The sequence below is a fragment of the Euleptes europaea genome, chromosome 10 (genome assembly GCF_029931775.1).
Source record: "Euleptes europaea isolate rEulEur1 chromosome 10, rEulEur1.hap1, whole genome shotgun sequence".
NCBI classification, from domain to species: Eukaryota; Metazoa; Chordata; class Lepidosauria; order Squamata; family Sphaerodactylidae; genus Euleptes; species Euleptes europaea.
The window spans coordinates 39,686,738-39,739,255 of record NC_079321.1 but is presented as its reverse complement, the minus strand read 5'-3'; the positions used below and the strand labels follow the sequence as shown (position 1 = coordinate 39,739,255).

The following is a 52,518-nucleotide window of genomic DNA, read 5'->3' as shown; positions in this document are numbered from 1 at the left end:
AGATGTATTCTGAGCTTCATTTTTAAAACTTCATTTATACCCTGCTAGTCCAACAATGTAGGGCACTGTCAATTCAAATAGACCGTGTTAGTTAAGAAAGACCTTGGCATGTTAAGAAATACCTCAAAATGCTTCATCTTTCCAATAGGGACACAAAGTGGCTTACAATGCCATTTTCACCTCTTCCATTTTGTTCTCACAACAACAACTCTGTGAAGTAGGTTAGGCTGAGAGAGAGTGACATGGCAGAGTGGGGATTCACCCTTGGGCCTCCCAGACCCGACTTCAACACTCTAACCACTACACCATGTTGGCTCTCTCAGGAAAGTTGTTTTCAGTGTTACGCCCAGGTTTGTTTCAATGTATAATTCTACCCTTGTATTTCTGGCTTGCTGTCAATATTTTGAGACTTTTTGTAAACCAGGGGTGGGGAACGTCAGGCCCGGGGGCCATATAAGGCCCGCGAAATCATTTGGTCTGGCCTTTCATGTGTCCTGGCAGATCTCTAGCTCAGAAGGATGCTGTCCTGCCTGAATCTCTTGGGCCCAGCTGGGGACAGCAGAGCTCAAAAGCGAGTCGCTCTATGTGGCAGACACTTCGGAGCCGTCTCCGGTCACACCTCTTGGCTAAATGTTTGACCAAATATAGCAGGCTAATTTTTAAGCTGATAATTTTGTGCGGCCCGTGAATGATGTTATAAATATCCAAATGGCCCTTGGCAGAAAAAAGGTTCCCCACCCCTGTTGTAAACCAATAGATGTCCTATTTGTTGAAGAACCTAAACAATACCAACAAAGATACGGATATAAAATGTTTTTTTTTAATGTTCTCTTACAATTCAAAAGCAAGTAATATGAAAATCATATACACTTCTAAATGAAGCTGTGGCCTGTTTTAGAAGGCATGTTGAAAATTAACCTGGTTTCATGTTAGTTCTCAGTCTGACATTCTGTTTCAGTCTTCAGTCTTGTGATTGTGGGTCTTGACAACTGGATGCACCAATTTTACCTCACAAAGGTAGCCAAAGACGGAAGCTACCAGCTGTGCATAGGTGCAATGCCATTGGCTGGCAGTGTGCTTATATCGGTCAGCGCAACCTGCTCTGACAGCTTGGAGGCATGATCAGCGTTGCTGATCTGGGTGGTCAAGGATTTCCGGCTCCCTGTGCTTGCCCGTCCCCTGCCTCGTTTGTCTTGGGGATGGCTAATGCCAAAGCCGCAGCAGCAAGAAAACGCAGCTTGAAACTCTTCTCGGAATTTCCCTGTCAATCAAACAGCAGCACCATGAGAAAAAGAGAATACATATACACTATTAATTGTTTGTCAATGAATAACGCGTATACTATGTTTTGAAAAAAATATGATTGATACAATTTGAGCACGTATTAGGCAGATGATTGATGATTTATCCATGATCTCTTATTGGTCAAGTAGCTATCCCACATGGGAGATTGTTGAACATGTAGGAAAATCTTCAACCACAATCTTCAAACTCACTAATAAGTGGGGACCAAGTGTCTGCACTGTCCTAATGTTGCCAGCAAAGTTAGTACCAGTGAAAAACATGCAGGTGGACCTCTCAACCACGAGTTGCAACTTAGGTGGAAGGGAAATGATGCAGGCTGCTTCTTGCTGGCAGGAGACCAAAGCAGGAGGAAGAAATGAAGGTGCATATTACTCAAGCCTCGTTTGCTTCCACCCATAGGATCCTTTCTGCAGCTCCTTTCCAGCTTGAATGACTTCAGCAGGAGGAATTAGCTTCAAAGGATGCATAGTTTTAGTCTGCCCCCTTTAATCCCAGAGGGGTAGCTGTGTTAGGACCTGACCTGGATGGCCCCCAACTAGACTAATTTCATCAGATCTCAGAAGCTAATTAGGATTCGCCCTGGTGAGTACTTGGATGGAATACCAGGGTTGCTATGCAGAGGAAGGCAATGGCAAACCACCTGTTAGTCTCTTGCCTTGAAAACCCTATGGAGTCACCATAAGTTGGCTGCAACACACATATAGCTGTGTTAGTCTACTGTAGCAAAATAAAACAGATGCCCAATGGTCCCTTAAAGACAAACAACATTCATTCCAGCCTGATATTTTGTGAGTCAGAAGTTACGTCTTCAGATGCTATGAACAGGAAATCGTATTCCATAGGTAATATCGCCAAAGGGCAGGAGGAAAGGAAGGAATTGGGGGCAGAATAACAATAACAATAATAAATTCTGCCCTCTCCTTGCTAAAGCAGAGCTCAGGGCAATTTAAAACAAAGGATAAAAACAAATTCCTCAATAATAAAATATAAAAGCACAAGTACAGATAATAGCTCTAAACTAATGGTGTCTAATCATCTGTACTGAGGTTGTATTTTATGTCTAGGTTGTATTTTAGACAGTATAAAGAAGAAGAGCTAATTTTTATACCCTGATTTTCTGTACCTTTAAGGAATCTCAAAGTGGCTTACAACCGTCTTCTCTTCCCCTCCCCCCAACAGACACCTTGTGAGGTAGGTGGAGCTGAGAGAGTTCTGAAAGAACTGTGACTGTGGCCCAAAATCACCCAGCAGGCTTCATGTGTTGGAGTGGGGAAATCAACCCAGTTCTCCAGATTAGAGTCCACCACTCTTAACCACTACTCGGGTAACAACAAACCCACCCTGGTTAAAAACAAAATAAGGGGGGAGACAGGGAGAAAGGACTGAAAGAGAGAAGTGAGCAGGAGGAAGGTATATGGGTCCAAGCCAGTAAATAGAATACCACAGATGTTGAACCATTACTGTCCTTAACCATAGGCCTGGTGGAACATCTCTGTCTTACAGGCCCTCCAGAATTGAAAGAGGTCTGTTAGGGCCTGGGTCTCCTTGGACAGAGAAGAAGAAGCGTTGATTTTTCTCTACCTAAAGGAGTCTTAAACCAGCTTACAATCACCTTCCCTTCCTCTCTCCAGAACAGACACCTTGTAAGGTAAGTGGGGCTGAGAGAGTTCAGAAGAACTGTGACTAGCCAAGGTCATCCAGCAGGCTTCATGTAGAGGAGTGGGGAATCAAGCCCAGTTCTCCAGATTAGAGTCCACTGCTCCTAACCACTATACCACGCTGGCTCTCCACCAGGCAGGGGCCATGGCTGAAAAAGCCCTGATCCTGGCTAAGGACAACTGGATGGTCTTTGGGCCAGGGAGTGGCTCGGTGTGAATTCTGCCATAAAACTTTGGCATTGACTTTGGTAGATGGAAAAAGTTGACACTGATTTCAGATGAAACGAGCAAACAGTGCTGTGGATGAGCTCATAGGAAAAGCCGCTGTGGTTACCTCTATTTCAGGCAACAAGTGCCCTGCTCAAACGGAGTGATTGCTGTGGGTCAGCTCAGGGATCAGGATCACCACTGTAGCCTTTCTGCTCCAGCAAGGTGCTTCACAACTGAAACAGTTGGGGTGCAGCAATGGCAGCTGAGCATGGACCTGACTGTGCAACACTGAGCAGGGGGAAGCCTGTTGAAACCATTTGTCTCTGACTACCGTAGTTACTTTCCAGAATGAGCAGATAGCACTTGTCTTTGTGGAGCCAAGTAAGGTAAATCTGTCTAAAGTAATGATGCCAGCGTGGGGTAGTGGTTAAGAGTGGTGGTACCAGCATGGTATAAAGCCAGTGTGGTGTTGTGGTTAAGAGCAGTGGTTTGGAGTGGTGGACTCTAATCTGGAGAACTGGGTTTGATTCCCCACTCCCCCACATGAGTGGCGGATGCTAATCTGGTGAACCGGGTTGGTTTCCCCACTCACACATGAGCTTGTGATCACTTCTGGGATTTTGAAAATACTTCATGAGTGCCACCGCAAAATAACTGCCAAGGGGGTGTGACCACACAAACAGCTGTCATTGGTACCATGAGACCACTGAGACTGAGAACAATCCCCAACTAATTCATTGTGAGTGCTCCCTGAAGACACAAAGGGGACGCCACCTAGGCTCTTCTCCAATCAACTGGAGACAACCCAGAATTGGCTCTTTGTTTTTAGGAAGAGCTGCTTTGGGGAAGAAGGAAGCAGGCTTCAGGAATACACCAGTGGGGGCCATGGCACCATGTTGAGGATCACTGGATTAAACGCACCCAGTCCTTGCACGGCTTCCCTCTCAAATTCTACCTTCTTGCCTGCCTTTAAAAAACTTGGAAGATCAGTCCTGCATGCATCTCCTGGCAGAATGTGTTCTTTGGCCCTATGACCATATCCAGATGTGGATGTATATTGTTGAAGTTTTTTGCCACATATAAAAGTTTCCTGGTAATGTGTATTCAGGCCCTTCATCAACTTACTAGGTAGTTGAGCAACCCATTTTCTCTAAGCCTTTGATCCTCTGTCAATATATTTTGTGTCATCAAGTCACAGCTGATGTATGGGGACCCTGTAGAGTTTTCAAGGCAAGAGACGTTCGGGGGTGGTTTGCCATTGCCTGCCTCTGTGTCATTCCCCTTGTATTCCTTGGAGGTCTCCTATCCAAATACTTGCCAGGGTCGAGGCTGAGAGTGTATGGAAATAATAACAAAAATCCATAAACCCTTGCAAAAACCCATAAAGCAGATTTGCACATTTAAAGGTTTACTTATAAATTGATAGTACTGGTAATAGGAAGCATACTAATCAACTTACCACTGAGAAAGTTATAAATAATTGGATTTGCTGCACTATTTGCATATACAAGCCAGTGGGAGAATGTAAACCAGGCATACACAGTTTCTCTGTCATCAGCATTGTTAAACATCCCAAATACCCTTACAAGAAGAGGAGAAAAAAGAGAAGAAAACAAAGTAAAAGTCCAAACGTTTATTTTGAGAATCTCTAACAAATTATATGCAAGTCACAAGTGCGCCATGTTGAAATTTCTACGTTTGTTATCAAGGTGAGATAAGATCTTTTTTATATATCCCCCAGGACTTGATCAAGTTAGGGGTCTGTACACCTTAGCATGCACAGAAGCACACCTCCATGTGCCTAGTCTTAGCTGGAGGAGGAAGTATATAGGCAATTCTTCAGCCTCACCCACTGAGGATAGGTAAATGCACAGACCCACAGTCAGACAGTGGCAATAATGCTGAGCAGCTGGAACAGGGAGCAGGGGCCAGATTGTTCCCCAGTGTGCCCATCAGCTGACTGGAACTATTGTAAGGATCTCATAGGGTTTATACACTCAGCCCAATCAGGGCAACAGCCATCTGCATTGTCTGTAAGCACACACTAAACTAGTCATGCAAATGAACAAGCACTGAAACATGTAACTTTCTTGAAGACTGCAGCTCTGAGGTGTATTGTAGGAGGAGATCATGAAGAGAAGAAGAGTTGGTTTTTTATATGGCAACTTTCTCTACCACTTAAGGAAGAATCAAACTGGCTTACAATCACCTTCTCTTCCCCATCCCCACCCTGTGAGGTAGGTGGGGCTGAGAGAGCACTAAGAGCTGTGACTAGCCCAAGGTCACCCAGCTGGCTTCAGCATGGTGTAGTGGTTAAGAGTGGTAGTTTGGAGTGGTGGACTCTGATCTGGAGAACCAGGTTTGATTCCCCACTCCTTCACATGAGCGGCAGAGGCTAAAACCCAGACGTGATGTCACCAAACAGTCTAGGATTTCACCAATCCATAGAGCTCAGAGAAATCAAAGACCGTCAGTGACCTTACGTCTGGGTTTTAACCAGAAGTGACATCAACAATGTGTTTTTCCCCATTCCCTACCCCCCAAAGCCCTCTTGGGGCTTCCAGGTGTAAACTGGGCAACCCTATGATGAGCAGTCTTATAGACAGTGCTGGAAGGCTGCAACTTCATGTACAGTTACTTGTGTATTCATTCCTTTGGCGTTCAGGAACCCTTGTACAAGACATCCTCAGTGGGTCTCAATTAATCTGGTAGGCCATGCAAGGCAGGGGTTCTCTCACTCTGACTTCTTAAATGAGCTTGGGACCCAGAAAAATGCTCATCTCCTAGTGCCAGCCCTGATAAGGGGACTTCTATGTGAGTAGCTGGGCACCTATGTTTCCCAGAAATTAAAGTTACATTTTCATCAGTCTCACCATAGCTACTTAATGCTCTTGCTACAACTACATGCCCTTTTTTTATGCTGTCACTACTACTGTTTTACCACTATCGCAATCACCATACCAATCTGCTTCTTCAACTAATTTACACTTGCAAATGGCATCTCAGTTTCTTGGTTGTTTAATTTGAAGGTATCCGTTTCAAAAACCATCCCTAATAATGCAGCCAGTTACTTTTAAACAAGAAAGATCTCACACTCTAGATACTGCTATTTGTGTAGGTAGTTTACCTTTTCAATAAATTGAGAATGCTAATTGGCAGATAACAAAGTGCAAAAACCAGAAGAACGACCATGAGCATACGTGCTGTTTTCCGCCTGGCTCGAATCTGTTTGATTTCAGCTGCCACTGCGCTAATCCTCAACTTTGCTGATGGACTCGGCCTGCGGGTCGGTGCCGTAGACTGCAGAGGCTTCCATTTTCTCTGAACTGTGGCTGAAGTCCCTGGAATCTAACAGAGCATAGTCATTACAATTTTAATTATTGCTGTCTGCCCAAAGGGAAAATTTATTATAATGATTGGCCAGCTGAAGCTACCAAGCAGATACATAATTATTAGAAAACCTCATCAATTTCAATGCAAATGAACCATCACCTTGCAAAATCATTGTCATTCTGTTTGTGTATCTTCAGTTCTGAACTTGAAGTCACATTTATTAGAATCAAGTGAGATCTGAAGAGGGAAATCCATAAAAATATTGGTATGATGAGTCATTTTGATGCTAGGCAGCAGCTTTATGGGACACTGTACCCAATAATGACAGCTATTTCAAGCATGGAAGCCCCAAATCATGCTGTGGTATCAAGCACTGTCCTTGGTTGGCTTGCCACATTAGATTGATGCCACAGTTTATGAAGCTGCACTGGTTCATCATTTACTTTAAGAAACTATAAGATATATCAAAAGAGGCAATGCTTGTGGCCATTCTATCTCCCAGGGAATGCAGCTTGAAACCAGTCAGTCACACATTGGTTCCTAAAGGTTATTTTCCTAAGACTTGGAAACTATCATATGTAATATGCATTTTAAAAAATTAACTCTGACAATGTCCTTAAGTAATGAACAGAAGGTTCTCTTAATAAGTTCAAATACCATGGGCGGGGGAGCAGGAAAATGAATTCTAGTGACTCTAACAACCAACAGAAGACCGACCGTCATCAGTAGCACTGACATTTTGAAAGAGCCAAATCAATAGATAATTGGTGCCAAGTAGGTTTGCTGAATTAAGTCTCCATAATATACCTTCTTCACTTTGGCAGCTACCCTTGAAACACAGAAATGTGTTATTTTCCATGAATGGAAGTAGTAATAACTCCTGTTAACGAACTCCTTTCAATAGAAATAGTACATGAGCAAATTACGCAATATATATGTTGTATAAAGTATGATGCAAATGGTTCTGAAATATTTGCAGCACTTCTATCTCTTCATTCTAGGTGATTGTTCAGTTTACTTTTATTACCCCTTGACTCAAAACTCAAATGAAATAACCTCCTCTTATCAGGTAGTATAACATTTCTGCATCAGATATGCTAGGTAAGAGCATGTAGATTGAACTGTACTTATAATGATCTTTGCTACATTAATTCATGGGCTTTGATGGCTTTGTGTAGAACGGTATTAATTTTCTATGAAATTTTTCATCTCTGTTAGACATCATTAATCTATACCATTTGGAATCTGGGATATATCTTTTTTGGAGATCAGGTTTAATGAAAAGGATGGCAAAAACAGGTTTTTGTACACTTCAGTGATGAAAGAGCTTACCTGTCGACACCATAATTTGTGAAATATCTGCAAATAGGCCAATACCATAAGACATAGTGGGGCCATATACGTTATTACAAAAAAACAGGTGTGGTACAGTTTTGGGTAGACTTCAGCTGCAAAGAAAATAAAAAATACATCCATTACATCTGTACTGTATTTACTTGAAAGGAAAACAACACTGAATGTAAGCAGACCTCCCTAAAAATGTTATACACACAAAATTGCTACCGGAACCGGACAAAACTGTAACTTCTATGTGAATGTAAGATAACTCCCATTTTTTTGTATGGTATACCTGGGGGGAAAACCTGGTCATACATTTTAGTAAATACAGTACACAGCATCCCTATATGCTCAATTGACACTGTTGGTTACTTATTGTTCCAACAAACATCAATGCTATGAACATAGCATAGCATAATTGGTAGGCTGCCCCAACATTTTAAACCCATATCATCCAGAATTGATCAGTCAACAAGGACCCACTAACTTCAAAGTATCTGGAAGGCACTGCCATTCTGTTCTAGCAGTGCTGTGTATCCATAGTCAACTATATTGTGTACAATATCCTTTGGATCACTAGTACAGTATGACCTGAGTAAAATATATAACTGCTGCCCCCTAAATATGACACAAGGAGATAACTATTAGTTCTTGGTCATGAGGTGAGACTGGTCTATTGACCATCTTCTAAGATCTCTCCCACAGAAGAATCAAGTTATTTCCTTTTACTTTCCTATGCCATAGAGTGAAGCCAGGAGCCAAAAGACTTTTCTGTATTCTCATTTTCCTCACTTTTAAGCTCCTGTTTCTTCAGGGTCCCCCCCCCCCCAGTTCTGCACATATTTTACTCTCTCTAGTGGTTGATTCAATATGAAACAGCTTTAAGTCCAGTGAATCTCCCTGCAGATTTAAACTGCAGGTGTTCATGCAGGAATTAAAGCTGTTTGGTATAAAATTAACCACTAGAGGGAGCAAAACACATGTAGAACTGCTCCCCCCCACGCAGCCAAAAACAAACAAACAAAAAACAAACAGGAACTTACAAGTGTGGAAAACAAGAATATGGAAAAGTACTGGAGGATGATCAGAATCTGGAGGGCCAGAGAATCTTGGGAGAATTCTGCCAATAGGGAGATTTTGGAAAGAAGAGACCCAGGACAGAAACTGAAGAGTAAGTAGAGGAGTCAAGGTAGGTGGGAAATATCCAGAAGCTGGCTATTGAGAACCCATCTCTTAAAGCACTTCATGCATTCCCATTCCAGCTCTTGGGCAAGTATTTGTGGGACAATATTAGCAACTTCTCCCCATCCCCAATAGTGGTGGGTCGGTTCCAACTCAGCGTGTCCAACTGTAAACTTTCACAAGTTAATCTGCATAATTCTCATAAGACAGGCCAGAAGAAGTAACCTTTCTCTTAGCACACAGTATACATAATACATAAGGAGAGTATGTACCTCTCTAGGTAGCCAAATTACTGAGCCTCAACAACATTGCCATGATAGAGAACATGACTGTAATTGAACATTTTACTTCAGGGGAAGTTACTATTATCTGAAGTAGTTGAACTCTCAACAGGCTAAGTGGAAGAACTAAGAAATCTCATCAAGAGCACCACCTGCCCGCACAGTGACCTTCAGGCAGCAGAGTGCAAGTATAATTGCAGCATATATTTCCACAACCTTCAGAGGTTTATGGCTTGGCTTCTACCTTCACAACATAAGGTTTTTTAAAAGACAAAAATATAGATGATGCTGTGGTCAGGATGTTAATAGATCAGGATGGAAGGAGAAGGTACATTTTCCTTTAAAGTGGCCTGGGGAGGGTGAGCATTAGGGACTGAAACTTCAAAGAAAACCCAAGGCATAGACTTTGCATAGCAGTGGCTTAGGATTCCTTGCCCTTTAAGCAAAAACAACAGAGTCCTCCCATGTAGCAGTAATTACAGCTTGCTGACAAGATGGGAAGGCAGAAGGAGGAGGCCTCTCTCATCAAGGACAGCCAGCTCTTAGATGTGGGATGCAGAGAAGAAACATCAGGGGGGTCTTCAACACCCAGATTAACCGTGCAGTCGTAAACAGAGTGACACGCTTTGAAGGGAGTCAATGGATTTAGAAGGGTGTAATTCTGTTTAGGATGGCACTGTACTTTTTTTTTATCCTTACTAGGCTACTTCAGAAACTCGGAAGCCTCCAAGGGGTCTGTGGACATATGTTAACAGTGGATTCATGACTAGGGTTGCCAGCCTCCAGGTACTAGCTGGAGATCTCCTGCTATTACAACTGATCTCCAGCCGAAAGAGATCAGTTCACCTGGAGAAAATGGCTGCTTTGGCAATTGGACTCTATTTGGCAATTGGACTCTAAGTCCCTCCTTCCCTAAACCCTGCCCTCCTCAGGCTTTGCCCCAAAAACCTCCCACCGGTGGCAAAGAGGGACCTGGCAACCCTACTTGGTAGCATCATTGTATACAGTGGTTGTTTTGCATGATTATAGGGTCCTTGCGGGGGGAGATGTTGTAATTGGGCAAATAATGATTGCTGCCTCCATAAGCCCCACTAGGACACAATGGGTATACTCACACAATGCCCACAAAATCGCAGTCCTGCTGTTGACCCCACATACTTTCACAGGCAATGCATCTGAATTGGGACCAACATTACTACTGTAAACCTGTATGGCTGTCATGACTTCCTCTCAAGGAACCTGAGAAGTGTTGCACTGGAAAATGTCCAAAGACTTCAGTTTCCTTATAAAATAACTCTTTCAAATAATTTATGGGAGCCCTGATATTTCAAGCCTTTTTAAAATAATTCCATATATACAGTGTTATATGAGAATGCGTCTTAAATTTTCAGTGTGAAAGAACAGCTACCTAAGAAAACTATTCCAATTGCCATTTTAGTTTGTTCACAATATTATTATTTTTGTTTATAGTCTCCACCTTTCTCGCTGGGACACAAGGTGTATTACAAGCACATTTTTTAAAAAAAAACTGAAGACAGCCCAGGGAATTTGGTGTAACAGATTTTTGCAAAGTCATGGTTTCAACTAATGCCGTGCAATGAAGAGATAGCGGTACAGGAATCTCACATACAGCCTTCTTTGCATAATGACAGCGGCAACTAAACCCCAAGCTTATGGTGACCACCACTCACCTCCCCAACGCTCGTCACAAACAGTGAACAAGATGGTTTTGTTGGCTAGTCCCGGCAACACACTGCTGCACTCCATGACAATTGCCTGGGGAATCATTATAATGCAAGACACAATCCAGATAACGATAATGCTCTTCCTCGCTCGCCTGGCTGTGCTTTTAAACATCAGAGGGTGACAGATTGCATACCATCGATCCAGGGCAATGCAGCTAAGCGTCAGCACCGAAACAGAAACCGACACAGTCTGTGAAGGAAAGCGACACGTTAGCCAAGCTTCTCCGATCCATAGCTTATAGGAATTGTTATGAAACTACTGATCAAGACAAAAACCATAACCCAAAGAGGAAATCTTTCTCTTAGACTTTGAATGATTCTTTCAGATCCAACTGCATTCCTCATTCCATGGCCCCAGTCCAGCAGATGCTGGCAGCAACTAAGACACATGGAAAGCAATGAAACTGGACCCAGGTAAGACTGTTCTCCCAAACAGTGGATAAGTGGGCTGGACAGTACCCCTTAGACTACATAACATCGAATGTTTCTCCATTCAGCATTATTTCCTGTACACAGAAAACGGTATTTGGTTAGAACCCTGACATAATAGCTTTCTGTGGGTATTCAGTTTCCATTCACTTTAGCTTCTAACTGCAAATGGAAGAGGTCTGTCCCTCAAAACAGATTTTGTTCCTCATTTGCTGTTAGTAAGAACTCAGCCTTAATTGGTTTAACTTTGTTGGCTTGTATCCCTTTTTTGTCAGGCCATTTCTTTGTGAAATGATTGTATCATGTAGGGGACCCGGCCCCACAAAATACCCTGATTTGCTTAGCACAGGCTATGTTTTGTTCTTTTTCTTGTATCAGGCAAAAAACTGAGATACTCTTGTGGTGACCGATTATCATTATTCTGATTTTATGGAACATTGTACTAATGTTTGCACATTATAACATGTATTGGAGAGCATTTCTGCCAGCTGATGGGTGGAAGTTTTTGCTAGCCTCCCTCCCCCATGAGTTTTTGCTAGCTCCCCCTCCTCCACATCATGCCTGATGCTGTTCTTCTGAATCCTGGGGACAGTGTTTCAAAAGGTATAGTGGTCTGCCATAGGAGGAGGAAGCAGGAAAGTTCTGTTCTGTGAGTTTCACTCTGTTTGGCTGTAACTCTCTATATAATAGAGTCACATAGAATACGCATAACCGACTTAAAAGGATTCTGAAAGAACAGAAGCAATAATCTGGCTCAGCATTCATCTTTCTGTGAATTAATGTCATGTGGATGGGAAGTTATTCTTGTATCGATTTGACTTCTTAATATGTTAGACTTCCTTTCAGTTATTGCAGAATTTTATTGTTCTTCTGGTTATTGTTTGTAGGGACTTTCATAATGCAGTTTGTACTTTATGTATGTTTGACAGTGGAAGCTTAACAACTGATTTAAATTGGTTGGACCCAAAGGAACCAACAATCCTTTTTAAATTGCATTATTCCTAGTTTAAATAGAAAGTCTTACATGATGCACTAACTTCAGAATGAATGAGCTTCTCCACTACAATGCCTTCCTTACATGTATTGATTCTGTTGCATTGTTCTCTTTAACTTAAGGAACACCCCAAACCTGGAAAAACGATACCTGCAAATAAGGGATCACCTTGCAGAGGCTGTCCCCAAGGAACCACGTCTCAGTGATGTCCACCACTAAGGTTGCTGGAAGACACGTGATGGTGACAAGGACATCTGCCAGGGACAGGTTGACTATGAAATAATTGGTCACTGTCCGCATGTGATGATTCTTCCACACTGCGACACAAACTGTGTTTTGCAAAGAAGAATCAATACAGAAGAAAATGAAAACCTACATGGAAACTGCAAGTGAGGTTCAAAGTGATTTCGGAGTATGCTTATGACAAAATAATGTATAGTTCTTCCCTGAACATCTAACCAACTGCTACGCATACCTCTTAAAGCACCCTGTTGCATCATTACTCCTTTACACTAAGGATCTAGAGCTCTTGCCTCAGGCTAAAAGAATTTAGAAAAGAACATTTTCTAGAGTTAGTAAATTTTACCCTGAAGAGAGTTTTGACATTTATTGAAAATACCGTATGCCCCAATATAAATATCAGTAAGACAGGTTATAACAATAAAAACCCTTAAAAACAGTCATACAATAAAGCAATAAGGGTAAAGGATGAAAGTGTCAAAAACAGAGGAAAAATACAATTAGGCATCAGATGAGACCAAGAAAAGGACATTAAAAAGCAGGACAATCTGATAAAGCAACTAATAACAGTCCACAGAGATCTAAAAGTCCGAGGAGAATAAAAAACACATTTGCTTCACAGCCTTACAGCTTGTAACTGGACTGCCTGTTCATCTTCTGCAGGGAAGGAATTCCAGAGATGGGGTTCCATGACAGAAAAGCCCCTGTCTATGGGGCTTTCCCAAGTCTGTGAACGAGCAGAGGTTTAGTTGGTGGCAAGTGCACACAGGGATTTCAAAGATATGATCATCAGCTGTCCTGCTGAAAAGGAGCCCTGGAGATAGAGGGAAATCTATTCTAAAAGTTCATTTTGCCCAAATTCAGATTTGGTCTCACCACAAAGTCATCAAAGAAAGTAGGGCTGATAGCAAATGCTGTTCTAAGAACTCAGAACTGCAACTGACTACAGCTTCTTACACGTTCAGTCCGAAAAGTTCTAGGTATAGAGATCTGAAAATTAAAATGACCTGTAAAGTCACTATTGTTTTTTAATGTATGCGTTTTAAAATTGTGATTTGTTTTTATCATAGTAGCAAATAATTCTGATTTAAAATTGAGTAGATTTTTTTTTCATTGGAAACCTTTACCCATTACTTTTGTTTTGGATGAGACATGCTAATGTCTAATTATCTAAAATACATTGTAACAGTTTGCGAGTAAATGCAGCCACTTCCAGCATGTGGCTCAAAGTGGCGGCAATTCATGCGCTTGGCCACAATGTGTCAGCAGAAGCTGGGAAACGGCAAGAAAGCCCTGGCCCAGCTTGTATTCAGGCATACTTTGTTTTATTGCGCTTCGCTTTATTGTGTTTCACAGATATTGCATTTTTTTTAGCTAGTCTATTGGCACCATTTTGCCAACAACATGAGCTCGCTCCATGTCTCTATGTCACCTTTTGGTAATTCTCGCAATATTTCAAACTTTCATTATTATTACTGTACTTTTTAAAGACATAATGCTATTGCACTCTTATACACTATAGTATAGTGTGAACATTATTTTTATATGCACTGGGAAACCCAAAAATTCGTGTGACTCACAATATTGCGAAATTTGCTTTATTGCGGTGGTCTGGAATCGAACCCACAAATTCTCAGAGGTATGCTTGTACAACTCTGATCGTGTTTTTGCCTACAGCCAGGTTTTTCCAACAGGGAAAGAGATTTCCCAAGGGCATGACTGCTTTTCTATGCAAAAGAAAAAATATATGTGATGGGCTAGTGTAGGGCCAAAACCAAACACATGCCAACGTCAGTTGTTGGGTGGCATTTCTTGTTTTCAGGGCAACAGAAGCACCTACCTGTTAAAGTGGCCACTATTTCCCCCTGCCTTTAATAATCATAAAGCCACTCTCCTTATCTCTAAAAGATCAGCAACAATAATAATATTAGAAAGAAAAAAGAGAGAGAAAGAAAAACGAGTTATGTAGACAGGCTTTACTGGGCATGGACACAAGATGTACTGTAAAATCTTCCCTATCTATTTTTCCCTTTTTCCCCCCTTTTCTATACCCCCTTTAAAAATGAATAAAATCATTATTTAAAAATAAAAAAAAATAAAGAGATGTGTACTAAGGCAGAAGCCAGGGAACAGCTACAAGGCACAGGTACGTGTGACTGATGAAAGTGTGTCCCAAATGTATTGGTGATTCTTTGACAGGCCCTGGTTAAGACTGAGGGGGTTGAATGTTCATCTGAAGTCCCCCTTCTTTCTCACAACACTCTGTGCCCATGGCATTTTTAACTCGGTTAGAAAAAAGCAGATATTCATTTTTTTCCTCATCAAGTAACAGGCAATTGGCAACTTTACTGTTAGTTTGAAAATGCTACTGAAAATTGTTTCTTAAACCACTTGTGACTGGGTTCAGGTCCTTCTGAAGTGCTCTGAAGAGATATAAAAGGCCGCTTGAAAATTGATTTGAGGCCTGAAGTGCATGTTGTCAAGCTAAATCGATACCTTAGGCCAATGAACATCTCAACTAGAAATGGGAGATTGCCCCTGAGAGGCCTCTGTATTACTGCAGATACCCTTGTGTGGCTGGAAGCTGCAGCTGTGACACCATTGATATGGAACTAGCACATTTTAGAGCTGCCACAAAGGAAAGAGGTGCCCTGAACAATGATTCATAAGATCAAACTGTCAAGAATGACTAAATCCAATTTTTGCATCCCCAAGTGGTCCAAACCCAACTGAACTTGAAGAGGAAAAGATAACCTTAATAAAGTGTAACTCAAGACACTCTATAGCTAAAATAATGAACCCAACCATATGTTCCAAAGATGTAAATAATGTACCCAACCATATGTTCCAAAGATGTAAATTTTCTTAAGAAGGAAAGGCAATTATTGCTGATTACCCCTTTCTTGGCAAATCCTTGTTCCCTATAAAGTTTTTAAGGACCTGCTGATCTCCAGGAACAAAATTTGAGGGGCAGGCTAAGTGGATTTCAATGGGAGAAATTGACAAAAATCACCACCTTTTTAAAGAAAACTTAAGTGTCCTTGAATCTTGGATTATGAAGATACATACTAATAGTAATATAGGGTTGTGCATATTGATATACCCAAACTGAAAATAAACCTGAAATTAGCCGTTTCACCAATATTCGGGTTTTGGGTTGACCAAATACCAAAACCTGGGAATCTGCCCAAAGCCGAATAGGCGATTCCAGAAAAAGTCGAATAATTATTTGCCTTTGCTCAGATGCATGGCGCTGTGCTTTCTCCCACTTTTCTGTCTTTTGACTGGTTTTGTTAGGGGCCCTTTTGAGGTAGGGGCAGTGTAATCGGAGCCAACTTGCTCTGACCCAACTAGTCTGGAAGGGTCATTTTAAAAGATGGTGCTCACTCAGTCCCATGTGGAGGGATATACCCTCCAATTAAAAAACCGCTGCTTCTACAGCTACATATTGGGCTTCTGAAGAAGCCTCACCTGCGCAGATGAGCAATCTCCTTCACAAGAGCTGCCTTGGTCATGACTTTGGCTGGCTCCCATATCACCCCCCGCAAAAAAAACCTGCTCTCAAACTGAAGATCGCCTCAAGTAGAGGCTTAGTTTCCCTGCATCATGACCATCTTGAAATCAGATTTTTGACTACTTAAATAAAAGACTGTTCACAGGATGTCATTTGCCACCAAAAGAAATGTTTTCCATGCTTTATCTTTCTTGCATTTAAGCCGTTTCCCTCAGTTTAGAAGCTAATTTGCATGGACATCATGCTATGTGCCCCAGATACGAAGGGAGCCCCCAGACTTTGAGGCGCCAGATTGCCAATCAGCTCTTTCTGCCAGTCTGAACTTCTGAACCTGAAAACTGATGGACAGCTTGGCTTGCAAATGCCTGAAGGATGGGATGACCATCTAAGGAGAGTCCCTGGCAGCCACACTGCAAATTTGGTGACTCTACTTCCAAAAATGCCCCCATAGGAGCTTTGAAAAAAAATTCCTCATAGACTATAATGGACTCATTTTGGGGGGTAAACCCAGAAATAAATCAAATTCCCATATTTACTAGTATGGGTATTTGGCTTATTCCAGGTTTACTGGAAAAAGATTGGGCCCAATAAACCCGAACACGAAATTTACTGATTTTTTTTTTTGTACAACCCTATAGCAATAGTAATACTAATCACTTCATAGATGCTTTTATTCTATTAAACAAAGCCTGGGAACCTATAAAAGCATATTTAGATATCAGAAAGTAAATATGAGTGTGTATGGGTACACCCATACACATTTGATAACTTATGTAAAGAACTGAAACGAAAATAAATAGATTTTCTAATCCTGCTATGTTTATTCTCTGGGAAGTTTATAGGAAGTATCTTGGTAACATTTTTTTTTTGGGGTGGGGGTTGTACACACAACTTATTCCTACTTTACTTAGCAGTCAATCCGCTAGAATCAGAATCAAGTTGAGCACAGGAGTGCTGCATGTTTTCCCTCCCTCCACATTTTTCTAGGTGATACGTTGGTTTTGCCGTTTCTTACAGACATCCCTTTAAAAAATCATGGTTTTTGACTGAGGTTGTTGTTTCTATTGGTGGTGTCACAGTACCATCCCTCCTTTTCATTTTTTTCCTTGTGCATGTGCTAGAAGAAGGGCTTAGTATGCACATGAGTGAGAATTTCCATTGTCCCTGTGGAAAAATATGGAAAAATGCCCTCCATTCAAAGTTTCCCCTAATATGTGAACGTCTAGAGCTGCAAACTGGTTTTCAAAGTTTCCCTGTTGACAAACTGCAGCCAAATGGAATGGAATCAATTGCACCCCCCTCTAGTCAATTCCTGACCCGGATAGCCTGATCTCCTCAGATCTTAGAAGCTAAGCAGGGTTGGCCCTCGTTAGAAATAGGACTAATCTTATCTCCTTTTTTGGGAAAGTTACTACCTTGCTGAATCAGGGGAATGCTGTAGACATAGTTTATCTAGATTTCAGTAACACTTTTGATAAGGTTCCACATAGTATTCTAGTTGATAAATTGGGAAAATGTGGTTTAGATCCTATTATTGTTAGGTGGATCTGCAACTGGTTAACAGATCGTACCCAAAGAGTGCTAGTTAATGGTTCCTCATCCACTTGGAGAGAAGTGGCTAGTGGAGTTCCTCAGGGATCTGTGCTGGGCCCTGTGTTGTTCAACATCTTTATAAATGATTTGGATGAAGGAATAGAGGGGATGCTTATTAAATTTGCAGATGATACTAAATTGGGAGGGGTAGCAAATACGGTAGAAGACAGAGCCAAGATGCAGGATGATCTTGACAGGCTGGAGAAGTGGGCTAGAACTAATAAAATGCACTTCAACAAAGACAAATGTAAAGTTCTGCATTTAGGTAGGAAAAATCAAATGCATAATTATAGGATGGGAGAGACTTGTCTGAGGAGTAGTGTGTGTGACAAGGATCTTGGGGTCTTAGTAGACCAAACACTGAACATGAGTCAGCAGTATGATGCGGTAGCTAAAAAGGCAAATGCAGTCTTGGGCTGCATCAACAGAAGTATAGTGTCCAGATCAGAAGTGATGGTATCGCTTTACTCCGCTCTGGTTAGACCTCAACTAGAGTACTGTGTTCAAATTTTGGGCACTACAATTTAAGAAAGATGTAGACAAGCTGGAATGTGTCCAGAGGAGGGCAACAAAGATGGTGAGGGGAGACTGTCCTATGAGGAAAGGTTGAAGGAGCTGAGTATGTTTAGCCTGAAGAGGAGAAGACTGAGAGGGGATATGATAACCATGTTCAAGTACTTGAGGGGCTGTCATATAGATGGTGCCGAGTTGTTTTCTGTTGCCCAAGAAGGTTGGACGAGAACCAACGGGTTGAAATTAAATCAAAAGAGTTTCCGTCTAGACATTAGGAAGAATTTTCTAACAGTTAGAGCGGTTCCTCAGTGGAACCGGCTTCCTCGAGAGATGGTAAGCTCTCCTTCCCTGGAGGTTTTTAAGAAGAGGTTAGATGGCCATCTGTCAGCAATGCTGATTCTGTGACCTTAGGCAGATGATGAGAGGGAGGGCATCTTGACCATCTTCTGGTCACTGGGTGGGTGGGGGGGAGGTAGCTGTGAATTTCCTGCATTGTGCAGGGGGTTGGACTTGATGGCCCTGGTAGTCCCTTTCAACTCTATGATTCTAGGATGGGCAACCTCCAAGGACTACCAGGGTCATGACATGGAGGCAAGCAATGGCAAACCACCTCTGAACATCTCTTGCCTTGAAAACCCTATGGGGTCACCATAAGTCAGCTGTGACTTGATGGCACACACACACAAACACACACACACACCAGTCAAGTACTGACTGCATGAAAGCAATTGACTGGTGTGTGTGTGTGTGCCCTCGCGCTCATGTAAAAGTCATGTAAATGTCCCCAGCAGGCCCAGAAAAATGACAACGGGATGGCAGGGCTGCTGTGCAATAGTCCCCGCCACCACTGAAAGTGATAATAAATACTCCCAAAACCGCATAAAAATAAAATTTCCATGAAAAATCAACATAGTAAAGGGAGGGGATATGCTGGATGGAGTAGGGAAGAGATCATACGAAGAGACTGTACTGACAACAAAAAAAGCAACCACAGCACATCAATGTCTTGAATTGATCTGTATTTTTGCTATTGAGTAGCGTTAAGTTAAGCATAGTTAAGCATAGCTCTGAATTTTCTCATCCCTGTGGTGTATCCTGAAAAGCCCCACTTTAGTTTTGTTTCACCCCTTTGTAAATCAAACCTGTGATTCTTTATTCCTGATACATTTTCTGTGTCTTCACGCCAGCATAATTTGTGTCATTAAATCAGCACTGCACATTATATATACACACACACACACACACACACACACACACACACACACATACTACATGCACATTGCTTATCAACAGTACAACTCACACAGAAAATACCAACTATATTACAGAAGTAATCACAAACCTCCCCCACCACAAACTGAGAACCAAAGCCACTGATAAAAATAGCAGCAAACAAAAAAGGGAACATTCATTTATCCTCACCCATCAGCCCCATGCAGGTGTTGGATTCAGCCAGGCTGCTCCCTGCAGCGGCTGTAAAGGTATGATAAGAATTTTCGTCACACACATACATGTCTTAACCTTTGTCTGAAGAACACTTGCTGCCTCTTCAAGAAAGAGAAAACACCAGCTGAGCTGTTTTAGACCCCATCCTTCTTTCGTTCTTGGAGAAACCTCTTTGCAGAAAGAATACTATCTGGTTACAAATGCCAGCTGAAACTAAGATGGCACAACTGAGAAATAGTTTAGGGTAGGGAAAAACATTACAAAAGACCAAAGAGTGACATAATTTCAGTATTAAAGTTGCCCCCTTTACTGACAGAGTGTTTTTGGTATTGATCAAGAAGACCTCTTGTACTGTTTAGTTGTACATTAGGCAACAATCCAGCAGGTGCATTTTCCCTACTGACCTCATCTCCATGTTGAGAAAGCTCTGCAAATATTTTGCTGGTGTGAAGCAAAGCTGTTACAGTCACATGTCCGTAACCAGTAATGCTACATGAACAAATTAAACAACAGTTACAAATCTCTGATCCCCTACATTCCTTCCAGTTATCATTTATAATCTCCAATAGCCTTGTGCTACAGAATTTGTCTAATTACCCGAGATTGAAGAACTACTACTGCTACAGATCTGTTCTTGCAGCAGTGAACTGTATATAACAACCTGAGGGAAGAACTCTCTTTTGTATGCCCTGAATCTACCGAAAATCATATTATCTGGATTATTCCTAGGACTATAGAATCCACCATCATCAGTTCTGCTATCATGAGACAGAAGGAAAAGTGTTTCTGTCTGATCTGTCCACACTGTCCATACTATTCATAATTGTATAAACTCCTACTAATTCCCTACCTTTATCTCTTAAGGACAGGTGCTCCCTCCAACCCCATGACCATTAGGGTATTTTTGTCCAAGTGGAGATTGTGGGGTTACTCCACATTTTATTCTCAAAACCCCCAGTTATTTCTATAGAAGTTAACATTCTCTCTTTCCAAATTTCTCCACAGATTTTGGCTCCAAATAATCTCATCATATTAACAGAGCAGAACAGTTCTGGATTTGTGTTTCAGAAAATTCTACAAAGCAAGTGTATTCTGATCCTCATCATTATTTTCCTCACTGCTAAACAATGCTCTTGGGCGGTTCTGTGATATAAATTAATTCTTTTTGTTGATTTCCACATAAGCACACAAGCACATTAAGGGAATGGTTTCCATCATACAAACTATTACAATTAACTGGAGTACTGTACAGCTTGTAAGAGAAATAAAAAAATGTAATAAACACTTGTGGCTTGTGAGATATAATGGAATATGGCAAATTGCTATGAAGCCATTTTCTTACATCCTCTTCCCTTGCTGGAAATGAACTGACACCCAACCAAGGTCAGATAGAACTGTGAAAAGATAATGGAACAGGACAAAATTGAAAAGGGCATGCAAAAGGTGCTCCCTCCTTTATCTCTGTTTCCAGATTTTTGATCAATTTTTTTAACCATACTGTCCCTGTCCTCTCAGGAGTCCATGGTGAATGACTTCATCAAAGGCTTTTTAATAGTCAAAGTCTATGATATCTACTGGATTACCTCATTCTACATGTTTTCTGAAATCCTTTTAGCATTCTGAGATTAGTTGAAGGCAAATTGTAGCTTTGCAGAAGCCATGCTGTTCCTTCCTTATCACGGCTTGTTCTTTTATCACTATACCTAATAGTAAAGTGACTGACCCTTGCGCATACCACTATATCTAATAGTACAGTGATTGGCCATTGTGCTTTGAGAAAAGCATGATCGCCCAGTGAACTTACCTTGCCTGACTGCTGTGATCATGTGTGAGGTGAACTCCTGACTGGATCACCTTGACAGTAAAAATTTGTGTTGAGCAGCATTAACTTAGTACAGTAGCTGTTTATTCTATAGGGCTAGACTGTTGCACTTTTGGACCTTGCCATTCTGGTAATTAACCTCCAAACTGCTTGACAATCTTGACAATCTTGACAATCTTTTTTTTTTTTTTTAAATACTGCTATTGTACCTTTATACTATTTCTACAATAAGGCAATATTCCCGGAGTCACGGTGTAACAGCTTTAATCTGAAAACGCAAGGGAAAAGCAGATTAATAACTCCAAAGTCATATGGAGACAGCTAAATAGTAAGTTCCAATTCAAAGAGGATATTTTTACTCTGTGATTTCCAGCAGATGGATAGAAGAGGCAGGAAAGCACTGCAACTGGCGTCTTAATAGTATTTCTCCCTCTGTTTACTTACTCTGGAGAAACACACCTTCATAATTTCTTTTTCAGTGCTAATAAAAGTGGTAATAAGCATTTTTATGCCACAACACTGGGAATATGGCCTGATGGATGACTCAGTGCAATGGTGTAATAGCACCAGTTCATTTTTTTAAAAATGACGCAGGAAACAGTTCAAGTAGGGGCTGATAACTGGCACTACAGTTTCCAAGACATGCAAGAAATCAGCATAATTATGGCAAACAGGCACATCTGAATTTGTCTGGACACATCCAAACTGCTCATGGAATGATGAGGCCCCCACTCAGGCAGGATGTAAGCTGAACTGGTGCACCCTTTCCACTATTCTCACAGACCTCTAGTTTGTGCATTTTAAAATTCTAGCCTTAATAATGCTTTCCATTCATTTACTTGGGGGGAAAGTTAAGCGGACAGATCTGTAATGTGGATCTCCTGTGGGCTTTTTAAAAAATAAAATAAAAAGGACATTAAATGGATATATCCTCTTCTTCTGATAAGTATGGTTATTTTTGAGAGAAACAACAGTGGTGGTGGTGGTGGTGGGAATTGGCCAAAAGATGAACAATTTGAATTCACAAAATCTCAGGTAAATGCCATCAGACCCCACTGGCTGGTTTTGTCAGTCAGTTCTCAAACAGTACCTTTGGTACCTTCTATTTGATATAGCTCATTAGGTGCATCCCCCTCCTTCCATGGTTCATGCATGGCTCATTCATTCATACTCTCAAATTATTGCACACAATTCCTTCAATTATCTTTATAAACCCAGGTCTATTTTATCAGTTTTCTTTTATACCTCCATACATGCAGTATCATATACCTACTGTGCCTCCAGCACCCCTTCATTGTTTCCATAGAACCAGTTCATAATTCCCCGTTCAATTGCCCAGCATGGTCTAGATCCTCCTGCATTTTCCAGATTCTGATGCCTTCTGAAACTATCTTCGCTATCTATATCCATAAATCCCCCAAATCTTCCTCTCTGTTCCAATGTGCCAGAGGAGCACTGCAACACAGAAGTTGCAATCCTTGGGCCACTTTCCTGGGAGTAAGCACTGTGGAATAACATGTGATTTATGTCTGATTAGACCTGTTTAGACTTGCTCATAAAGTGTTTGGACCCCCTGTCAAGCATCCTCTGTATACTTGAAAGAGACATAAATTAGGAGGGGATTATTAGTGATTGTAGTATCAATATTTACTTCTGGTTGCAAGATGTGAAAAGTGTGGGTTTAACATGCATTTCATAGAATAGATAATAGAATCATAGAGTTGGAAGGGACCACCAGGGTCATCAACCTCCTGCACAATGCAGGAAATTCACAACTACACCCCCAGTAACCCTACTCCTTGCTTAGAAGATGGCCAAAAAACCCTCCAAGATCCCTGGCCAATCTAGCCTGGAGGAAAATTGGTTCCTGTTCCCAAAGTGATGATCAGCATGTAAGAAAGGGCCACGAGAGCCAAACATTGACACAACCCTTCCTGTCCTCCCTCTCATGATTTGCCTAAGGTCACAGAATCAACATTGCTGACAGATGGCCATCTAGCCTCAGATTTAAAACCTCCAAAGAAAGAGAGCCCACCACCTCGCAAGAAAGCCTGTTCCACTGAGCAACTGCTCAAACTGTCAGAAAGTTCTTCCTAATGTTTAGCCAAAAACTCTTTTGATTTAATTTCAACTCGTTGGCTCTGGTCTGACCTTCTGGGTCAGAAAACAGAAAACAACTCTGCACCATCCTCTATATGACAGCCCTTCAAATACTTGAAGATGGTTATCATATCACCTCTTAGTCATCTCCTCTCCAGGCTAAACATACTGAGCTCCTTCAACCTTTCCTCGTAGGACTTGGTCTCCAGACCCCTCACCATTTCCTTTCACCCTCACAACAAATTAGCTCTGTGTATACAACAGGTGACATATTAGAGGTGGCATACTAGCCAGAAAGCTCTATAATCTCTTTTATATTGGCTGTCAATGATTTCAAGTGAGCTTCAACTGGCACTTGGATAACAGCACATCTTGTCTATTTAAATGTTACATTTATGCTCTGCCTACTTGGCTGAGATTATCTAAAACAATAGCAGCATCCTGATCCAGGGCTACAAGAATCACCAGTATTAAAAAAAAACTGCAAAGAACAGCTGTTAGATCTGCAAGGGTAAATTGCCATTCAGAATTCTATTGTTATGAATGAAACGACTGGCATAAACAGTCATTCACACTGCTACATGGCCAACTATCAGTCAATGAAGCTTGAACATCTCAGCACCTCTACTTAGTGGACAGTGACAAAGAATCCGTTGCCTTTTGGCAGACAAGATTCAGTCCTAAAGAAATAAAACTAGCCAAATATGGTTCTTGAAGTCTTGTTTAAAACAGTGTGACCTTTTCTGATTAAAGGTCAGTGTTCCTTCCTTGGCAGTTAGTGCTGACTTGGTCCAAGGATTAGATCAGTGAAAAGGCTTTCTAAAAACGCAAGGCTACCTAACTTGAAAGTAGCACTGAACTGTAACTTACTTTCAAGTAAAAATGTTTACAGTCAGGGTGTGAACTGATTTATTACAAATTCCCTAACAGTTTCATGTTCCAATGGTATCGTATTGCATCAAGGAAGCATAAATATTTCAAGTTTCCCTAAGAATAAACAGAAATAAGTAAGCACACATTATGCTACAGTCTAAGAATGTTTTACATTCGGAGGGGGGAGGGGAAGAAGCCACATTGCCATATACCAGAACCATGCTACCGATGTTAAAACTTTCATCAGTATTTAACAGGTGTCAGGCTGACAAGTAGACACTCAGACACATATAAAAAGTATACAATGGTACTCACCCAGAATATTTCCTACGAGAGCCACAAGAAATACAATAATATACCCAGCAATGAGAACCCATTCATATTCTTTGGGACGCAAATACTCCTTCCAAAGGTAGTGGAGAAATTCCTCCTCGTCATAATCTGCAGAAGGATTTCCAAAAGGTCCCTGAGTGTCATTCCGCTCAGTATTAGATGACCAGTTCCTGTACGATGGGAATCCATCCTCCGGTCGGGGTACAGACATAATTTTCTGCGCTCCGGGTATGAATAGAAGCCTTTCAGGAGATCAAGTCTCCCCCAGTCCCATCCATACACGCTTGTGTTTTGCAATGCAAACAAGAGTGCCAAGAAGGGAGACGTTGGGAAAGGATGCCAGAGAACAGCCAATGTCAGCAGGAACTTCTCCTGCTAGTTTTGCATCAAGGATTCTCACTGACGGACAAGACAAGCAGCAGTTCCAGGAGACAGAAGAAAAACTCAGAGGCTGCAGTAACACCCAAGCAGAGACAGAAAGCAGCACATATTTCCCGAGCCTTCATTCAGCCATGGTGAGTACACCACACATTCTTGCAGTGACAGGCAGAAAGAACAGGCAGAAATCTTGCAAAGAGGGTGTTGCAGCTGTCACGAAGTAAGGAAAAAAGAAAGCCTAGATGTGCGTGTGGGAGAGAGAAAGACAGGCACAGCCATTATATGCTGCATAGAAGCCCTACAGAGTGCATTTGTGCCTTTAATCATCTATCCAGTCACTTAGAATTGATCTGGAATGATTCTGATTAACCCCCTACATCCTTCCCTTCATGTGCCTCTTCCTTCCTCCAGCTCCCGCAATAGCTCCTCAAGTTGCTGCAGCGGAAGTCCATAAGCTCCCGCTCCGTGTATTAGGGTGTTCATGCCAGTAAGCAACTGCTCTGAAGGAAGCACCAGCTGAGAGTTGTACGTTACTCCGTCCCTTTGCCCGCCCAGTTAAACTTAGGGAATGTTTCCCAATGAGCAAGTGCATTGACAAGAACAATGGCTGTTTCCATCCCTGCAACTTCTTTCCATTTAGGGTTTTACATGAGGCTTGGACCCAGGATGCATAAGCCAAAACATAAACTGACCTAGTTCAGTGCTGCTTGTATGAGATAACCTGCAACATCTAGCACTTTCCCCCCTCTGTGTTGTATTGTCAGAAACTGGTTGCGCAAGATCTTGTGGCAGTGGAGACAAAAGTCCGGATACAGTTAGGCTATTTATGCAGGGTTGATTCTGCTCCTCGCTCAATGCTGATTTTTTAAATCCGACCTTTAAAATGACTATTCACAGCCCCGATGCAAGAGGAGGCAGTCAAACAAATCCCACCCCTCACTCACCTGCTCCTTCGTTCCTTCGTTTGAATAGCCATTAGCAATAGTCGTTTGCATAGCTAAGCCACGGCTGAGATTCTGCATGCTTCCTTCAGTGAATGCTTCGATGCGGGGGTGGAGCAAATACAAAAGGTTGCGTAAAAGGGGCTCTTAAGAAATGCGAAGCAGGTATGTGCAGGCTTTGCAGTGACGTCTGGAATGACAGTTCAGCGTGAAGAAATAAAAAAAAATATGTGGGGCACTTCAGCCTGGAATGTACTGCTAATTACCAAGCGTAAACGGCTTTTTTCTCACAGTGAAAGAGGCTACTATGGGGTTTTAATTATGTTTTTACATGTGCATGAGCTCTAGTGCTAGCAGAAATTTTACACTGGATCAGGCCCACTAAGTTGCTTGTGTAGGCAGGGGTCAATCACACATTTATTGTTGTGTATGTACAAAGTTGGCAGATAGGCAGGGGAACAGAGGAGCTTGAGTCTTGGACGAAGGATCCAAAACCCTGCACACGCGATTGGCCCCCTGCCAGCAAGCGCCATTGGTCCTAAGCCGGCACGTGCCATTGGTACCCCGGGGTTGTTACCCCCTATCACAGATTGGGGGGAGTGGCCGTGGGCGGCCAGGGTAGCATATAAGCGGGGCCATTTCCACTGTATGCCCAGTTCTGTTCTGTACTACAATAAAGCGTTGTTGTTGGAACTCCGTCTCAACCTCGTGTGTCCTCCCCCATGCGGACTTAACATTTATGTTGTTAGAAATCTGCCTGTGCAAATGGGAGCAGCTTTTGGAAAGATGCCCTTCTCTCGTGTCGAAGGTTGTACCTTGGGTGACTTCCCAAAAGAAACAATAATCCAGATTTTTTCTATACTAAGTTTTTTAAAAGAGGTGTATCTAAGCAAAGCAGAGGAAAAAGAGAACATTACAGTTCCTGAGACAGGAAAGATATTTTCCCAGATTTCAGAAAAGCACAAAGAATGCAGTGCCATCATATATTTAGATTCCATCCACCTATAACAATTAAATATGAGATTTTGTTCTAAAAGAATTAAGATTAATGATTAGGGTTGCCAGGACACTTAGATTGGTGGGCAATTGCTTGCCAATCCAGTGCCTCGCTTGGAAGCGGGGATCACTTGCGCATGCGGCCGTGCCGACATGATCGTGTCACTTCCAGTTTACACCCGGAAGCCCCACATCGCAATGGGACTTTTATCGCTCAAACTCCCAGTTTGAGTGGTAAAAGGCCCATTGAGATGCGGCGCTTCCGGGTGTAAACCGAAAGTGTCACGATTGCATCTGTGCGGCTGCGTGCACGCAATTGCTGCCTCATCTCCGCCCCAAAAACCTCCCACTGGAGCCGAGGGGGGACCTGGCAACCTTATTAATGATGTAGTAACTATATGTTAGATTTGCTCCTGTGTTCCTAGAAGTAGTTTTAAAAGTGGATTAGATACATTAGTTTGTGCAAGACAATTCTATCAACAGCTACGAGCCATGATGGGTAAATGGAATTCCCATGTTCAGAGGGAGCACAACTCTGAATGCCCCCCTCACACTTAGGTCTCTCTGTTCCTGCTTATAAACATAAGGTTGGCCACTGAGGATGTCCTTATATCCAGGAAGCCAACTGCTGTGTTCTCCAAATAGGTTCCTATCTACAAAAGATCACACTACAATAAAGGATGTGTCTGTGAAATGGTAGCACACTGATGTCATCCACAGCCATAACTCACATTCCCAAATGAATTCCATACCTGTCTGCAGGAAAGACCTACATACTGCTGCTTCCAACTGTTCATACGCCCTATTCAGATTACCGTTCTAATCCGGATGTCCTCCGTTGTTGGCCCATTTTGGAATAAAGCGATACAAAGATGGGTGTTCATAAAGCTCATTTCAATCCCTCTATGAGCCATCTCTAAAGTGCTCTGGCCAATTTAAACAGCGCCACAAATTGTTTTCCCGCCTTTTTTACCGGTGCGTTCTTTTCCAGCTTTTTTTTAATGTTCTGAGATTTGCGCTACAGCAAATATATATAGCTATAGTGCACATCTCAGAATTTTTTTTTAAAAGCCAGAAAAGAACGCTCCTGCAAAAAAGGCAGGAAAACAATTGGGGGCGGGGGGGCTTTTGGAAGTGCTCCAGGCAGTTCAAACAGCACACTGGAGCGATTCAGAAGCACAAGTAAGAACTGAAAATGGTTGAAAACAGTTTTCATAAAAACTGGCTCAGCCCTGCTTTGCGAATGGGACTCAAGCGGCTTTGTCTGAACAGGTAAAAAAAAAAAATGTTAGCAGTTGGGAGCCAAACCGGTTGTGTCTGAACTGACACAAAAAATCCATTAGCGACCCGCTGCTCAAACGGATTATAAAGGCAGTTTGAAAAGGCCCATAGGCGGTACAGGGCTTTATAGGTCTAAGCCAGTGCTTTGAACTGGGTCCTGAAAAAATGATGACCAATGCAGATCTTTTTTTTTTCAAATTAGGGGTGATATGTTTACAGTAACTAACCCCAGCAAAGAAACAAACTGCCATATTTCAAACAAGTTAAGGCTTCTGAAATGTTTTTAATGGCAGACTACCGAGTGCATTGCAGTAATCTAATCTGAAGGAGATTAGCATCTGGATTGCTGTACCTAGATTCTGCATCTCAAGGAATGATCAGAGTCAATGAACCAGCCAAACCGAGGAAAGGTGGTATGCTCTAGAGAGGAGAGCTGCCTGCTCCTTCACAGGGAGAACTAGTCTATCAAGAATAGGTTGTTTTCCACTTTCCCCCAGTCAAGGCTTCCACCAGTGCTGGTTAGTGGCTAAATAGCTGTGTTTGTTATTTTTGCTGGTGGGTTTTATGTTGCTTTTTATTTGTCTGTGTTTTGTTTTGATTTTATTATTATTATCAATTATTATTGTTGTTTGCTGGTTTTTATTATCTGCATTTTATTGGTTAATATTATAACTTATTTACTACTGTACATCCTTTGCTGGCAGGGAGTGGGGTAAATATGTCAAATTAATCAAAGTGAAATGAACAATTTACAATGGAAAGGGTGTGTGTCGGTGACTATCGGTTTATTCCACCCTTTTCTTTGTTCTCTTTGTTCCGGCAGAACTTTATGATGTTTGAAGAGGAAAGCAGTTGTCGATTGAAGGACTGGTTCCTTCGCGCTTTCAGACTTTTGCAGCTGGTGAGGCTACGCACGGCAGTTAACCCCACCCTCCTAGCCAGAGGCATGTTTCTTCCTATATAAAGGCACATTCTCTATAATTGGCACAATACAAGGGCCTGTAAATAAGCTGCCAAGATAAAGCCTAAAGGTATCAGTGCTATTGGCAAACAGTGCTGCTGTAGAGGAACGTTAATTCTCTGTAGAGGCAGCATTCTTGTAACCTATCACTTCACTATATCTTCTGCATCGTTTTTCTCAAATTGTTTGCCGGTTAACTTGAAAGCCATACACACAACAGGTTGATAACCAGGGGTGAATGGAATGATCTGTATGTTTGCTTTCCTATTGGAAGCTGTGATTTCAGGGAGTGGGGGGGGGGGAATCTGCTTTAATACTATGTTTCATCATGGTTGTTCATTAGTGTTTGTAGCCCCTTTTGCATCAGTCCTGGAAAACTGTCAACAGAGGCGATTGTCTTTAAATTGGGAGAAAGGTAGGCAGCTCCTTTTTGGCAAAACGAGCAGCTAGCAAAACTAATACTTTAGGGAGGGGCTGTGGCCCAGTTTGTAGAGCATTTTGCTTGGCATGCAGAAGGTCCCAGGTTCAATCCACAGCATCTCAAAGGGACTAGGCAAGTAGGTGATGTGAAAGATCCCTGCCTGAGACCCTGGAGAGCCACTGCCAGCCTGAGTAGACAATACTGACTTTGATGGACCCAGGGTCTGATTCAGTATAAGGCAGCTTCATGTGTTCATGTGAACTCAAATTTTGTTCTTCTATCAGTATATTAAAAGGGGTGAAAACAGTCAGTTTCCCCGCCCCCCCAGATTTCCACCTTGGATTTTATATGATGTAACCTTCATCAGAATTATATTTACATGAAAAACTATCAAACATGATGTCACTGGTGTGACCAGCTACAGAACAGCTCATAAGCCATTTGTGAATCCACCCAGTTGAAGACCACACGAACACATGAAGCTGCCTTATACCTAACCAGATCCTTGGTCCATCAAAGTCAGTATTGTCTACTCAGACCAGCAGCGGCTCTCCAGGGTCTCAAGGTCTTTCACATCACCTACTTGCCTAGTCCCTTTAACTGGAGATGCCAGGGATTGAACCTGGAACCTTCGGCATGCCAAGCAATTCTGCATGACAACTTTCAGCTGCTCTTCATGAACCCTCACATGCACAGACTTATTCCTAAAACTCCCTCGCAAGAAGGTACCACCATGCCTATTTATTTTATTTATTTATTTTATTAAATTTATAATCCACCCTCCCCAGCCAAGACCAGACTCAGGGGAGTAGAGGTGCCTTGAAAAAGGGGAAATCAAAATAAACAAAGACAGAAGAAGCAAATACATTAAAAACTTGAAATTGGTGATCATGCTGCAATTTGGGAGCCATGACAATGTTTGCTGTGCTTTAAAATGCTGAGGAATTCACAAGGGCCTTTTCAGTTTGACAACAGTACACTCTAGTACCACGGAACCATAGAAAATAGTTGGATGGTCTTGCTCAGTAGTGTCTATGCTGATGACTGACAGACACTCTTTAGGTCCTCAGGGAAAAGAAATCCTTTCTCAACCCTGGTTTTTATCTGGAGATGCCAGGAACTAAGCCTAGACCTTTTTCCATGGAGCAACAGCCCCTCCCTGAAGCAGTCAAGTTTAAAATTAGTTCATGAAATCAAACCTGTGTTTTCTTTCAACAGTGCCAACTCCTCAACAACTTCCTTTACTGCTAATTTCAAGACTTCTCTTATGATTGAATTTACCAGGCTATTTCACAGTGGAAGTAGCAGGAATTGAACTTGGAATTGGGGCGGTGCTGGGGGAGTGGTATAGGCCAGGTAGCTGAGGTGCAGGGGATTTATAGACTGCAGTCTGGGACTTAAAGTCTAATTCAATCAATTAATAATCATTACAAGTAATTTATTTTCTAAATTAGGAAGAGGCAAAGTAATCTAGATTAATGCTACTGCAATGCACTCTACATAGGGTTGCCCTTGGGAAGTGTTAAAAAAATCAATTGGTGAAGAATGCTGCTGCCAGAATGTTGACTGGAGAGGGTGAAAAGGTCAATATCACTCCCACCTATATCACTGGAGTGGAATGGTCCCTACAACCCACTCCAATCTTAGCCCATCTACACTGGATCCCTGTATGTTTTGGGGCTTAAATCAAGATGCTGGTGTTGATCTTTAAAGCCCTATATGGTTTGGGACCAACAGACCTGAAGGACCGCCTACTCCTTTATTAACCTGCCTGACCACTATAGTCATCTTCAGAGTCATCTATAGTCATCTATAGTCATCTTCAGAGTCACGGCACCTCTTCCCAGGGAGATTTGTTTGTCCCCATCTCTTGCCATCTTCCTCCAGTGAGTAAATAATTTGTTTTGTTTCATTTGGTGTTACCTTTTCATGGGATGGGATGCTTGGGTACATTTTCAAGTGATGTCAATTACTTGTTCGGCATTCCCTCAGTGATCCCTCCTTCCTGTCCAATGTTTTAATTGTTGATTTTATGTCTTTTTTCTGTTTTTCATTGTGTTGTTTTTCTTTTTGGTAGGTTTTAATGTTTTTCTAATGTGGTTTTATTTTTGTATGTTTTAATTTGTTAACCACCTTAGTTGCCCTGGTGAGGGCAGAAAAGCAAGTTATAAATGTTGTAAAATAATTAAATAAAAATACAAAGTCAAGGAACTGCAAGCTATCACAACTCCCTTGTAAACCTGTATGTTTCATGTTTACACCTTACATTTTTAGGTACACTCATGAGAAGTCTTTAAAAAATGTAATCTACACAGTGGATACAGAACTCAAGGTGGGATTAAAGTGTGCAGTTGAGATACGGCTGCCTTGCTTATGTTGACTGGGCAAAGGCCTTTACCTTGCCAAGCCAGATTTTGGACTGTTTTGTTTGTTTGAAAGTTCACACACACCCCTGCTGGTAACACATGGCTTTTAAACCTTGCCTCCATGGCCAACAGCAGTTTGTCATGCTGTGTATGGAAAGTATGAAGTCTAAGCAAGTTTCTGGGAAAGCTTTTCACAGTCCCTTGATCGTTGCAATAATTGAGGTGGTTGGTCATTCTTGATTGCATTCCCCGAGTGCCAACTATTCCCAGTTCCCTTTTCATTGGATGGGCTGCTTGGTAGGGTTGCCATCTTCCAGGTGCTGGCTGGAGATCTCCCACTATTACAACTGATCTCCAGGTGACAGAGATCAGTTTACCAGGAGAAAATGTCCACTTTGGAAGGTGGATTCTATTGCATTATACCCCATTTCCCCCCACTCCTATACATGAAGTCAACTGGGTGACCTTGGGCTAGTCACAGTTCTCTTAGAGCTCTCTCAGCCCCACCTACCTCACAGGGTGTCTGTTGTGGGGAGGGGAAGGGAAGGTGATTGTAAGCTGGTTTGATTCTTCCTTAAATGGTAGAGAAAGTCGGCATATAAAAACCAACTCTTCTTCTTCTCCTCTTCCTCCTCCTCCTCCTCTGAAGTCCTTCCCCAAACCCCACCTTCGTTAGGCTCCCCCCTCAAAAATATTCAGGTATTTCCCAACCTGGAGCTGGCAACCCTAGTGTTTGGGTATATTTTCAAGTGATATCAATTATTTATGGATCACAAATGCTATTAGGTATTGTCGGCCCACTCTGTGCAGTTGGGTTTATGCCACTGCTTTAGAAAATTGTACAACTTGCCAATGCAAGAGAGCTCTTTCATGTTCCTTCTTTCTATTTTTATTCTCTGCTTGTATACACATTACTCACAGATCCGAAGCCATAAAATGCTCTCTTTAAATATGGATGAGACACATTTCAGGTGAAAGACACCAGTTGTTTTATAATTAATATATCTTTTGAAACAATTTGCAAGCTGCCCTTGGTATCCCTGTGATGCATACCTTTGGAAGTTAATTAAAATACAGAGATAAACCTATGAGTAAAATCTGGTGTGCACAGATTCCTTAGTACCTTTGAGCTGATATTATCTGAGGAACAGACTTAATTCACATTTGAAGAATTTTTCCCCATATCTTTTCCATGTGAAACAGTTACTCATTCAACTGCATATGCAATGATAGACTTAACAGATTTTTTTCATGGCATCATAATTGTCCAGGTTCGTAGTAATATTCTGTTAGACTAAAAACCATAATTATTCTCAATTTTCCCTGCTGGGCTGAAAAATACATGTCTTTTAAAATCGATTTTTCAGAACTCCTCCCAGAATGTTTTTTTTATTCATTTATGGTGCCCTCTTTTGCCTTTACTCATCTTCATGATGTCATACAAACCCTCTAAAGATAACATTGCCGGTGTTAAAATAAAGGCACACAGATGGAGGGGGCAAAAGGGTGCTGGCCCTTCCCTCTGAGTGATTGCTGGCTCTTGAATGCAGAGTCTCTAGACAGGTAATTATGCACACTCCTGTAACTGGGAATGTTTGAAAAAAGCAGCTTTCAGAGGGACAGAGCATGTGTCAACTTGGACTTTTACACATGGCAGTTTCCCTCGCGGTCATCCCTCCGATGACTTTGGGTCTTTGTTTTGATTATGCATGCCATTTCTGACCATCAGAGGTCCCCTCACTTTCCCCCTGCATTTCCCCACATTTTGCCTGTGTTTTCAAATTTGAGGTAAAACAGGCCCCTGAAAACTCGAGCAAAAAGCGGGGGGAAAGCGAGGCGACCTTTGAAGGTCGGAAATGGCATGCATAATCAAAACACCCAAAGTCGTCAGCGGAGTGACGGTGAGTGAAACGTTCATGCATAAAAGACCTGTGTGTTCACAAGCTGGTGATAGCATGTAGGTGGGGGCAGGGCCACTGTGCTCATGACCACTCCTCCTTTACATGTATTGACTTCAGTGTGGCTAGAGCGTTGGTCTAGGATCTCGGAGATCCAGGTTCTAATTGCCATTCTACCATGGAAGCTTCCTGGGTGACCTTGGGCCAGCCTCACATACCCAGTCTAACCTACTTTACAGAGTTGTTGTGAGGCTACAGTGGAGAAGACAAAGTGATGTAATCTACTTTGGGTCCCCATTGAGGAGAAAAGGTTGATTATAAAGAAGTATTCAATAAAATCTGTGAGGGGCTGTGGCTCAGTGGCAGAGCATCTGCTTGACATGCAGAAGGCCTCAGGCTCTGTCCCCATTCCATTCCATTCCATTCCATTCCATAAACCTTTAATGGCATAGACATTATGACAAATATCACAAACAGAAAGCATACATCTTAAAATCGGTACGATAAGATCAAAACTGAGAACCATAAATATCAAAGATTTTAAGATTTTGTATTTTCATCACTTCAACCAAAAACTTGGCTACATCCACAGTGATCTCTGGAGTTACATCATTCAATAAGAATTGGCATTTTACTTTATTAGGCAAGTGAGACCTGGCAATTGTAGCATATTTCCTAACCATTTCTCATGTGGTGATACATATAAAGAGCAGTCAAGTAATATGTGTTCAAGCATATCCAGGGAGTTAGAGTCACATGGGCAAATTCGATCCTGAGGCTCTGTCCCCAACATCTCCAGCTGAAAAAAGACTGGATAGAAAAAAGCCCTCCCCATCCGGCTTAAATGGGGACATGCAGTGTATTTCAGGGGAAGGGCTGTGGCTCAGTGGTAGAGCATCTGTTTGGCATGCAGAAGGTCCCAGGTTCAATCCCAGACATCTCCAGTTAAAGGGACTAGGCAAGTAGGTGATGTGAAAGACCTCTGCCTGAGACCCTGGAGAGCTGCTGCTGGTCCGAGAAGACAATACTGACTTTGATGGACCAAGGGTCTGATTCAGTAGAAGGCAGCTTCATGTGTTCTTATGTTCAAAATCATATAATATCATCTATAGAAGGATGCAATACAGTCTGCTGGCTAAGAAGCATTTTGACAGCATTGTATTCACTTTATGATCATTGATATGGTAGAGTCGCCCATTCTACTAATCTAGGAAGAAGGAAGAAGCAGAACCTTCATTGCAAACTGAAAATGAAGGCCGTTTGGAGCAGCTTTATTGTTACCTTCCAATATAGTCGTCTGCAGATCACTGCAGTCTAAACCCTGTGACTTCAGTGAGCTTCGACTGCGGTAAATCTGTATGAGTTTGCAGCAAGGTAATCGTGTAATCACTCCTTTAACCAGGGATATTATGTTATTTAAAAGATTTACTTCCCACTGTCCTCTGAACCTGTATAAAAGCTGTATGAAATCAGTCTAAAAGCAAACAGTGTGAAAGCATTGGGAGAGCAAGGGCAAGGAGTACGGTTTCCAGCATGAAGCTGGCAACTGGAGGAGGAACTCACAGGCAGAGTCGTTACATCACCAGCAATGCACTGACATCACTTCCAGTGCTACTGGAAGTGGCATCAACATGTGGCTGGCAATGGTCCAGAATTTGGCTAAAACTCTGTGGCTTAACCTCAGAGTTTTTACTGAATGCTAGAGCATTGCCAGCAACACACTGATATTTATTTTGTTTATTTATTTATTTTGGGATATATAACCCACCCTCCCTGGCCAAAGCTGGCTCAGAGCGGGTAACATCATATAAAAACCTCACTACGCCAACAATAAGAATCTAAATTTAAAACATTAAAATCCCAATTAAAACACAAAATTACAAAGTTTCAAATGGCGCCTCACCATACTCGCATTGCTGGGTGTTTGCAGCAGGTTACCCCTCCATTGACATTAACAGGAAGGAGGGGCAACAGGGAGGCCAGCAGATGATATTTGCGGCTATCCTCAGCCATTGGCCTGGCGGAATAGCTCTGTCTTGCAGGCCCTGCAGAACTCTTTAAGGTCCCGAAGGGCCCTGATGTCACCAGACAGAGCATTCCACCAGGCCGGTGCCAGGGCTGAAAAGGCCCTGAATCTCGTGGAGGACAGCCGCATACTCTTAGGGCCAGGGACCACCAGTAAGTTGTTATCAGATGACCGTAAAGATCTTCGGGGGGGGGGGTATACCAGGAGAGGCGGTTCTGAAGATACGAGGGTCCCAGGCCGTGCAAGGCTTTAAAGGTCAAAACCAGCACCTTGAACCTGATCCGATACTCCAGCTGGAGCCAGTGCAGTTGGCAGAGCGCTGGCTTTATATGTTCTCGGGGCGAGACCCCTGTAAGGAGTCTCGCCACCGCATTCTGTACCAGCTAAAGCCGCCGGATCAGTCTCGAGGGCAGCCCTACGTAGAGCGAGTACTTTCAGACACACTAGAAGTGACATCAGCACATTGGGGCACTGGATCCCCATTTTACCCCATTTTCTCTCCCGCCGCCCAGCTGAGTGGTGACAGGAAGGGCCTGCTGGGGTTTGACTATTCTTGCCCCTGGCTGCCAGGGTCCCAACAGGGCTATGACCCACCAGGAACTTTCCCTGTAGCTGAAATTGCCAGTCCATCTCTGATAGGGTTGCTGGTTCTGGGGTGGGAAATACCTGGATATTTTGGGGGTGGAGCCTGAGGAGGGTGGGGTTTCGGGAAGGGAAGGTATTCAGTGGGGTATAATGCCATAAAGTCCACCTTCCAAAGCAGCCATTTTCTCCAGGTGAACTGATCTATGTCGCCTGGAGATAAGTTGTAATCCCAGGAGATCTTCAGCAACCACCTGGGGGTTGGCCACCCTAGGCTCTGAATGGAGGACTTAGTTTAGCTTTTCTTACTGATGATTAGTGCTGTTGCTTCCCATCTTTCCCTACTTTTCCCCTCATTATTTTCAACACCACAAACATCAACAGGATTTAAAATTTCAACTAATCTGCCCTTTAACTCAATAGGGAAAAAAATTGGCTTTGATTACCACAGGTGTGAAGGGAATACTTTAATTACATAAATATGTACTTCAGACATGGACAGCACTCCTTCATGCTCTCAGGCCTGGGAAATAGACCTAGGAGAAATAAATAAAGAGGATTGACAAAAATGGCTAGCTAAAGGCATCTAAACAACCATTTGTACAAAAATTAGACACCAGTTTAATATACTCATTTATTAGTATGCAGTCCAAGACCATGATCCTTGATCCATGATTCCTCTTTGCAGAGGCTGCGGTCAGTTGAGATCCTTTTTCATGTGCAGTGAGACTGTCCGTGAGTGTAAAGTTTCTGGGATCAAGTTTCACACCAATATAGAATCAATCTATCTAATTCTCAGGCCTTTTATACACAGGTTGTTCCCCTCTTCAGAGGTCATTTCACTTTCCCCTCACATTTCCCCCACGTTTTCAGGGTGCTGTTTTACCCTGAGTTTAAAGTCTGCCTCAATCCCAAATCGAAAGCCAGTCCTGTGCATACTTGTCATTTTGGGTTTTTCTCCCCATGCCCATTCTCGCTTCTCCCTCTCACGTGACTGCCCCTCTCATCCAACCCCTCCCCTGGAAGCCATTATCGAGTCACTAGCAAGATAAACCACGAGGCTGCTTATTTGGTCAATTTCATAGCGAGTGTGAGTCAGTTTCAGATCAAACAGGTGAGAAAACACTGAAATTAACAACAACCTATGTGGCTGCTTTTGGTCAGTTTCACTGTGAGTATGGGTCAGGTTCAATTCTTGGCAGGATGGAACTGAGCTGGGCTGATTTGCCGCCTTTCCCTCTTATCGGCATGATAGACTTATTTTTTTTTGAGAGTGCAAGACTACTGATGGGACAATGAGTGTCACAAATGACTGTGCAAGTGTTTTTATGTTCTTATGACCCCTGCATTGAGTTACAAAGAAACAAATTGGTTGGGGGAGGGAACTGTGACTAGCCCAAGGTTACCCAGTTGGCTTCATGTGTAGGACTGGGGAAACCAACCCAGGTCACCAGATTAAAGTCCACCACTCTTAACCACTACACCATGCTGGCTAGGTATATATCTTGACAAGAGAAGGGCTTTTTTTATTTATATTTTTTACAAAAAATAGTAACACAGAATGTGCTAAGGGACCGTAGTGCTCCCATATGATCTCCCCGCCCTTCCCTGCTAGTTTGCTGTGAAGGTCCCAAAGATCCATTTAGATCTTGTTAGTTCTGGAAGTCACTCCACAGTTACTTGGTATCAAGGCCATATTCTCCTTGAGTGTTGATAGGTGTTTAGAAATAGCCTGGTCACCACAAGTCTTGAAATAGCTGTAATAATACCTTGGAGCAAAGCATATGCCATTGTGCCTGTTATATACAATGCAACAAGCTGTCGTTCACCAGACTTAATAGAAGGTGCCTAAATGATTGACACTCCATACTGAAAGAAGCTTGAGACATAGGATCCTTGTTGACCAAGGGGCTACGGGCACCGCAGTGAATAAAAGGACTATAATAATAGAACTAATAACAATAATATTTCTGATCTACCCCTTCCACAATGGAAGACAGAATATAGAGAACATGACAGAGAAGTGATGAATGAGGGGAATGGGAAACTGGAAAATGTGGGCCCAACTATTTCCTCTTCTCTGCTTCTTTTTCCTTTTCTTACTGCCTAATCATTCTGCCAGTGATCATCCATACATATGAAGCATCCAAATACAAAGGCTGCTCCTATCTTATGTGTTTATACAATACCAGGAATAATTTTACCCTCAGTTCCAGTTTCTTGGAGTGCCCAGGGCAGGGGCACACCAGACAAGCACAGGGCCTGAGACCTAATTTACACAAATAGAAAATGAGGTGGTAAAAACTATTTCATAACTGAAAGACTACAGGAGGTGGAGGGGGGGCTGTGTGACTGAAAACTCTTCCGCATGTGCTAGGGACCTCCGGCAACACAAGGGCGGTAGAGAAACTGGCCCACGAAAATGCCAGTATTCACACACAGCCCTTGAATATGTCTTTCCAACCTAAAAGAACCCTCAGGTAGTTTGTATGCCCAGATATCACACAACAATCCTTCATCAATCTAGTCTAAGGTACTCCTATGACTAAACAAGGCAGACAAAGCACACGGACTTGGACAGTAGGAAGACTCCCCTTGCTGTCACTGTGCCCACACAGGGAACTTTTGGGGAGGGACAAGATGTCACTTTCAGTCGTGGAACCAGAAGTCACATCACACAACACCGCACCACTCTAGCAATTCCCCCAAAACTCTATGGTACAGTAAAAGTCACTTCCCCCTTCCCCCGCCAATTGCTCCCATTGCTGTATTGGGCAGCAGCAAGCAGTGGAGATGCCGGTGGGAGGTCTCCTGCTCTAACAGGCAATCTGGTCCTGAGTAGCCCTTATGGAACCACCCAGGCAAGAACCCACACAAGCACCATCCAGAGACTGACAGGCAGACAGAGACCCCCGCTGTCACATCAGGTAAAAGAAAATCTCTTTTCCCATCTGCTGAAAATAGTAACTAGATTGTAGACGGGATACAAAATAACTGTGGTGGTAAATGGTGCTTCTCAGTGTTTTATTTGTGCAAATAAATGTTAATGAAACATATTTGAATGAATAACTTCTGTTTGTTCTTCCCTAGAAGCTGTGTACGGTAGACAGTTCACAAAAAAAAGAACGAAAAAAGATCGATGCCTACACTGACGTCTAAACACTGATGCCTAAACAAATGAGACCATATCAGTAGATAAGATACCAGAGCACCAATTAAGTCTCAGGAGGGAAACCAAAATAATACAAAAATAAACTCCTTATCGGAGCTCAGCAATGAGCTCGGCCTGCTAGCATCCGTCGAACTCTCCCAGCCATATCAGTAAGGGTTTTTCCCTTTTCTATTTCCTGCTTATACCTGAACATCTGCAGACAAACCCTGAATTGGGCACTTTTGTTCCCCAAATGTTGGCTGACAGGTGTAATGTTTGACCTGGGGCCTCTTCTGCGGTGGGATCCTGTCCCTGCAACTCCACAGCCAAGAGCCTGCCTGACTACCTTCTTCCTAATGTTTAGCAGATTGGTCAAAGCTTTGTTTTAGAAAGGTTTCAGACAAGAGGAGGGAGATGTAGCTTACTGACAGCTATTGTTTTAAAAAGATATTGTATGAATTTCTGTTTGTTGCTTTTATTGTTTTGATATTGGCATTTTGATTTTATTGTAAAGTAGCCTTCCCCCCGTTACCTAGGGTTGCCAGGTCCCTCTTCACCGCCAGCACGAGGTTTTTGGGGTGGAACCTGAGGAGGGCGGGGTTTGGGGAGGGGAGGGACTTCAATGCCATAGAGTCCAGTGGCCAAAATGGCCATTTTCTCCAGGTGAACTGATCTCTATCAGCTGGAGATCAGTTGTAATAGCAGGAGATCTCCAGCTAGTATCTGGAGGTTGGCAACTCTACTGTTACCACTAGCAGCTTGAAGACTTGCAAGCTGGTAAGGGTCAAGTGAAAGCAAGACTTCACATTGGGAAGGAGATTTTTCTTTCCTGTCTACAGGTAGAAAGCCTGGATGTGGCCAAAGGCAAGAGACAACGGGCTCTCAGCCCACGGCTTCTTCTTCTTCTTTTTTAATATAAATTTTTATTAATTTTTATAACACAAAACATAAATCAAAAAACAAACAAATACAACAAAAAATAATATAAAAAGAAAATAACAAAAAAATACAAAAGAGTATCTGTATATACTTAATTCACAGTGGGAAACTGCTGAGAAACTTTCACAGAGAAACTGCTGAATTACAGTTGATATTCAAACTAAAGTCAATGCATTTACCTGGGATGAATAAAGACCTTGCATTCATGGCCCATTACCAATGCTGATTTCTCCACACCCATCTCTCCCCTGGACATCACAGACTCTTCTGCATATCACACCTAATCCCATCAAGCCTGCTATTCACATTTACATACTGTTCCTCTACTTAAAGACCAATGGATTCACATTCTAGCTGTCTCTGAAGAAGTGAGCTGTGGCTCACGAAAGCTCATACCCTACCAGAAAATATTTTTGTTTGTCTTTAAGGTGCTACTGGACTCTTGCCCTTTTTGTATATACTTATTAATACATTCGTAGTTACAAAGTTATAAAGGCCAAAAAGATACCCCTTCGACCCTCCACCCACCTTAAAAATGTGACCCATCACCCGACTTCCGAAGAAGTGTCTTAACAGTTTTAAAAATATCTATTAACAGTAAATTATAAAGATATTAAGACTAGTTTCTATAACTCACTAATTAAAGTAGTAAAATCCATTTTTGCCAGTTTATCCCAATATGTGATGGCCTTTGCCCAAGTTTCAGCCCACGGCTTCTGAACGAAGAAGCCAAGCAGATCCAGAACCAGCCAAGCATGTGGGATTTGTTTTTAATTTTTGGCTTGATTATCTGCATTGCACTTTATTTGTCTACACTGTCTGCTTAAATGATACCTAGGTACGTATGTAAGCCACTTGGGTTCCCAGAGGGAGGGAAAGTGAGGTAATAAATTGCCTAAATGAATTAAGTCACTAGACTTACAAATTGCAGCTGCAATTTCTGACCAACTAAGTGGAATGCTAGCTAGAGCGTATTTACTTCGAAGTCAACATCCTTTGAATCATGTTATAAATGTAAACAAGTGCCAACCACCACCACTCCACTACTATTATAGGCTTGCCAACCTCCAGGTACTAGCTGGAGATCTCCTGCTATTACAACTGATCTCCAGCTGATAGAGATCAGTTCACCTGGAGAAAACGGCCACTTTGGAAGGTGGGCTTTATGGCATTATACCCCCTGAAGTCCCTCTCCTCCCCAAACCCCACCCTCCTCAGGCTCCGCCACCAAAATCCCCAGGTATTTCCCAACCCGGCGCTGGCAACCTTATGCTATTACTATCTGCAGGGGCTGCTTGTTCATGAGGAAGTTAAGCAAAATGGAGCTGAGAGCAGGAAGTATTCAGTGCAACATAGATAATAAAAATGACAAGATCCAGTAAGAAGCTTAAAAACTTATTCTCATTTAACGCAACAGAGTGAAGCCAGAAAACAGGCCTTGCCGGACTTTGAGCAATTCCCTCTTATCCCATTTTGATCTTAGACATATGGAAAAAAAACAAAAAAACAGCGTGCTTGAGAGTGCTTACCCTTACCTCTGGATTACCACAGCCAGTCTTGAAAACATCTGAGATTAGGGAAAGGGGCTTTCAATGCAATGGCTGCTACTCCTTGGCAGCCCTGCTCATTCCTGACATTTTGAAATGTTTACCTGTAGATCATGCTACAGATTCCTACTGGCTGAGGGCAAGGGATGGCATTGAAGCCTGAGATCTCAGTCAGCCCTCTGATGGCATCACAGTTTGTTCATAAATTTGAGCAGGACTCTCCAGGCTCAGAAAACGGTTTTGGAAACAGCATGTTCATATATGAATGGCATAAATGGCAGAACAGTATAAAATCAGCACATGGGAATTCGGCAGACAGCAAACCAATGCCAAGTGGCAAGTATACTGGCACCAGGGTTTGGTATACATCACAGTGTAGTTTATTATGAATGCGTAATGTGTTCTTGCATACATTTTGTCCCCTGCAGTTTAAATTAAAAACTAACTAGGCAGTCCAGAAACTAATCCAACTCAACTGCTGTGAAACAGGAGTATTCAATAATAGATGCACAAAGTGGTGTTTCTGATTTTGTTGAATATTTTAGAGGTCAGGACTGTTTTATTAATGCTCAAATTCAACTCAGCCTCCCCAAACACCTATTCATTTGTCACACAGAAATGTGGTTTTGCTAAATGCTATTACCAGGAACTGAACACTAGGAAATAAACAGCCACCTTCATTCAGTATCCGATTGAACATTGTCACCTCTCACTGCCTCTAAGTCTTAAAATAAAGGCAATAATGGGTCAAATAAAATATTTTCCATGTAAGTTTGTTGAAATGACAGCACTGTCACTCCATGCCCCTCAACCCACAAAGAGGCCAGCTAGCAACCCTTGATGACCCTAGATGACTCAAGAAAGTAAGCCAAGATGTTGACTACAGGACAAGTCACACATGTGCATCATCATACAGCCAAGATATTGTGCTTCTAGAATAACATTATCTATTTTTCAGACAAGGAGCACAGAAGTTAAGACTAATCTCTTGAAGCTCCAGGAAGCCGCTGCCAGTCATAATAGACTGAGCTGGATGACCCAATGGTCTAACTCAGAAGAAAGTACACAACACAGTCCTATGCAGAATTACTCCAGTCTAAATCCATTGAGAAACTCTACATAGGATTGTGCTGAAAGGTGAATTACTGACTGTCCTGGCAAAATACATGATCTTTCTTGGTCTTCTGGGTACTGTTGCTCTGTACCAGAGTTTGAAATGTGAATCTACCATTCACAACATATGCAAGGAATTTAATTTCTGTACCCTAGTGAAATATTTTTTAATTGCTCACCAAGTTGGTGATCATGCCAAATTCTTCTGTACGTCACCTTGTCAGAAGGAAGAGGTCTGTGGCTGACTTGTTCTGTGAAGAAGGTAGAATCTCAATTAACCCCCACAACTACTTACCTTTTTAAAAAAGTCTAAATACACCTTCCATTCAGTTAAGAGAAGAAACAAGTCTAACCTTGACTCTAAAAATATGTGGTTGTATTCTCCTATTTTTCCTCTTGCTTAACAATAGTATACTTTTGTGTTAGCACCAAGGGACAGCTGTGCTTGACAACTTTATTCTCTTCACTCTCTTGTCTCCTTAGGTCAAGAAAAATAGCTATGCTCTGTAATCACACTTGTTCCTCAGAGACCACTATGCCACTGTGTGAAATATTTCGTAAATACGAAACATAGGGGGTTACCGCACTTGTATTCCCAGCGATGTATAGTTTGAAAACATTATAAAAAATACTGTTCGCACTTTCTATGTATTCCCAGCGATGTATTAAGAGTTTGAAAACGTTATAAAAAATATTGTTCGCACTTTGTTTGGCCCCTTTAGCTGTGAAGATGTCTTCCAACCATTTATAAGCCGTGGTATCCAAAAACCCTTTTAAAGCGATGTTTTTTATAATATTTTCAAACTCTTAATACATCGCTGGGAATACAAAGTACGGTAACCCCCATATTCTATGCATTGTTACAGTAACATTCACAGAACAATTTCCCAGAGGGTTTCTGCTATTGCACTGGTTATTAGTTATATTATTTCATGAACTTTAAGAAAAAAATTATTACTGACAACTTCTTCATAGTTTCACCAGTATCAATGATGGGATTTAAACAGGTGGAAAGTTACAAGGAATTTCTAGGCACAATTCAGAGTATTGGTTTTGACTTATAGTCCTCTATGGTCTATTTCAAGGCACCTTAAGAACCGTTTGGCCCCATATGAACAATGGCGGACTGGCTAGGAGGTCAGCTTGCCCAATGACAAGTGGGCCCTGTGGGCCCCTGATGAAGTGCCCCCCCTTAAACATTAGACAATATGTTTAAAAAAATTAATGACCTTTTAGTAGCTTGAAAATAGAATAGAAGTTCCAATACTATTACTGTAGGCAACTAAAATTTTAATTGTACCTTTTTCACTTATGTATTTTTTGAACATTGTATTTATTTCTTATAAAAATTAAATGATAGCCTTATAGTTGTGGGTGGGCCCCCTTTGTCTCCTGGCAGCCAATATTTTTAGACCCAGTCCGCCACTGCATATGAATCAGTCCATTCTCTCAGATCAAATTCTTAAACCCCTTTCTGGATATCCCATTTTTCCCTAGGTTAGGGATGCTGTGAATTTTGCAGTGAATTTCAACAGCTACAATCACTCATGAGCCAAACCTCAGATCTTTTAACCTGTGCACCATCAGCCTCAAATAGAAGAATTGATTTCATATGACGATTGTCTTTACCTTTTAAGGAGAATCAAACCAGTGTACAATCTCCTTCCATTATTCTCTCCACAACCAACAATTTGTGAGGTAGGTGGGGCTGAGAGAGGTCTGAGAGAACTGTGACTAGCCCAAGTTCACCCAGCTGGCTTCACGTGTAGGAGTGGGGAAACCAACCCGGTTCACCAGATTAGAGTCCGCTGCTCATGTGGAGAAGTGGAGAATCAAACTCAGTTCTCCAGATTAGAGTCCACTGCTCTTAACCACTACACCATGCTGGATGAATAGCTTTGTAGCTATAGAGCATTGGTGGGTGCTGGTTTTGATTAGAAAACCTGTGGGTGTGGATAGGTTAAGCGACTTCTCCTCTCATTCTATAGCCACAATCTGAATTGGAGAGATGGGGGGTTGCCCTTACTTTCAAACATTAGAAGATCCAATAATCAAACTCAAACTCATCAACACAATTCAAAATACTTGTTCTTACCCACAAGGCCCTAAACAAGTCAGAGCAAAAGGTAGTTGAGGGATGGCCTCTTCCCGTACTAATTAGCTTGCCATTTAATGTGTTTCTTGCAAGACCTGCCCTCTGTGTCCCAGCCTGTATAAGTAAGGTGTGCTGAGCCCAGAAACATGGCTTCTTCAGTGGTGGTTAGGGGTGCCAACCTCCAGGTGGTGGCTGGAGGTCTCCCACTATTACAACTGATCTCCAGGTGACAGAGATGAGTTCCCCTGAAGAAAATGTCTGCTTTGGAAGGTGGACTCTGTGGCATTATACCCCATTGAAGGCCATCCCCTTCCCAAACCCCACCCTCCTCAGGGTCCATCCCCCAAATCACCAGGTATTTCCAAACCCAGAACTGGCAACCCTAGTGGTGGTACCTGGCCTATAGAACGCCCTCTTTCTTGAGGTTTGCCTGGCATTTATTTTACTTTCTTTTTACTTAGCTAGGCTAAAACAATTTTTTTTACGCAGGCCTTTAACCAAGGAGCTAACCTTTTTATTGTTTTCACAATTGGCTTCTAGCTTGGGGAGTGCTATGAAGATAATTTAGGGTAGCGTGTGTTTTATGCTCTGGGTTTTATACAATTTGATGCTTCTGGGCTTTTATTTACCGGGCTAATACTTTTAAGGTTTATTGGCTGGTTTTTAAATGGTTGTTCCGTTAATTATCTTTATTTTGTGTGTGTGTGATTTTATCTTGTTTTATTTTGGGAACTGCCTCAAGCAGGTCTCTGAAGAGGTGGCATGTCTTTGATAAATAAACACCCCAGCATCTTGTTAGGCCTGTGGTAAGCAATGATTTACGGCCAGGAAACATTTGAAGTGGTCCGGAGTTTGACTGCATTTCCTTAGGCTTGCTTAAGTAGTGTGCATAACTATTTACCCCTCATACGAATTGACTAAACATGCTGAAAGCTTTTTGCAGAAAGTATACTGTGGTCTCTTAATCAGCGACTGGCCTACGAAAACTTCATTTGCAACATGAAGGACTGTTGGGCGAGGAATGTAATTGTAGGCATCATGGGAAGTTGCTTGTTGAGAGTAGAACAGAAGCACTTTGGCCAAGGGAGAAAACATTTTATTTGTTCAAGCTACAGTGAACATGGACCTCATCAGAACAAGCAATGCATAATAATAGTTTATTCCTTGGTGGCCTGTCAATCAGTGGTTCACATACACACATTTCACATCTGTCTGCAAGCACTGGGTCTTCTGCCGAGCAAGGTGACAAGGTTGCACCTTCCATCAGCAGTGGCCTCAGGAGCATGGCTGCCAAGTCAACATGAGCCAGTTCTGTTTTGAGCAATGAAGAATATAAATGCAAAAGCTTGCTCAGGTCAGAGGTAGTCGGCCAAAATGGTAACAGACTCACTGATGTGCGCTGTATTTCCAGTAAATACAGAAGTTTTCCGCACTGACTTTTGCAAGAAAACATGAACGTTATGACGCGGAAGCCAAGCGGATTAGCAGTCTTGTCCAGGATACCCATCAGAAAGTCCACGGCCACATAGAAAAAGTGTAGTTTATTTGTACAGTACAGAAATATATACAGATACTCCTTTCACACTCTCCGCTCATAACATCCCACATAGAACTTCGGTTTCACTTCAATATATACACCTGGTGGTTGCAGCCACCAATCACAGTAGATATCCAATTATCCTGGGATTGCTACTGCATTGCATCAGCCACCTGGCTCTAGCTGGATCAGGCCAGCTTTCTCTAGCTCCCCAGGTACTTTCCAGGCTGATTACATCATCCTTAGATCCCTCTGATCTATCCTGCACCTGTCAAACTAACTGACAGACTTGTAATCTTGACACGTTACTGGGTGGCAGAACAAGAAAAGGGACTGGCCACATGTGTATGATTTCATAAGAGACTGCTGAGCAGCAAATACCAGCAGCAAGTATGGAATTTTGTCCTGCTTACCAATTCAGAACCTTACAATGCTGAATGAAAACAGTGTTGTCTCTACTTGGTGGTCATAAGATCACTCCAAAGTCTCTGTGGTTTAGAGTTCCTAACCCATCCAACACAGAAGATATTCTAAATCCTGGGTCAACCCCCCCCCACCAGTAGCACTAGGGTTGCCAACCTCCAGGTAGTAGCTGGAGATCTCCTGCTATTACAACTGATCCCCAGCCGATAAAGATCAGTTTGCCTGGAGAAAATGGCTGCTTTGGCAATTGGACTCAATAGCATTGAAGTCCCTCCCTTCCCCAAACCCCGCCCTCCTCAGACTCCGCCCCAAAAACCTCCTGCTGGTGGCGAGGAGGGATCTGGCTACCCTAAGTAGCACCTCCATTTTGTCAGGATTAAATTCCAGCTTCTTAGCTTTCATCCATGTGAAAACTGCCTTCAGGAACCTGTTCATGGTTTCCCCAGCCCCCCTGGGATCTGCTGGAATTGCAAGATAGACCTGATTGTCATCCTCATACTTATCCCAAATCTCCAAATGATCTCTCCCAGCAGGTTTACATAGATGTTGAAAGCATGGGGCATGAGATAGAACTTTGAACTAGTTATGACTTGAGAGAGTAATTAGACTTTTCTTTAATGCTTTGATCCTCACAACAACCTGTGTGAAGTAGGTTAGGTTGAGAGTTCATGACTGGCCCCCCTAGAGAGCTTCCATTGCAGAGTGGGGATTAAAACCTGGGTCTCCTGGATTCTAGTCTGACAGTCAAAGCACAACGCCATGTTATGTGGTGGGAATGAAGACGCAATACAACGCAGCCTACCATAAAATCCAATACTTTGGATTTTGAATATAATATAACTCAATATGTGGGGTAGCAGTAATTTCTCACTCAGGTCAAAACAGCAAATCTGTCTAGTTTTTAATATGAGAAGTATATTCAAAGAATACTAATCTCACACAAAAGTCACCCATTCCACTTTACTGGAGAGATGCAGCATCCTTATGACAGTGAATGATGAAGTCTCTTCTAAGTATGAAAGTGGGAGAGAGCCACACAACATCACTATGCTACCTTTGTGGCTGTCCACTTTCTGAGTTAAAATTACTTATGCTGAACTGATGATCTGCAATATAATCACACATTTCAGTCTAGCACATCACACAAAGCACTATATAAGCAGGCAGTGGCGGACCTACATTTTTTGGGCCCTGAAGCTTGAACTGTTATGGGGGCCCCTTTGCAACCAGCAACAATAGGGCATCATCCAACAAGGTCCAAAGGGCCTTGCTGCCCTTGCGAGGACCTTGAGGCTGAAATGGTGGAGAACAGGGGGGTTGGGTGGAGTCCTTGAAAATGGGCCATACAGTGACAAAATAAAACCACAGAACTATTAAGCTGTGCACCAATGAAGTATTTGAGGATCCAGCTGCCAAAATGTAGGCTGTGAATAGATTCTGGCGAGCTCAGTGAGCCCTTACAGCTGGGGGGTTCGAGCGCTGCAAGCCCCCAAGAAAATTTTGAAGTTTGACCAATTACAGGGACATTTTCAGGCCATATGAAATTGGTATTAGAGCATATTCTAAAGTAAATATTAAGTACTTCAACCCATTGGCTTATGATTCTATCACTAAAAAACTCCATCGATTTTGTTGAGAAATTCACTCATTAAAAAACGTTGCTTCAGGGGGCCCCTCTGGGACTAGGGGCCCTGAAGCTTAAGCTTCATTAGTTTCACAGTAGATACGCCTCTGTTACCAGGGCCTTTCTATATGATTGGGCCTCCTTGCATCATGTGCTCTTGGAAGCGCATGACAGAGATTAGGGTTGCCAGGTCCCTCTGCCACTGGCAGGAGATTTTTTGGGGCAGAGCCTGAGGAGGGTGGGGTTTGGGGAGGGACTTCAATGCCATAGAGTCCAATTGCCAAAGTGGCCATTTTCTCCAGGTGAACTGATCTCTATCGGCTGGAGATCAGTTGTAATAGCAGGAGATCTCCAGTTACTACCTGGAGGTTGGCAACCCTAACAGAGATGAAAGACTGGCTTTCAGTCTTCTGAGTGGAAAGACTGACAATTGATATGTTTGTGGTGGGTAGCCAACAGAAGAAGAAGGCTTTTTAGTGTGTAGCATTAGGACTAAGGATGCTGAAAACTTCAACATGACTAGCAGCTTAATTTAGTGTGATTGAGCCTGCGGTTAACTACAATGGGGCCTGCTGCCTTGCTGCCTCTCTCAGGACAAAGACATCTCCTCTGTCTCTTCCAACTCCAACTCCTCCAGCCAGCTGTTCTCTCTCTTCTTCTTTGCCTCCATCTCTTCCCAAATAAAACATAAAGTGTTGAATCCCATGACTCTCTTCTGGTACATCTTTGTTCACGGACAAAAAAAGATTTCCTCCAATGAAGAATGATTTTTTTTTTCTGATGGAGACAGAAAAAATCAATACAAAACATTCCCTCTAATGAAAAAAGCCTTTCTTGGTTGAAGGAAGTTCAACCTATGTGTATTCAAACTGAAAGTGTCAGATTCTACCTAGGGTTTCATACAGCCCATTCCTGAAATAACGGTGTGCGGAGTCGGCGGGGAAGAGGCGCAGTGGCGCCTTTTCCTAAGCCGATTTGCGCACGCCGTAAAACAAAACAAAAAGCTGTTTTGCGGCTTTTTTTGTTTTACCGGGGCTAAAAGCCCCATTGAAAACAGCAGGTGCAGCACTGCTGTTCCTGGCACCGGCATAACCGGCTGATGCCAGAGCCTGAGCATAGGACCTTTTGAGCTCAAAAGCTCAAAAGCAGGAGCAGCACTGCTGTTCCCGGCACCGGCGTAACCGGCGTAACCGGGATAGGAAGCTGCCTAACTAGCGGCTCCTCCCCCCGGCCTAACAAACGGACTGGCTGTAAACCACTAAGCCGCAGCCTCAACTGCCATCAAGATTACAATAACTGTCACTTCAGTTGCTACCTAAGTATTCCTTTCTTTAAATGTTGGCATTCAAGACTATTTTCCTATGCTTATACTGGAATAGGCCTGACTGCAGTCACTCAGTTCAATCTGCCCTTACTCCCAGATGGATACGCAGTGGGCTGTTCAGCAGTCCATGAAATGTCTCCTTCATTACACATCGTTATAAAAGATTTAATATATGGTGTTTAATATTAGGAATGTTTGACGGTTTGGTAATTCGCAGGAAGGCATACTAAATACCAAGTTCAGCCTCTATAGATTTCTGGATAATTTATTCATTACCTTAGTTGTATCCCTGGGCCATCAGACATAGCAGAGCAACTAAAGCCCTCATTGGACTATACACATATAAAGCCATATAAAAAAGAAAACAATAAATCTGAAGTCCTTGATATTTTTTAATGACATCCTGCATTAAAATCTTAGAAGTGAATAAAACCCAGCAACTGGTAGACATCTGGTTCTGTCTGTCGTCCACTCTCTGGGCCAGGGCTATTCATGCATGCTAAATTATTGTGATGGAATAATATTAAAATAATATTAAAATTATTGTGATGGAATAATATTAAAACAACTTTTACTTCTGCATATTTATCATCCAAAGTCACAGTACAGACAAGTTCATGCTGGCCTAGCTTATATCTTACCAGCCATGTTGTAGCTAATAGCTTTTCTGCCAAACACGTTGCTGAGTCCCTATACCTTTTACCCCATGGGGAGATAAGCAATTTGAGGGTGAGTTTGCATGATCAAATGGTATGAAGGGGAAGGACCCTCCTTACTGTTTCTCTGCTCCAATTTCTATCCTTGAGGTTGCTTTCCATTAAAAAAAAAAATCCTGAATCTTCCATGGCAGGAGTAGTTTGGCCTTAAATAATCATTTCTCACAAGTTTTAGCAGGGTAGAGATGTATGTAGAAGAGAAATGTGGAAAAGAACATCTTATTGGCATCTGAGTAGGGAATCCTCCTACTATTTTCTCAGAAAGGTCCAGAATTTAATGTTGTGGGCCAACCTAATATGTTATTGTTAAAGTCAGCAAAGTTTTTCCAGTAGTCCTGCCTAAATCCTTAACTTCTTTTATTTTTGCTTCTCCTGCTATTACAACTGGTCTCCAGCCAATAGAGATCAGCCGATAGAGACCTGGAGACCTGGAGAAAATGGCCGCTTTGGCCATTGGACTCTAAGTCCCCCTCCTCTCCAAATTCAGCCCTCCTCAGGCACCGCCCCCAAAACCTCCAGGTATTTCCCAACCCAGAGCTGGCAACCCTACCTACAGGTCAGTTGTGCATACATTGAAGGGCATACGAGAATTACTCAGTGCACATAAAAGAATAACCAAGAGTACACTGTATACAGATTGTACATATGTTCACTGTAACTTGTGAACAGCGCTGTTATACTAGTTGTGTGGAGAATTTCCCTTTCCCTTCCCTTGGTCCTTTCACATTGGAATCTCTCTGCCTGCTACTTACCAAAGCAACGCCAGAGAATGTGATAGAACACAGACCATAGACTTAAGACCAATCCACACACACACATATAACAGTAAAGCTTATAGATTTATTGAACTTACAAAGGTTATAAGGCAAAAGAGAAGAATAATACGTGACAGATTTAACAAACCCCACACAGAGACTAACAGACAGACAAACAATAAGTCAGAGCACTCTGGATCACCCTGAGGAAAGACAAAGATGGCAACCACAATGGAAAGCCTGATCTCTTTCCCCAGAATGACAAAGAGCTGGTCAAGTTTGACTTCTTTTGTAGGCTAAACGCTGAGAAAAGGGTTTCAGCCTGACCCCTCCCTTTCACATTGTTCAGGAGATGGGCTTTTTTTTCACAAGTCATGGCTAAATAATGCTTTGTTCCAAATTAGTTACGCAGTTTCAGAGTCTCTGATACTGTTTGTTCTGTCTGTCTGTGTAGATAAACTATTTCCTTCATTCGCAAGCAGAAAACCTTGCTGCCCGTTCAAATGGCCTGTGATGGGGCTATTGTACATTCAGA

General features: G+C 42.3%; 1 protein-coding gene across 1 annotated transcript; it reads right to left on the bottom strand.

The window, feature by feature from the left end:
- Positions 1-1,034: 1,034 nt before the first annotated feature.
- On the bottom strand, positions 1,035-25,120 carry HCRTR2 (hypocretin receptor 2). The gene is made up of 7 exons (XM_056856695.1): positions 24,892-25,120; positions 12,626-12,804; positions 10,999-11,242; positions 7,839-7,954; positions 6,301-6,521; positions 4,633-4,754; positions 1,035-1,261 (listed from the first exon to the last, which is right to left on the bottom strand). Exons 1-7 carry the CDS (start codon positions 25,118-25,120, stop codon positions 1,035-1,037), a joined length of 1,338 nt encoding a protein of 445 aa, XP_056712673.1.
- Between the last annotated feature and the right edge of the window lie 27,398 nt (positions 25,121-52,518).

What these genes read in the sequence shown, in the direction of transcription:
- HCRTR2 (XM_056856695.1), bottom strand. Translation starts at nt 25,120, where the DNA reads ATGTCTGTACCCCGACCGGAGGATGGATTCCCATCGTACAGGAACTGG. An exon ending in AGGTGATCCCTTATTTGCAG is followed by an intron (nt 11,243 to 12,625) that starts GTATCGTTTTTC and finishes TTTCCTTCACAG; the next exon opens with ACTGTGTCGGTTTCTGTTTC. An exon ending in TTGTGACGAGCGTTGGGGAG is followed by an intron (nt 7,955 to 10,998) that starts GTGAGTGGTGGT and finishes TTTTCTTTGCAG; the next exon opens with CTGAAGTCTACCCAAAACTG.